This window comes from Cebus imitator, unplaced genomic scaffold (assembly GCF_001604975.1).
Source record: "Cebus imitator isolate Cc_AM_T3 unplaced genomic scaffold, Cebus_imitator-1.0 Scaffold25, whole genome shotgun sequence".
Classification (NCBI taxonomy): Eukaryota; Metazoa; Chordata; class Mammalia; order Primates; family Cebidae; genus Cebus; species Cebus imitator.
Genome location: NW_016107340.1, coordinates 7914518 through 7982179, shown reverse-complemented (window position 1 = coordinate 7982179; position 67662 = coordinate 7914518). Strand labels below are relative to the sequence as shown.

Genomic DNA, 67662 nt, shown 5'->3' with positions numbered 1-67662 from the left:
TTGCATGTGCCTTTGGTATCAGATCTGAGACAGCATTGTCTAGTCCGAGGTTGGAAAGATTTCCTTAGATGTTTTCTCTAAAAAATTTTACAGTTTTAACTCTTACATTTAGGACTACAGTGCATTTTTAGTTAATTTTTAGATACACTTTGAGGAAGGGGTCTAACTTTATCCTTGTATATGTGGATACTCACTCATCCCAACAATAATTACTAAAAACACCATTCTTTTGCCCTTGAATAGTCCTGAGATCCTTATAAAGAATCAACTGACCATTAATATGAGGGTTTATTTCTAGATTCTATATATCTGTCCATATCCCAGCACCATACTATCTTGATGATTCTTGCTTTATTGTATGTCTTGAAATCCAGAAGTGTGAGTCCTGCAATTTTTTCCTTTTTAAGAGTCATCTGGCTATAACAGGTCACTTGTATTTCAATGTGAATGACAGGAACGCCTTCTCAATGTTTTTACAGAACTCAGCTGGAAATTTAATACAGATTTCAGATCAATTTGGAGAGTACTGCCATTTAAAAATATTAGTTCTTTCAAATCATGAAGATATGGAATATGTTCTCACTGTTTTAGATCTTCTTTAGTTTTTTTCAACAATGTGTTATAATTTGTTATAGTATTCAGGATGTAAACATTGTTAAATTTATTCTGAAATGATTTATTCTTTTCATGCTATCTTAAGTGGAATTCTCTTAATTTCATTTTTGAGTTATTCTTTGATAATGAAAAATGATTTATTTTCATGCTATTTTAATGGAATTTTCTTTTCATTTTTGAGTTATTTGCTAATGTATAGAAACAATTGTTTTCATATACTGATCTTTTTCATGCACACTTGCTGGATTAGTTTATTAGTTCTACTAGATTTTAGTGGATTCTTCAAGATTTTCTACATACAAGATCATGTCATCTGTATATTGGAATAGTTTTACTTCTTCCTTTTCAATATAGCTTTTTGCCTCCATTTTCTTACCCAGTTGCTCTGGCAAGAAACTCAGTACAAAATTGAACTAAAGTGATGACAGCAGATGTTCTTGTCTTGTTCCTGTCTTACTGGAAAAGCACTGAGTCTTTTATCATTATCTATGATGTCAGCTGTTGGTTTTTTGTGGATGACCTTTATTGGTTCCCTTCTATTTTGGTTGATTGAATGTTTCTATTCCGAAGGGCTGTTTAAATTTTCAAGTTTATTTCTGTATATATTGCAATGATTATTTAATTTTTGTCGTTATTTTTAAGTAGTGTATTACATTAGATTATTTTCAGTTAAAATTGTTTGGTAATGGTACATCATCCTTTATATACATTGCTGGATTTAGTTTGGTAGCATTTCACTGAACATTTGTACCAAGGATATTAGTGTGTAGTTTTCTTGTGACCTTTGTCTGGCTTTGTTACCATCCTGATACCAAGGCCAGAATATAACTTCGAATATATTGGGGAGTGTTCTCCCCTCTTTGATTCTTTGGAAGAGTTTGTGAAGAACTGTCAACTCTTCTTTAAATGTTTGGTAGAGTTTACTACTGAAGCCATTTGGACCTGGACTTTTGCTTGTGAAATAATTTTCATTACAAATTCACTCTATTAATTTGTTATAGTTTGTTCAGTTTTTCTATTACTTAAGTCAGTTTTGATGATTTGTATCTTTCCAGGAGTTAGTTCATTTCATCTAAGTTATCTAATTTAATATAAGTTCACAGTATTTGTCTATAACTTTTTTATTTCCTTAAAGTAAGTGGTATTGCCTGCTCCCACCATGCTCTGTCTCTGTTTTTGAATAAAATTGACAAACTTTTAGCTGAGCTGTAAACATCCAACTTTTGATTTTATTGATTTTCTGTATTTTTTTATCCCTTTATTATTTTTCACTCATTTTTTTTAATTTCCATTCTTCCACTTATTTAAGGTTTAGTTGCCTTGCTGGTACAGTATCTTGAGGTGGGTTTAGACCATTGATTTATTTCTTCTTTTATCAATATGTGTTTATAGCTAGAAATTTTCCTGTAAGCCTGCTTTAGCTGCATTCTATAAGTTTCATTATGTTGTGTTTGGATTTTTTTTCATTTTCATTCATCTGAAAGTATATTATAATTTTCCTTAAGTTTCCTTCTTGACCCACCTTTCTTTGATCTAATTCTTATTTAGGAATATGTTGTGTAATCTTCAAGTTTATGTTAACTTGCCCACCTTCCTACTGTTATTGATTTCTAGTTTTATTTTATTTTGCTCAGAAAACATGTTTTGTATTATTTTAAATACTCATAAATTTATTGAGGCTTTCCACAGAATAGCATATGATCTACCCTAAAAAATGTTCAATGAGTACATGAGGAGAATGTGTATTCTATTGTAGTCGGTTAGAGTGTTGTGTAGATGGCTATTAAATCTCATTGGTTTATAATGTTTTTCAAAGCTTCCATATTCTTGTTGATCTTCTGCTTAGTTTTTCTATCCAGTATTGAAAACAGGGCATTAATGTCTTCATTTATTATCACTGAATTGTCTATTCCTTCCCTCAATTCTGTCATACTTTGTTTCATGTATTTAGGTGCATATATGTTTATAATTGTGTATTTCCTTGATTGCTTGACATTTTTAGTCATGATCAAATGTCTCTTTTTTATCTTTAATGACTTTTTTAGATTTTAAAGTCTATTTTGCCTGATATTAGTACCACTACTCCAGCTTTCCTATAGTTGCTATTTGCATGGTCTACATTTTTTCATTATTTTTCTTCCAACATATTTGTTTGACTCCAAAATGTGTTTCTTGTAGACAACATAGTTGGAACTTGTTTTCTATCAATTTTGTCAATCTCTATTTTTTGAGCAAATTTTTAAATTTCTTTATATTTAATCTTTTTGATATAGTTGGATTTACATCTTTCATGTTACTTTTTGTTTTCTGTACATTCTAGGCATTTTTTTGTTTTCCTTTTTTATTTCTTTTGCCTCAAGTAAATATTCTATCATGTAATAAATTCATTTATTTTTTCACTTTATATTTTAATTTTCTTTTTTTTTTTCCCATTTATTTATTTTATTGTATTTTAGGTTTTGGGGTACATGTGAAGAACATGCAAAATTGTTGCATAGGAACACACATGGCAGTGTGATTTGCTGACTTCCTCCCCATCACCTACATCTGGCATTTCTCCCCCTGCTATCCCCCCCAGCTCCCCACCCCCCACCGTCCCTCCCCTATTTCCCCCCAACTGACCCCAGTGTGTAGTGCTCCCCTCCCTTTGTCCATATGCTCTCATCGTTCAACACCCGCCTATGAGTGAGAACATGCGGTGTTTGATCTTCTGCTCCTCTGTCAGTTTGCTGAGAATGATGGTTTCCAGGTTCATCCATGTCCCCACAAAGGACCCAAACTCATCGTTTTTGATGGCTGCATAATATTCCATGGTGTATATGTGCCACATTTTCCCTATCCAGTCTATCGTCGATGGGCATTTGGGTTGGTTCCAGGTCTTAAAAAATCTGGAGACAGTAGATGCTGGAGAGGATGTGGAGAAGTAGGAACACTTTTACACTGTTGGTGGGAGTGTAAATTAGTACAACCATTGTGGAAGACAGTGTGGCAATTCCTCAAGGACATAGAAATAGAAATTCCATTTGACCCAGCAATCCCATTACTGGGTATATATCCAAAGGATTACAAATCGTTCTACTATAAGGACACGTATTTTAATTTTCTTAATAGTGTTCTAGGGCTTTCTTTATACGTTTTAACTTACCAGAATCTAGGTAAGATTTATACTGTTAATTCCAACGAGATATACAAACATTGGTCTTGTATAGCACAATTTCTTCTTCCCCCTTTTTGTGCTGTTACTGTTATGTATATTGCAGGTACATCTGTTAAAAATCCAACAATATATTTGTATAATTATTACTTTACATAATCATGTGCCTTTAAAGAAGCTGAGAAAAGAAAGGAGAATAAGTACATATTAGTAGATTTTCTTGCATAACATTCTAATTTACCATTTCTTGTTCTCCTCATTTATTCCTGTGTATTCATATTACCATTTGGTCGCCATTTCCTTGTTCTAGTTATGCCTTGCTCCCATCCGTCTCCTTTTTGCTATTGCTGTCAAATATATTACATTTCTATATGTTTGACAATATAATATGTTGTTTTAAACAATTTTTAACTCAGTTATATAAACAAACAGAAATATGCATTTCTAATATCTTTATAACTACAGAATTCCCTTTATGAGTGCTCTTTGTTTTTTCATATATATTCAAATTTCTATCTGGGTACTTGATTTCAGCCAGAGGAACTTAACTTTAGATTTTTTGTAAGGTAGTCTGCCACCAATGAATTCTCTCAGTTATTCTTAATTTGAAAATGCCTTCATTTCTTCTCATTTTTGAAATAGAGTTTTTCTAGAAATAGTATTCTTTTAGCACTTTGAATATGTCACCTTAGTGCCTTCTAACCTTCATTCTTTCTTATAAAAAATCAACTGTTAGAAGGAATAAATCATAGTATTTGATAATATAGTAGGGAAATTATAGTTAACAATAATTTATCGCATATTTCAAAATGGCTAAAAGAATTGTAATGTTCCCAACACAAAGAAAAGTTCAATGTTTGAGGTAATGGATATCCCAATTATTCTTATTTGATCATCATACATTGCATACATGTATCAAAATATCGCATGTACCCCAGAAATATGTACAACTGTGATGTATCAATTAAAAAGTACAAAAAGGTCAACTGTGCATTGAATTAGGGTTCCCCTGAATGTGACAAGTCCCTTTTCTCTTGCTGCTTTTAAGATTTTTCTCTTTGTGTTTGTCTTTGGACATTTTACTATGGTATATGTTTGTGTACATCTCACAAACTGTTAGACTCCATTATTTGCTGGCTGGTTGTTGTATTGTTTTCAGCAATACCCTGGGATATAAATTACTCCATAGTTTGAACTAATTATATTTTAGCCACTTTGCATAGTTTTTGAAATGAATCTTTATTTGTTTCTGACCCCAAAAATCTCTTCCTAGCTGTCTCATTGCCTGGTTCTCTCTGGTAAAGATGATGGCCTAAAGTTTATTTTATTGCTAACATAAAGCTACTAGACATTTTAATTGTTTACCACCAAAATCTCCATTATTTTCCAAAGCACCTAGTCTTAAGATAACCCTTTCCTCATTCTCTTCTAAATAAAGTCAGTTCCTTTAGGGAGAGCATCAGAACTCTGTCCTTATGCCAAGCTTCTCATTTCGGACAAAATATCTAAGCCACTGCTCTGGGGCCTGGAGTGGAAACAGTGGCCCATTTATCTTGGTGTGTCCTTGTTTTATGAGCAGAGTTCTGGGAAAAGGTGGTAACCTCTGTTCTTGGTTTGCCTCTCCTGATATAAAACCTCTAGCCTATGTATGAGCTGGGCCAATGGCAACCAGAGTTCTTGTATTTTTACTGCAATACCAAGGGTAGAGCATCCATTCTATGGGTGAGGGCTGGATGAAGAAAGAGAGTTTTTAACCTCTTTGCTGCAGTCACATAGAATTTAATCTCTGCAAAACAGAGCTACAAAAAATGAGAAATGTCTGTGTCCTGCTCTTTCTAGTAAGATTTAATAGCCCTTGCCAGGGAGTGTGTGGGAGAGGGAGTCCCAGATTTTTTGGTCATAAATTTTTGTAGTAGAGCTTCCATGTTATGTTACCAGGGATGATGGAGGAGGGAGCAGACCATGGCTCAACTATGAAAGACTCTCACGCTTGTGATTAGGTAGATTTTCTGGGTAAAATATGTCTTCATTTGATGTCTAATTTTAGAAATATTTCTAGAGACCTTAAATGTTTCTTAGAGAAATGCAAATCAAAATCACAATAAGATACCATGTCACGCCAGTTAGAATGGCAATCATTAAAAAGGCAGGAGACGACAGATGCTGGAGAGGATGTGGAGAAATATGAATGCTTTTGTGCTGTTGGTGGAAGTGTAAATTAGTTCAACCATTGTGTAAGACAATGTGGTGATTCCTCAAGGATCTAGAACCAGAAATGCCATTTGATTCAGCAATCCCATTACTGGGTATATACCCAAAGGATTATAAATCATTCTACTAAAAAGACACATGCACAGGTATGTTTATTTTATTTATAAAGGAACTGTTATGACTTCTGTGAAGATGGCTGAATAGGAACAGCTCTGGAGCACAGTTCCCAGCAAGAGCAAAGCAAAAGGTGAGCAATCTCCGCATTTCCAACTGAGGTACCAGGTTCATCTCAATGGGACTGGTTGGACAGTGGGTGTAGCCCAAGGAGGGAAAACCAAGGCAGGGTGGGGGGTTGCCTCAACTGGCAAGTGCAACAGGCTGGAGGTCGCCCCCTCCTACCCAACGGAGGCCATCGGGGACTTTCCTGGACACTCCTACCCTCCGGCTCAGATACTGTGCTTCTCCCACAGTCTTTACAGCCCACAGACCAGGAGATTCTCACTGGGGCCTATAACACCAGCGCTGTGGTTTTCCATCACAAAACTGGGTGGCCATTTTAGCCAGCACCTAGAATGCCTGTGAGACAGAATAACCCATTCCCCTGAAAAAAGGGGGCTGAAGGCAGTGAGCCACGTGATCTGACGTGGTGGGTCCCACTCCACAAAGACCAGCAAACTGAAACCCACTGGCTTGAGATTTTCACAGCCAGCACAGCAGTTTGAGCTCAACCTGGGAAGGTTGAGCTTGGTGGCGGGAGGGGCATCCACTACTACTGAGGCAGTTCTAACCTTACCTGTGCAAACAAAATTGCAAGGAAGTTTACACAGCAGCTGAGCGGAGCGAGTGGCAGATCAGCAATGCCTCTGCAGGCAGACTGTGACACCTCATACAGGAGAGCTCTGACTGACATCTGCCAGGCAAGCTACCAGAGAAAGGAACAGGCAGCACTCCTTGCTGTTGTGCAGCCTCTGCAGGTGATTCCCAGGCAAGCAGTGTCTAGAGTGGACCTCCAGAAGTTCTGCAGCAAAGGGGCCTGACTGTTAGAATAAAAACTAAAAAACAGGAAGAAATAGTTTCAACATCAACAGAAAGGACGTCCACTCAGAGACCCCATCCAAAAGTCACCAACTTCAAAGACCAAAGGTAGATAAATCTATGACAATGGGAAGAAACCAGCACAAAAAGGATGAAATCACCAAAAACCAGAATGCTTACAACTCCTCACCAACAAAGGAACAAAACTGGATGGAGAATGAGTTTGATGAATTGATAGAAGCAGGCTTCAGAAGGTGGGTAATAACAAACTTCTCTGGGCTAAAGGAACACGTTCTAACCCAATGCAAAGAAAGTAAGAACCTTGAAAAAAGGTTAGACAAAATGCTAACTAGAATAACCAGCTTAGAGAAGAATATAAACGACCTGATGGAGCTGAAAAACACAGCACAAGAACTTTAAGAAGCATACACAAGTTTCAATAGCCAAATTAATCAAGCAGAAGAAAGGATATCAGAGATGGAAGATCAACTCAATGAAATAAAATTGAGAAGTCAAGATTAGAGAAAAAATAGTGAAAAGAAATGTACAAAGCCTCCAAGAAATATGGATATGTGAAAAGACCTAATCTATGTTTGATCGGTGTACCTGAATGTGATGGGTAGAATAAATCCAAGCTGGAAAATACTCTTCAGGATATTATACAGGAAAACTTCCCCAACCTAGCAAGGCAGGCCAACATTCAAATCCACAAAGAGAACACCACAAAGATATTCCTCAACAAGAGCAACCCCAAGGCACATAATTGTCAGATTCACCAGGGTTGAAATGAAGGAAAAATGCTAAGGACAGCCATAGAGAAAGGTCAGGTTACCCACAAAGGGAAGGCCATCAGAATCACAGCAGATCTCTTGGCAGAAACCCTATAAGCCAGAAGAGAGTGGGGGCCAAAATTCAACATCCTTAAAGAAAAGAACTTTCAACCCAGGATTTCAAATTCAGCCAAACTAAGCTTCATAAGTGAAAGAGAAATAAAATCCTTCATGGACAAGCAATTGCTGAGAGATTTCCTCACCACCAGGTCTGCCTTACAACAGCTCCTGAAGGAAGGACTAAACATGGAAAGGAAAATCTGTATCAGCCACTGAAATAAACATACCAAATGGTAAAGACCATCTACACAATGCAGAAACTGCATCATCTAACGGGCAAAACAACCAGCTAGTATAAAAATGGCGGCTCAAATTCACACATAACAATATTAGCCTTAAGTGTAAATGGGCTAAATGAACCATTTGAAAGACACAGACTGGCAAATAGGATAAAAAGTCAAGACCCATCACTGTGCTGTATTCGGACATCCATATCACATGCAAAGACACACATAAACTCAAAATAAAGAGATGGAGGAAGATTTGCCAAGCAAATGGAGAGAAAAAAAAAATCAGGGGCTGCAATCCTAGTCTCTGATAAAATGGACTTTAAACCAACGAAGATCAAAAGAGACAAAAAAGGGCATTACATAATGGTAAAGGGATCACTGCAACAAGAAGAGCTAACTATCCTAAATATATATGCACCCAGTACAGGAGCACACAGATACATAAAGCAAGTTCTTAATGACCTACAAAGAGACCTAGACTCCCACACAATAATAGTGGGAGACTTTAACACTCCACTGTCAATATTCGACGGATCAACGAGACAGAAAATTAACAAGGATAGCCAGGACTTGGAACCAGACCTGGACAAAGTGGACCTAATAGACATCTACAGAACTCTCTACCCCAAATCCACAGAATGTACATTCTTCTCAGCACCACATCACACTTACTTTAAAATTGACCACATAATTGGGAGTAAATCACTCCTCAGCAAATGCAAAAGAACAGAAATCATAACAACTCATCTCTCAGACCACATTGCAATCAAATTAGAACTCAGGATTAAGAAACTCACTCAAAACCACACAACTGCATGGAAACTGAACAGCCTGCTCCTGAATGAAATGAAGATAATAAAAATAATGAAATGAAAGCAGAATAAAGATGTTCTTCGAAATCAATGAGAACAAAGACACGATGTACCAGAATCTCTGGGACATATTTAAAGCAATGTCTACAGGGAAATTTATAGCACTAAGTGCCCAGATTAGAAGAGAGGAAAGATCTAAAATTGACAGCCTATCATCAAAATTAAAAGAGATAGAGGAGCAAGATCAAGAAAATTCAAAAGCTAACAGAAGACAAGAAATAACTAAGATCAGAGCATAACTAAAGGAGATAGAGACACAACAAGCCCTTCAAAAAAAAATCAATGAATCCAGGAGCTGGGTTTTTGAAAAGATCAACAAAATCCATAGACCACTAGCCAGACTAATAAAAAAGAAAACGGAGAAAAATTGAATAGATGCAATAAAAATGATAAAGGAGATATCACCACCAATTCAACAGAAATACAAACTACCATCAGAGATTACTACAAATGCCTCTGTGCACATAAACCAGTAAATCTAGAAGAAATGGATACATTCCTGAACACTTACACCCTCCCAAGACTAAACCAGGAAGAAGTTGAATCCCTAAATAGACCAATAACAAAGTCTGAACCTGAGGCAGCAATTAATAGCCTACCAACAAAAAAAAGTTTAGATCCAAATGGGCTCGCAGCCAAATTCTACCAGTTGTACAAAGAGGAGCTGGTACCATTCCTCTGAAACTATTTCAAACAATACAAAAAGAGGGAATCCTCTCTAACTCATTTTATGAAACCAATATCCTCTTTATCCTGATACCAAAACCCAGTGGAAACACAGCTAAAAAAAAAAATTTGAGGCAAATACCTGTGATGAACATTGATGCAAAAATCTTCAATAAAATACTGGCAAACAAAATGTAACAGCACATCAAAAAGCTTATCCATCACAATCAAATAGGCTTCATCCCAGGGATCCAAGGCTGGTTTAACATATGCAAATCTATAAACATCCATCACATAAACAGAACCAAAGACAAAAGCCACATGATTATCTCAACAGATGCAGAGAAGGCATTAGACAAAATTCAACAGCTCTTTCTGCTAAAAACTCTTAATACACTAGATATCGATGGAATGTATCTCAAAATAATAAGAGCTGTTTATGACAAACCCACAGTAAATATCATACTGAATGGGCAAAAACTGGAAGCATTCCCTTTGAAAACTGGCACTAGACAAGGATGCCCTCTCTCACCACTCCTATTCAACATAGTATTGGAAATTCTACCCAGAGCAATCAGGCAAGAAAAAAAAAAGGGAGGTATTCAATTAGGAAAAGAGGAAGTCAAATTATTTCCATTTGCAGATGACATGATTGTATATTTAGAAGACCTCACCGTCTCAGCCCAAAATTTCCTTAAGATGATAAGCAACTTCAGCAAAGTCTCAACATATAAAATCAATGTGCAAAAATCACAAGCATTCCTATACAACAATAACAAACAAACCGAGAGCCAAACCATGAGTGAACTCACATTCACAATGGCTACAAAGAGAATAAAATACCTAGGAATACAACTAACAAGGGACGTTAAGGACCTCTTCAAGGAGAACACAAACCACTGCTCAAGGAAATAAGAGAGGACACAAACAGATGGAAAAAACATTCCATGCTCATGGCTAGAAAGAATCAATATCATGAAAATGGCCATACTGCCAAAGTAATTTATAGATTCAATGCTATTCCCATCAAGCTACCATTGACCTTCTTCAAAGAACTGGAAAAAACCACCTTAAACTTCATATGGAACCAAAAGAGAGCCCGCATAGCCAAGACAATCCTAAGCAAAAAGAACAAAGCTGGAAACATCACACTACCTGACTTCCAGCTATACTACGAGGCTACAGTAATCATAAGAGCATGGTACTGGTACCAAATAAAGATATAGAGCAATGGAACAGAACAGAGGCCTTGGAAGTAACACCACACATCTACAACCATCTGATCTTTGACAAACCTGACAAAAACAAGCAATGGGGAAAGGATTCCCTGTTTAATAAATGGTGTTGGGAAAACTGGCTAGCCATGTGCAGAGAGCTGAAACTGGACCCCTTCCTTATACCTTATACAAAAATTAACTCCAGATGGATCAAAGATTTATACATAAAACCTAACACCATAAAAACCCTAGAAGAAAACCTAGGCAATACCATTCAGGACATAGGCATAGGCAAGGACTTCATGACTAAAACACTAAAAGCAATGGCAACAAAAGCCAAAATAGACAAATGGGATCTAATTACACTTCAGAGCTTCTGCACAGCAAAAGAAACAATCATTAGAGTGAACCAACAACCAACAGAATGGGAAAAAAATTTTGCAATCTACCCATCTGACAAAGGGCTAATATCCAGAATCTACAAAGAACTTAAATTTACAACAAAAAAAAAAAAAACACAACCCCATCAACAAGTGGACAAAGGTTAATAACAGACACTTTTCAAAAGAAGACATTTATGTGGCCAAAAAACATATGAAAAAGTGCTCATTGTTGCTGGTCATTAGAGAAATGCAAGTTTAAACCATACTGAGACACCATCTCATGCCAGTTTGAATGGCCATCATTAAAATATCTGGAGATAACAGATGCTGGACAGGATGTAGAGAAATAGGAATGTTTTTACACTGTTGGTGGGAGTGTTCAACCATTGTGGAAGACAGTGTGGTGATTCCTCAAGAATCTAGAAATAGAAATTCCATTTGACCCAGCAATCCCACTACTGAGTATATATCCAAAGGATTATAAACCGTTCTGCTATAAAGACATATGCACATGTATGTTCACTGTGGCAATGTTTACAATAGCAAAGACTTGGAACCAACCCAAATGCCCATCGATGATAGACTGGATAAAGAAAATGTGGTACATATACACCATGGAATACTATGTAGCCATAAAAAAGGATGAGTTTGTGTACTTTGTAGGGACATGGATGAAGCTGGAAACCATCATTGTCAGCAAACTGACACAAGAACAGAAAACCAAACACTGCATGTTCTCTCTCATAAGTGGGTGTTGAACAATGAGAACACATGAACACAGGGAGGGGAACATCACACACTGGGGCCTGTTGGGGGGCCGGGGTGCTAGGAGAGGAATAACAGGGTTTGGGGAGATTGAGGAGGGATAACATTAAGAGAAATACCAAATGTAGGTGACGGGGGGATGGATGCAGAAAATCACCATGGCACGTGTATACGATCCTGCACAATCTGCACATGTACCCCAGAACTTAAAGTCTAATTAAAAAAATTTTTTTTTAAAAATTGTTACCTTTCTGTTAGTTTTGAAGCAGCTATGTTGTCTGAGGTATATATCTTGGGGTTCATTATGTGCCGGGAAAATTTAGGACATGGACACACATGAGGAGTTTAGGAGTGAAGGTTTAATAGGCAGAAGAGATGAGAAAGAGAAATAGCTCCCCATATAGAGAGATTGGCCTCTGAGCAGAAAAGACTGACTAGCGGCAGATGTGCCGGATTTTATAGTCTGGCTTGAGGAGGTGTTGTCTGATTTACTTGGGGCTCACAGATTGGTTCAATCAGGTATGAAGTTTAGTTAGTGCAAGGGGAAGGCTTGTCTCCCTGCCCTAATCTTATTATGCAGATGGGCTTCCCAGTTGATCAGTGCCATCTTGTCCGCTCTTTGCTGTACACATGGTTGACAAAGAGAAGGGAAGATGGAACTGCCATCTTGAACATGTTAAGTCCCTATTTCCTGCTGGCATTCACCCGCACAGGCTCCCAGCTTGCTGGTCTCTGTCTGCAGCTCGACTTTACATGCTGCTCTTTGTTAGCAAATGACTTGTGGCTGCTTTTTATTAAAGAGATAATGTTACCGAGGACTCCCGTACCCTCACTGTCTGCCTAAGTGATTTCTTCTTAACTCTTATATCAGTTTCACCATGGAGCAGCTTCACAGAGCTCCTCATGTCACCATTCCAGAAGTAGATCTCTCCTGTGGTGTTAGTTTTTCCTTTTATTTCCTTCTTAAAACTTTTTAATTTTTGTGCATACATAGTATGTGTATATGTTTATGAATTATATGGGGTATTTTGATACAGCTCTATGGTGTATATTGATCACCTCAGGGTAAATGGGGTATCCATCACCTTAAGCATTTATCCTTTATATTAACACCACCACAATGATAGTTTTAGCTATTCTAAAAAGTATAATCAAATTAGTGACTATAGTTACCCTATCATGCTATCAAATCCTAGATCTTATTTACCCTATTTTTTGTACCCATTAGCAATCCTCTCTTGCCTCCACCCCCTCACTACCCTTCCCAGCCTTTGGTAACCATCCTTCTACCTTCTATCTCTATGAGTTCAATAGTTTTAATTCTTAGTTCCCATAAATAAGTGAGAACATAGGAAGCTTGTCTTTCTGTGCATGGCTTATATCACTTAACATAATGACCTCCAGTTCCATCTACATTGTTGCAAATGAAAGGATCTCATTTTTTTTTTTATGGCTGAATGGTGCTCCATTGTGTACATGTACCACAGTTTCTTTATCCATTTTCTGTTGATGGACACTTAGGTTGCTTACAAATCTTGGCAATTGTGAATACTGCTGCAATAAACACAGGAATGCAGATATCTCTTTGATACACTGATGAAGGCCTCAGGACTCTGCCCAGTGCTCTATTCTACAATGGCCTATAGTGACAAAAATAGCCAGTACTATGCTGTTTTTGCCACTATAGCTCTCTAGTATAATTTGAAACCAGGTAATGTGATTCCTCCAGTTTTGTTCTTTTCATTCAAGAGAGCTTTGGCTATTCTGAATCTTTTGTGGTTCCATATAAATTTTAGAATTCTTTTTTTCTATTTTGGTAAAGAATGTCTTTGGTATTTTGATAGAGATTGCATGGAATCTGTAGATTGCTTTGGGTAGTATAGACATTTTGGTAATATTGATTCTTTCAATCCATTAACATGGAATATTTTTTCATTATTTGTGTATCCTCTTCAATTTAGTTTATTAGTGTTTTATAGTTTTCATTGTAGAGATCTTTCACATTGTTGGTTAATTCCTAGATACTTTATTTATAACTACTATAAATGGCATTCCTTTCTTCATTTCTTTTTCACATTGTTCACTGTTAACATATAAAATGCTACTGATTTTTGTATATTCACTGTGTATTCTGCAACTTTACTGAATTTGTTCATCAGGTCTAATCATTTTTTAGTGGAGTCTTAAGGTTTTTTTCAGATATGAGATTATATTATCTGCAAACAAGTATAATTTGACTTCTTCCTTTTCAACTTGGATCACTTTATTTCTTTTCTTGTGTGATTGCTCTAGCTAGGACTTCCAGTGCTATGTTGAACAAGAGTGATGAAAGTTATTATTGTTGATTTCTAGTTTTATTCCTTTGTGGTCAGAGAAGATACTTGATATTATTTCAAGTTTTCAAAATATTTTGAGACTTGTTTTGAGACCTAACCTACAGTCTAGCCTTCAAATAATTCCTGTGCTGAGGAGAAGAATGTGTATTCTGCAGCCATTAGATGAAATGTTCTGTAAGTATCTATTAGGACCATTTGGTCTGTAATGCAGATTAAGTCTGATGTTTCTTCCTTGATTTTCTGTCTGGATGATCTATTTAATGTTGAAAATGGGGTGATGAAGTCTCCAGCTATTACTGTATTGGGGGCTATCTGTCTCTTTTGCTCTAACAACATTTTATTTATATTTCTGAGTCCTTCAGTGTTGGGTGAATATACATTTACAATCATTATATCCTCTTGCTGTATAGACCCCTTTATCATTATATAGTGACGTCCTGCTTTTTTTCAGTTTCCATTTCCATGGGATATCTTTATTAATCCCTGCATTTTCAGTCTTTTGTGTCTTTATAGATGAACTTTATTTCTTATAGGCAACAGGAAATGGTAATGTGATTCCATTCATGCACTAGTTCTTATAGTCTTGGAAAAGTACCACCTTGTTGGTCTTGAATAAGATTCTGAAGGATTATTCAGATTTTCATGTGGAGACTCTTCTTCTCTTTTCTTACTCTCTCCCAAGCAAAAGGAGTCTGTCTCCATCTGTGCTGAGCTGCCTGGAACTGGGGGAGAAGTGACACAGACACCCCTGTGGCCACCACCACTGGTACTGCACTGGGTCAGACCTGAAGCCAGAACTGCACTTGGTCTTGCCCGAGGCCCACTGTAACTGCCCCATGTGGTTCCAGAGGTGTTGTCCGGGAGCCAGGGCCTAGAGTTGGAAACCTTAGAAATCTACCTGGCACTTCATTTTACTGCAGCTAAGCCAGCATTCAAACCATAAGCCAAAGTCCTTCCCACCCTTCCCTCCCCTTTCCACAGACAAAGGAACCTTTCCCCATGTCCATCACCACAGCAGGCCCACAAGGAGTACTGCCAGGGTTCCACTGATATTCACTTGCGTCTTCAGAGCTCTTCAGTCAGCTTGTGGTGAATGCTGCCAAGCCTGGAACTCACCCTTCAGGGCAGTGGGTTCCCCTCTGACCCAGGGTAGGCACAGCAATGCCATCCAAGAGCTAAGGCCTGGAATCCAGGGTCCTGAAAGCCCGCTTGATGGTCTTCCCCACTATGGCTGAGTTGCCACATGAAGATGTGTAGGGGGAAACCCTGCAAGTGCCGTGGCAGAGTCTGAAGCCTCAGCCTGTTCCCATATAAATATTGATTTAGAAAAGAATTAGAAATGTTGGCACATAGTTATTCCTTTATATAATCATATATAATCTTATACTCACTTATAATCATAAAGATATATACTCAGTATAACCTTTAATTTTACTAATGACTGCTGGGTTATGAAGCACAGAACTGAGGTGACATTGTGAACAAAGTGACCCTAAGGCAAGATGCTCTAAGCCCTCTGTCACGTCCGCATAAGGGCTGCCGGAGGGCGCCTTGGCTGTGCGGCAGCACCAGTGCTGTGAAATCGCCCACTGTTTAGCCAGCTAGGGAAGGAGACGTCCAAAATGACCGAGACATCTCCTTCTGGGGAAGTTAGGAGAAAACTCCGCTTCCCCAAGCTCTTGTGGCAAGGCCTGACGGCTGTCAGGGAAGCCCGCAGGCCATCGGGGGCTTACTGTGTCTGTGGATGCTGTGCTCCGGCGGTCACATTCCATGTCTGCTCTCACGCCCTGCTCCTGCACCTGGTTTCTCTTTTTCTTAAGAGATAAGAATTAATAATAGTAACATAATCTTAGTGTCCTTGGTATTTCTGACAAATATGCGAAGAGCGCTGACGCATTAGGTTTTCTCCTCACCTTGGCTACTTGAAAGAATTGGGCCCCCATCTTCAAGACACGTGATTGCCCTGACCCTGTCACCCACCACCATCCCTCACCCTACCCTCCCTGCCCACTGCTTTGTACTCAACAAAAGTCAGAGTGTCCAGGCACTCGGGGCCACTGCAGGTCCCTGCGCTTTGGCTGGCAGTGGACACCCTGGCCCAAACTCTCTTTTCTCTATCTCTGTGTCTGTGTCTTTTATTTCTACCATTTCTCATCTCCGCACCAACAGGCAGGGGCTCACAGAACCCTATAGGGCTGGACCCTATAAAGGTGAAGTCCCCTTTATTATTCCTTCACCTTTTCTCAATTAGGAGTCTCTCCTCATAGCCACCACAGCTGTGAATATGCTTGTTGTTGCCTGAAGCCAGCACATCTCACAGTCTCACCCAAGGCCCATGGCATGTATTACCTGGCTACGCAAGTGACGAATTCTGCAAGGACAGGGTTGTTTCCTTCAAGGCAGCAGATTCCCTTCTGGTCCAGGGTATGTCTAGAAATGTTGTCTGGGAGCTAGGGCTTGGAATGAGGGCCTCAGGGCCCAGTGCTCTATTCTACAATGGCTGAGCTGGTATTCAAATTGGAAGACAAAGTTCTCTTATCCCTCTCTTCTCCTCGAGCAGAAGGAAGGGCGTCTCTTTTGGAGCTGTGAGCTATGCTGCCTGGGATTGAGGGAGGGGTGATGCAGGCACTCCCTTGTCTGCCCTGGCTGGTGTCTCAGTAGGTCATGTGCCCAACAAGTCCCCGGGCTCAGAACCCAGCATAGCAGTACAACTTGCCTAGAGTTGCAATTTTTGTTGCCTAGACTGCCTTTCTGGGTAATTTGGGACCCCAAAGCACTTTAGGTCATGGAGGCGAGGCTTGCTGGAACTGAAATTATAACCTCCGGGACGAATGATTCCCCTCTGCCTATGGTTGGTCTAAATGCTCCCTCTGTGGGTGTCAGCAGAGTTCCGCCCAGTGTTGGCAGCACTATAGGCCATACAAAGTCCTACAGTTGCTGTGCCCTCCCTCCCATAAGTGCACAGATCCTCTATGCCACATGACACCGTCAGGGTATGGGAGAGAGCTGGCGTCAGCAAGTGAGCACTGTTTTTCTTTCTCACCTTCTTCATTGCCTCTTTTGGTGACATAAAGTTAAAACCAGGTATTGTGATTGTTCACCTGATTTTTGGTGCTTTCTTTGAAAGGCGCTTTTTGTGTGTGTAGTTAGCTGTTAAATTTGGTGTTTCTCTGGGGTGGCGGATGATTGGTAGAGGCTTCTATTTGGCCTCTTTTTTCTCCGGCTAATTTTTATTTCTTTAATGACAAATTATGTTAAATACCTTTTAGAAGGCTTATTTATAACTTTCACTCTTTTTTGTTGAGCTTTTTTATTTTTAAATTATTGATTAGTAAGAGTTTTTTAAAGAGTCTGGAAATGCATACAGTATTAAATATATTAATAGGTATTACCCTGTTTTATTCCAGCCTGCGGCTTGTTTTTCACTCTCTAAATGGTGGCTTTTAATCAACAGAAGTTCTCGATTTAATGACATTTAATTGTAAATTTTTTTCCTTAATTGTTAGGGCTTTGGTGTATCCTGTTTAAGATATCTTTACCTTTCCAAGGATTATAAAAATATTCTCCCATGTTTTCATCTAGAAGATTTTTATTTTTAAAATTTAATTATCTGATTCATTTGTTTGGATATGGATAAAGTGGAATTCATTTTACTTCCCAGATGAATCCAAAATATAAGCACCATTCATTTTAAAAGACAATTTTCTTCACTAAATTTTACCTTTGTCATGAATCAAATGAACATTTATGTGTGTGTCTTTCTCATCACTCTATATGTGTAGACTTGAGCTCAGGTCATGCTATCTTAACTACATTTGCTTTGTGGTAAATATAGAAATTTGATAGTATAAGTCCTACAGAATTTTTTCTTCTTTCATATTTTCTTGGTCTTTTTATTGATTTCCTTGGTCTTTTTATTTTCGTATAAATGATTGCTTGTCATTTCACATAAATGATTGCTTTGTCAACACACGCACATGTTGAGATTTTGATCAAGTGAAATTGACTTTTACAAATCAATTAGGTGAATTTTGTCATTTTAATAATATTAATTCATCTGGTACATGAACATAGTATATTTTTCTATTTATTTATTTCTATTTATTTATTTAACTAGGCTCAGTGATACTTTGCAGTTTTCCATGCCTTGCTGTAATAGATTTATTTTCAGAAAATTTTTTTATATTGTAAATAGTATTGTTTTTCAAACTTTATTTTGCAATTGATTGTTGCTAGAATACAGAAATACAACTTATTTTCATGTATTGACTCATAATCTAAAAGTCATGTTCAATTCACATGTTTATTCTAATTGCATGAAGATTCCTTGGATTTTTCTGTATATATGATCATTCCAAATTTTATTTTTGCCACTGGCATGAATAGTTTTCTTCATTTCTCCCACAGTAGATCTTGGTATTTTTTGTGCTCAATTAAAATGTTGCTTAGTCCGTTTTTGGTATTCAATTCCTTTAAGTTTGACCAGCAAAGATTCAACTCTGGTTCACTGAAATAATTGGGCATTTTGTTGCCATATCTAACTGAATCCAGAATATCACAATATTAGTGACAAAAGCTACAAATGACTCAGACAAGGGCTTATACACTTCAACCTAAAACTTTCTGTTTACAGGAAAGCTCAAGATATTTCTTTTCTGGCTTAAGTGTCCTCATTCCTGTGTTATCTAAAGTACTGCCTGTAAGGTTCTTATGTAGTCATAGATTTAATTGCCAATTTCCAGAAAAACTTATATTTATCTTTTCTCATTTTATGGTTTTCTTTTCATGAAATGCAAACTAGCTACTTCCTCATCTCTGTGTTAATATTAATAAGAATAAATCTAATTTTTCTAATCATTTTCACAGTGACCTAATCCATTACAGCCACTAATAGTCTTTCCTTATCTAGGCCAAATAATTTGATTAATTTTGTTCCTTAATATAATGATGATGTTAGGATCGTTCGGTAGCTTTGTATGCAAACTATTCTGAGTGTCCAGTTAGAGGAAATATTTTGTAATATGTATTATCAAAATTCAGATATTATTTTCATGGTAGACCTTGGTTTGGCTATGGTTTAAAAATTAGTTGGGAAGAATTGCAAAGGGTTCCCCTGGTTGGAATGTTAGCTTAGTTATTCTAAGATTACTTTCACATTGAGCTAGGGTTAAGAGTAAGGACCATAATTGCTCTGTGCCTTGTGTAATATCAGTGTTTAGTAAATCCTTTTTGGTAGAGTTGATGAAAAGGTGCCATCTCAGGACCAGTTAAGTATTCTTCATAATTTCAAGGAGGTCCTCTTATCTACCATGTCTTCAGAAGAACTTCCTAATTCCCTGGGTCTTTTTTATGCAAAAGAAAATGATGTATTTCTGATTTCCTCTTCAAACTTTGGTACATTTGTTTTAATGCATTTAAAAAAATATATATAGGAATGCAATAAGAAATATAATTTTTATGAAACAAACATTGATTTTAAAAATTTTCCCACAGCTGATTCTAATTTAAAAGTTTGATATTAGAGAGATAAACAGTATGCCTTGTTTAAAATTCAGTTGGAAAATTTCAAGCTTACTATACATTTGTTTCTATTTTATTCACGAAGACACATAGATATATATAATAAGCATAGTATCTATAACATTACTGAGTTCTCATCATGGTTTGCAGAAGTCATAATGATAACTAATTAGTGTTTGTTGAATTCATACTTAATAATTGATTTATAAATAATTTTTTTCTTCTGGATAAAAAAAAACCATACATATTTTTATTGTTAAAAGAATTATACTTCAAAGTGTGTCCCTACATATAGGTATATGTCCATAAAGGGAGGGAATAATTATAATGAATAATATCATTTTACAGAGAATCAAAATTAGTTCTATGTTACTTTTGTTTTAGAGAAATGACCAGGTTGTGTAATATGCAACTACCTGCTGCCGTTTCCAGAAGAGTAGGCATAGGGGTTGAGCATGTAACTGCTGGCATGAGTAACTAACAGCCTAGCTCCCTTTGCGTTGTATGAGCGTTATAGTTCCTTTATCTGAGGACCAAGAGGGCCTACCTAGGGGAAGATGCAGAGTTCGCACTGGGGCCAGATCTACCAGATGCTTTTTGAGAATAAATATAAACCATATACCTATGTTTCTTGATAGGTATGAAAATGTTGCTGCAAATGAATATTAAATAATTGCCCTTAGAATAGTTTAAGGTAAAGTTGAAATGTATTAGTTTGCTCTATGAATAAATATATCTTACCTAAAATTGATCTGTTAGTTTAGAAAGTAATTTATGATACTTAAAATATTCTTAGAGAGCAGGTAGCTAACTTATACCATATAAAAGCAAACAACACGGGCTTTCACGGTATAATTTCACTGCCAATAATTTGACATCTTCTGCCATCTAAAGCATCAAGTACCAGGAGGTCCCCATTAATAGCACAAAGCCATATATATTCTCTCTCTCTCATCAAAATAAATCAATAGGTTTTGTTAGAATAATACAGCTATCACTACCATATGAGTCGCATTTGTATGAATATTATAATTATAAATACTTAAGACTTATTAGCATAATTTAAAACAGTCTTAATATTAAAACATACAATGCAAATGAGGACATTGTTTAAACACTAAATATTTATTTAACTGTAAATTTGTTAATACTGTATCTCACTGAAATTACAATGAGATAAATGAAGGCTAGACCTGATTTAAACTCTTTGAGAACATTGCTTTCAAATTAGTAAGACATCTGTTCTATTTCCTTCAAACGTCTATTTCCCTGCCCCAATTTACTATTGTCTACCACATAGGAGCATATCCACCATTTACTTCATGTAAACATAAAGTTATATTCCTTTCAGATTCCATGGCAGCAGGCTTGTATGTCAATGATGTTTGAATATAGCATATGATCTTTGTTCAGATGCTTTTTTTGCACAACTACTATGTATCTACACACAAACAAAAACAAGATGCAATGGTTATCTTCAAGTGGAGAGTGGGAAGCTAGACAAGAACATGAGCTATGCAGCTGTCCTCTGGTGTGTGCCCCAGTGAAGAGCGGGGCTGGGTACACTGTGGGAGGTCAGAGAGGCGTGAGCAACTCTGCTCAGGGGTGAAGACTCAGGAGACAATTTGTAAAAGAGGAAGATGCATGAGCTTGCAGGACCAGTAGGAATTCTTCATGGAAAGATCTGTGTGAACTTGTGATGTGGAGAAGGGCCTATGGTGAATCATAGCATAGAAGAGTATTTCAAGCTGAGGAAATAGCATGCACAGTTTTCATTTACAATAAAATTAAATAATTTATTTATAATAAAGTTAATGTATTAATCACTTTTATAACATGCTAATTCTCTATATCAATTTCATCAAGAGTAACAGGTAATGAAAATTGTGTTTTATTTTTGCATGAAGGCATTCACGGGGATGCAGATGTCATTGGGAACATTCCCAACACTAGAATTACTCTAACATCTCCTACTGAATTGGGGGAGATTTCTAAATTTGAGGAGGTAAAATTGTATTCTACCAGAAGAATATTTCTAATGTTTTTGAGCAATGACATGCCACCCGGGAATGCTAAACAAATGCAATACACGGTAATTCTATGGGCTAAAGACAGGGCTTCAGGGATCTGACAAAACCAGGCTTGGGTTCTTGGTCTGTTATGCAGCTTGAAAGGTAGAGCGAATGCCATTTATATTTTAATTATTTTATCTGTCGTCTTTGCATGGGATTACTTAGGAAAACAACTAAATTGTAATAAAAATGCAAAGATATTTACTTTAAGCCATTTAAAAGTACACATTATTATTTTTTTATTTTTGAAACGGGATCTCACTCCTTCACCAGGCTGGAGTACGGTGGCACAATCTTGGGTCACTGCAACCTCTGCCTCCCAGGCGTTAGCAATTCTTCCACCACAGCTTCCCAAGTAGCTGGGACCACAGGTATGTGCCACCATGCCTGGCTAATTTTTTTGTATTTTTTGTAGAGATGGGATTTCGCCATGTTGCCCAGGCTGGTCTCAAAATCTTGGGCTCAAATGATCTTCCCACCTCAGCCTCCCAAAGTGCTGGAATTGCAGGCGTGAGCCACTGCACCCAGCTAAAGTACACACAATATTATTTTAAAAGTGAATTGTAATTTAAAAGAATGCTTTCTCTTTTCAAAACTTTTTATTCAAATTGAAGTTTGCATGGAGAAATGCATATGGGATCAGGGTAAGTGGAAACTGTGTTTTTAAATTCATATATGTGAAATAATCTCAATTCAGTTAAAATGTACACACACATACATTAAAAAAAAAAAGAGTAGATATAAATATATCAATGTGCCAAGTGACTTTCTACAGTATGGCATTAGAGTTGAATTTTATTTTCTTTAGAGATGTATGTATGAAGAATATTTTAAAATTCTATTTTGATCAGGAAAAAAGAAAGAATACTTGAAAAGCAAAATCAGGATACATAGCAAGTTCCCAGTAATGAAGCCTCTTCAAACAATGTCAGCCATATTCTAAACATAAAGACAGAAACAACCTACCAGTCATACTTGTAACTGATTGCAACTCTGTGGCCACAGTGCCCTTGCCCACACCATCTACTCTTTTGCCCAGGAGAAAATAAACACAATCACCTAGAGGCGAAATGTGGGAGAGTTTGCCTTTGTCCCCAATAAATCTGTCAGAACAGGGGAGGATGTATTAGCTGGATTACAGTTTCATTCAACAAATCATTTTTGTTTCCAATAGGTGATTTCTAAGACAGGGTGAGAAGGAGAGAGAAACAGATAGAGACAGAGAGGAGAGGGATATTTGAGGAGAAAAGGAGTCCGGTAAGCCCAGTAACAGGGTAATGCATAACGTTAGTGAGAAACGACTACCAGATAGTAAGCTATGTGTTTTGTATACATTATAACAATGACAAGTGTATTTATTTCTCCTTTTATGAGTAAAGAAACTGAGGCTCAGAAGGATTGGGGTACTTTTAAACTATCACAGTGAAGGAAGGTACAGCCTTAAGGTATAGTACTTTCAGGGCGCCCCTTACGGGAACTGAGATCCTCCAGTTCTGTCCCCTGAGAGGATAACCTGTCTGCTGTTACTGATGGCTTGGTGCCTGAGAGTTTCCAGGTTGGACGAGCTTTTTTTGCCCTAACAGGGCCCGTCAAATAGGCAGTTCCTCTCCCAGTCTTTCCCTCCCAGCTCTCAACCCTACTTGGCCTCCCATATTTTCTTCCAAATCCTTGTTTCTCCTTTTTTGTGTTTCTAAACTCTCTGATGTGAAATGTATGCTTCCCAGCCCATTTCATGATGTTTTTAATATTTGATCCCCAGTCCATAACAGAGTCCTGTTTCACCTTCCCCATATGTCCCCCAACCTCCTCCAATAATTCTTCCGATTCCACAGAATACAGTCTTTGGCAAAATAGGCATTAATGGGTTGCATTGTCTTCCCCAGTAGATAATACAAGCATGTAACATTAGGTGTTCTCCAAGGGCCCTAATATCTCTCTTCTTTGTAAAAATAAATATATCCAACTAAATGGATGAGGCTTAAAGTTCTGCCATTTTATTCCTTTTTTTTAAGATAGTAGATTTTTTAATGTACGCTCCCTGAGCCTTGGGGTTCTATGAATCTGCTGAGAAAGTCTAGAGCAGTTAGAGAAAGGAGACAGGTGGGGTTACTCCAGAATTCCCTCCTGGGATAAAGAGAGGATATTGTGGTATTGGAGGTGAGTGAGTGGATCAGTGACTATTCATTCCTGCATACAGTGGCCTTTATACATCTCTCAATTAAAAAGAAGCAGGTGTTATTCATGTGGACTCACACAATACCGGGACTATAATTGAAACTGTCTTTGCAAAATTATTACAGCAAGATAAATCTGACACTGTTGATTTTAACTTCCATCTTGATTCTAACCTCCAAGCTGTCTTTGGTCATTTCTGGGTGTAGACCAAGTTCACTTTGGGAGAAATGTAGTTCATAATTTAACCTTAAAGTAGGGATGAAAATAGTCCTTTCCAAAACTAAACCACCTTTGTAAAACTAATGTAATACCATGATATGGTTTGGCTGTGCCACTACCCAAATCTCATCTTGAATTGTAACTCCCACAATTCCCATGTGTCATGGGAGGAACCTGGTGGGAGGTAACTGAATCATGGGGGCAGGTCTTTCCCGTGCTGTTCTCATGTTAGTAAGTAAGTCTCATGAGATCTAATGGTTTTAAAATGGGACTTTCCCTGCACAAGGCCTCATTCTTTGCCTGCTACCATCCATGTAAGATGTGACTTGCTCCTCCTTGCCTTCTGCCATGATTGTGAAGCCTCCCCAGCCATGTGGAACTGTAAGTCCATTAACCTCTTTCTTTTGTAAATTGCCCAGTCTCTGGTATGTCTTTTTTAGCAGCATGAAAATGGACTAATACACACCACAGTGTTAGGATTATGAGAGGGGCCTAAATTCTGTTAAGATGTAGGTATAGTTTCCATAATCCCTTATTGCTCAGGAATCATGTGGCTAAAGTTCATAAGATTTGTGTCTTTCCCAATGACTCCTATAAATAACATCACTATTATGGAACCTAGATTGGATATTTGAGATATATTTCAGGCTGACTCCACCCAGACTCTTGACTCATGACTCAATTGATCCTGTGGTCCCACTCTGAGGTAGACTTAGTGCACAATGACTGTTTTCCACACTCCTATGATTTCATCTGTAGCCAATCAATATCCCCATTCCCGAGCCCCAACTCACCAAACTATCCTTGAAAACTCCTAGCTTTTGAGCCTTCTAGATTGATTTGGAACTGGTCTCATATCAATTAAACTATTTCTCTACTGCAATGCTATGGTCTCAGTGAACTGATTTTGCCCGTGCAGCAGGCACATATATAACGCATCAGGTAGTTATATAAACACGACACAGAAAGAGAGTTATGTTTTAAAGGGATTCAGCAAACACTTTCTAACCTAAGTAACATGTGCCCATTCTGATTGTCAATTAAAAACCAAGTAGAGCATGCAATGATGAGCATGATTGAAAATATTACTTTCACATCCAACTTCTAATACTCTGTTTAACCATCAGCTGAAGCTGCCCAAAACAACTGTGACTTGCACAGGTAAATTTAAATGCTACTTTCTTACACAAAATTTTTGTACTGGGGTTATTTCCATGCAAGAGTAAACAAAACTAACAGATTTTCTACATCATTAGGAATCCAAAAGACACAGCTCTTTCTTTATGCCACTACTACAGAGATAACCCTAATCTCACCTGTATTGAAACATGGGCTACAATATTAGAGCTATTCCTAAGAGGAAATGGTAATTATAACAATAATTTTTATTTTTAACTTACAGTGAACTTTATCATTCAAGATGTAAGCATTTCCCAAAAGTTTAAGTAGATGGTAACCATTTTTAGAAATATACTGAATATATTATTCTTTTATTCTCTCTAAGCAAATTATTTCTCAGTTTGCTTCTTCACAGTTGTATTAGTCCGTTTTCACACTGCTGTAAAGACATAAGCAAGACAGGGAAGAAAAACACGTTTAATGGACTCACAGTTTCACATGCCTGAGAAGGCCTCACAATCATGGTGGAAGGTGAAAGACACTTCCTACTTGGTGGCAGCAAGAGAGAATAAAAGCCAAGCAAGAGGGGTTTCCCCTTAAGAAACCATTAGGTTTCATAAGACTTATTCACTACCATGAGAACAATATGGGGGAAACCACTCCTATGATTGAAATTATCTCCCACTGGGTCTCTCTCACAACATGTGGGAATTATGGGAACTACAGTTCAAGATGAGATTTGGGTGGGTACACAGCCAAATCATAGCATTCTGTCCCCAGCCCCTTCCAAATCTCATGTTCTCACATTTCAAAACCAATCATGCCTTCCCAATAGTCACCCAAAGTCTTAACTCATTTCAGCATTAACTCAAAAGTCCACAGTCCAAAATCATCTGAGACAAAGAAAGTCCCTTCCACCTATGAGCCTATAAAATCAAAAGCAAGTTACTTACTTCCTAGCTACAATGGGGGTATAGGCATTGGGTAATACAGCTGTTCCAAATGGGAGAAATAGGCCAAAACAAAGGGGATACAGGCCCTATGCAAGTCCAAAATCCAGTGGGGCAGTCAAATCTTAAAGCTCCAAAATAATCTCCTTTGACTCCATGTCTCACATCCAGGTCATGCTGAAGCAAGAGGTGGGTTCCCATGGTCTTGGGCATCTCCACTCCTATGGCTTTGCAGAGTATAGCTCACCTCCTGGTTGTGCTCACAGGCTGGCATTAAGTGTCTATGGCTTTTCCAGGTGCATGGTGCAAGCTGTTGGTGGATTTACCATTCTGGAGTCTGGACGATGGTGGCCCTTTTCTCACAGTTCCTCTGGGTGGTGCCCCAGTAGGAACTCTGTATGAGGGATCCAACCCCACATTTCCCTTCCCCACTGCCCTAGTTTTTCATGAGGGCCCCAACCCTGCAGCAAACTTCTCTCTGGGCATCTGAGCATTTCCATAAATCCTCTGAAATATAGGTGAAGTTTCCTAAACCCCAATTCTTGACTTCTGTGTTCTCAGGCTCAACATCACTTGGAAGCTGTCAAAGCTTGGGGCTTGTACCCTCTGAAACCATGGCCTGAGCTCCACATTGACCCCTTTCAGTCATGGCTGGAGTAGCTGAGAGGCAGAGCACCAAGTCCCTAGGCTGCACACAGCATGGAGACCCTGGGTTCAGCCCACAAGACCATTTTTCCTCCTAAGCCTCTGGGCCTGTGATGGGAGGAGCTGCCATGAAGACAGCCCAGATGTCAAGTTCCTCATCTCCATCTGAGATCATCTCAGCCTCCACTTTATTGTCCATATCACTATCAGCATTTTGGTCAAAGCTATTCAACACATCTCTAGGAAGTTCCAAACTTTCTGACATTTTTCTGTCTTTTTCAGAGCCCTCCAAACTATTCCAACCTCTGCCTGTTATCCAGTTCCAGAGTTGCTTCCACATTTTTGAGTATTTTTACAGCAATGCCGCACTCTACTGGTACCAATTTACTGTATTAGTTTATTTTCATGCTGCTGATAAAGACATACAAGGCAAGCAAGAAGGGTTTCCCCTTATAAAACCATCAGATCTTGTGAGACTTATTCACTACCATGAGAACATTATGGGGAAAATCCACCCTTATGATTCAATTATCTCCCACCAGGTCCCTCCCATAATACTTGGGAATTATGGGAGCTACAATTCAAAATGAGATTTGAGTGGGAACACAACCAAACAATATCAACAGTCTTTCTTATAACCTGTGGATAGCACCTAATAGTGATTACTTACTGAGCTAGTGTGTTCAAAACAGAGATTAACTGTGTACTAGCATCTTTTGTGTTTATATACTGTGACTGGGTTTTGGGGTACACAGCTCCCCTGAGAGAATGTTGTAGGTTCTTGGTCTCTCGTTCTCTCAAGAATGAAAGAGGGGACTATGGCAGGTGCGTGATATACTCGTAAATACCAAACCCAAAAAGTGTTTGCAGAAAGTGATTTATTTAGAGAAAGAGAGAGAAACAGAAGAAGAGAGAAAGTAATAGCTAGCTCCCACACTGAGTTTGAAGGGTTCCCAGAGGGGGAAAACCAGAGAAGGAAAGCTCCTCTCACACTGAGTGAGAGAATCCAGAAGGATGGAATCCAGGAGAGGAAAGACAGCTTCCACACTGGGTAGAAGGGGACCCCAGAGGAGAAAATCTAGGAGAGAGAAAGACAGCTTCCCACGAGAGAGTTCGTGGAAGGGGATCCAAACATGGAGTCCAAAGGGGTGTGGAAGAAGGGGGCTTTTAACCTGAAAGGAACCCCTCCTTCTCCAAGCCCCTTGGCCAATGAAAGGAGTTCCTTAGAACTTCCGCTGGAGTGATTGACTTTTGACCCTTTCCTGCTGAAAATTAAAACAGAGACCATTAAATCTCCTGGATGGAGAGAGATGGGAGAGGGACATGGTGCTAGGAAGTTCTTGCCCTTAAAACTAGGCCCCCTTGTGGACCCAGCAAGAGAACACATTCCCTCACTACCACCAACTTTTTTAGTGAAATAATTATTTACTGATTGGAGTGCGAATACATATAGCTGAAACCTGAAGAGGTAGTCTGAAATGTGCCTTTTATATACCTGCCTGGAAAATCAAACAACACAAATAAAAAATACATACACTCACACAAGTAAGTTTCTCAAGCAAACAAACTGTGAGAGAATTCATTTTATAAAAACGAATGAAGGCTAGGTGCTGTGGCTCACGCCTGTAATCCCAGCACCCTGCGAGGCCATGGCAGGTGGATCACTTGAGCCCAGGAGTTTGAGACTGGCTTGGGCAACATGGAGAAAACCTGTCTCTATTATTTAAAAATGTATTTATTTTTTTAAAAAGTAATGGAAAGTAAGTGATCCTGAAAACATCACAACGAAATGTGACTTGATTAAGCTGTACAGCACACATTGGTCCTGCCGCTGTGCACAACCTTTGACGCCAGCCCTTTCTCCCTCACTTAGTAGTGTCTGAAACACTTAAAAAAAAAACTATTCTGAATTCCCAAGGCTTTCACTGAACAAAAATAAATATACCAAGATGATGCAGAATTTCGAAGACAAATTATTTAGGAATGCTGCACACCCAAAGAATCCTGTCTTTTATTGGACTTAGAGTAGATGTTAAATATTGTTATTTTACTTGAAAATTAGTTAAACTTTTATATTTTCATTTCAGGGAGGTCGAAGCAAGTGTAGCTTTAACATAAGAACATTGGTAACTCACCAGTAAATAGGTTTGCTATTCCCTGTAGAAGAATATGCAATGCTCACACTATTTAAATTCCTGTTTCTCATCTATTTTGCTTTTTAACTAATGGCACACACTTAAGTGGAATAATAAAGTTTCAGGGATGACAGGTACCTTAATGTTTATCTGGTCAAAACACTTAACGGATGTTTGAATTACCCTTACAAAGCAAGACATTCTATGTTGGAACTGCTGAGACGTTTTAAAAAAAGTTGTCGGCCAGGCACGTTGGCTCATGCCTGTTATCTCAGCACTTTGGAAGGTTGAGGCAGGCGGATCAACTGAGGTCAGAAGTTTGAGACCAGCCTGACCAATATATTGAAACCCTGTCTCAACTGAAAATACAAAAATTAGCTGGGTGTGGTGGCACATGCTTGTAATTCCAGCTACTCAGGAGGCCGAGGCAGGAGAACCACCTGAACCTGGAGGTGGAGGCTACAGTGAGCCAAGATAATGCCACTACACTCCAGCCTAGGCCACAGAGTGAGACTCCATCTGAAAAAAAAAAAAATTATCCAGGTATGGGGGCACATGCCTGAAATCCCAGCTACTCAGGAGGCTGAGGCAGGAGAATCATCTGGACCTGGGAGGTAGAGGTTATACTGAGCTGAGATTGTACCACTATACTCCAGCCTGTGTGACAGAGTGAGACTATCTCAAAAAGAAAGAAAGAAAATCTCAATCATTTACTGTTTGCTAACCATGTGCTACAGACACTCTTATCTAAATTCCATGCAAACATCTCATTTCTTACTTATTAGAACACCATGAAGTAGATATCATTATCCTTATTTTACAGAGGAGAAAAATGCAAACCTTGGGAGCCCAAATAACTTGTCCACAGATGTGTAACTAATAAGGAAAACAGTCAAGATATAAATTCAAGCAGCAGCTCGAAAATCTTTGCCCTTACCACTGTGCCAAAATTCATCCTAAAAAACAAAACAAAACAAAAAAATCCAGTTCTCCTGATTATTAATTCCTCTTCCACATGATAGGCTTCTAAATATTTGAAGATAGTTTGCATTCCTCACTCCACCTCATTTCCATTTTTGGAGTAAGAGTTGAAATACATATATTAAAAAAAGACTGAGTCTGCTTTTCCTCAAGACAAAAAATACTGTTTTCGTCTACTGTCATTATACACTGTAGTTCACCACCTCTGTATTCTGGCTGCATGAGCTCTGATTTGGCTCATCTCTATTTTTGTGCAGTGCTCAGAATGAAATGCACAATGCAGATATGGTCTGATTAGGGCAGGGTAGAGCAGGCCTAGTACAGCTTTTTCTTGCAGAGATTACTTTTCTGTGACTGCAGCCACAAAAATGCCAGCCCAGACCAGAACTTGGTGACGCTCACTGGCCTTCAGGGAACATCTGCCTATGTTGTCACCACTTTAATCAGGACTCATAGCAGCATATCTAGGAGAGGCAAAGTGTGGTTGGAAAAATATGCCACGTGATTCTTTTATACTTTCTTAGATATGAAGAGATTTTACTGTTACATATTCTACATCAGGGTGATCCAGCCTGGGCAAACCCTGTCACCACCAGGAATAGTCACTGAATCGCTAGAGCTTTTAAAAGAAATCTGTATAAACGGAGGCAGTAACTTCACTTTTCATTGCTTATAATGATACAGAACACTATTTAAATTCCTGTTTCTCATCTATTTTGCTTTTTAATGGCACACACTTCGTGGAATAATAAAGTTTCAGGGATGACAGGTACCTTAATGTTTATCTGGTCAAAACACTTAACCGATGTTTGAATTACCCTTACAAAACAACACATTCTATGTTGGAACTGCATAGCAACCATTCTGAGTTCTACATTCCTGATATAAAATAAGACTAATCAATCTATTTTGTAGGATTATTTAGAGATTCAAATTAAGTAATAGCTAAAATATGCTATAGAAATCTACTCATTATTCTACTAGACACAGAAGACTTTTAAGTAGTTTTATAATAAACTAAAAATATTGCAAATAAATATCTAAAGAGATCATTTTACAACTGAGGCATCATAATATTCTGTATTCATCTTAAACATAGTCATAGACATGAGTTATATAACAAGAAAGTATACTAGCAGCTAGGCGTGGTGATTCACCTCTGTAATCCCAGCACTTTGGGAGGCTGAGGAGGATGAACCATCAGAGGTCAGGAGTTCGAGACCAACCTGGCCAATATGGCGAAACCCTATCTCTCTTAAAAAAAAAAAATACAAAAATTAGCAGGGTGTGGTGGCATGTGCCTGTAATCCCAGGTACTTGGGAGGCTGAGATAGGAGAATTGCTTGTACCCAGGAGGCAGGTTGCAGGTAGCCGAGATTGTACCATTGCACTACAGCGTAGGTTACAGAGCAAGACTCCATCTCAAAACAAGCAAAAAAACCAGACAGCTACATTTATCTAATCATATAATTTACCTCTTAGTATATAAATATGCTTTTTTCAGGTTAAGCAGTAATTATAAATTGTGTTTTAGTAATATTTTGATGAAATTAATATGTTAGCAATTTTTCCTTTTTTTCCTTGTAGCTCTCTCTCCAGTCTTATATTATTACTCTATATTTCCTAGGCCACTTCATCCTAGAGAATTTTGCTTTTCTGTACAATTATCTTTTCCTCAGAGTACTTTCTAGAAACTCAAGACTAAGATGCTCATTATAATCGGATATAAGAGTGGGGCAGAAGGTTTGCAGAAAGTGTGGAACGTTTGAAATAGCTGATGTAAAGAATAGAATGTGTTAATGTAGGACAAGCAGGTTTGGTAGATGGCCTTGGTGTGAATAGAGTTGTATAAATTTCTCCAGCAGCATTCTGTAGCAATGGAGAGAGGAAAAGAAGGTGAAGTGTTTTAATTCAATACTGGGCACATTTTTTAGGTGATTGAAATAAGCAGTAAGGGACAAGGAAGTCGAAGTTTTGGCAAGAAAACTGTTGAGAGGATGAACAAAGGAAAGGAAGTGAATATAGAAAGGAACAAGAGGATCAGAGTAGGGATTGTAGAAACCATTCATTAAAGTCACTCCAGCTGATGGTGAGACTTGAGATGACACCGAAAATGTTGATCTAAAGTCAGGATCACCTGTGAATGTAGAGGAGGGACCAGGAGGTCAACTTATGCTTGAAATATGGAAGGAAAGAGTGGTAGATTCCCATGACTCTCAAAGAAGCCTGGTTTCTGTAGCAGGAGGGAGTTCTGGAAGTTTCTAGGAAGCAGTGAGATTGTTGACTCACTCTCCAATCAACAATGGGTTTGGTGTGAGTGAGCAGCCTCTATTCAGGGGCACGCAGGGGAAGGAGTCATTTGGACCACAAAGCGGAGCAGTCCAGGCAAAGGCCAAGAGGTGGTAGGATCATTCTGTAATTAACCAAAGAAAAGCATTTCCTGAAAATATTTCAAGTATTTATTTTGGTAGCTGCATTTTCTTTAAAGCCACAGATATATTAATAACCTGCACAATGAGGATTCCAATTTAAAAATTAACTAAAAGGCTTATTTTAAAATTCTAACTTTTGACTGGATGTGGTGGTTTACACTTGTAATCCCAGCACTTTGGGAGGCTGAGGTGGGTGGACCACTTGAGCCCAAGAGTTCAAGACCAGCCCGGCCAACAAGATGAAACCCCTCTCTACCAAAAATACAAAAATTAGCTGGACGTGGTGGCATGCACCTGTAATTTCAGCTGTTCAAGAGGCTAGGCATGAGAATAGTTTGAACCCAAGAAGCAGTGTTTGCAGTGAGCAGAGATTGCACCATTGTACTCCAGCCTGGGAGATAAAATGAGACCCTGTCTCAAAAAAATAAAAAATAAATCCTAAATTGTTAAAAAAAATGCCTTTAAATATATTAATACATTCACTTTCCTGTGGTAGGGAAGACACAGGCAGCCAATTCTTTACATTCTTTTGGCTGGCTTAAGTCTTTTTTGGAACAAGGTGGGGTATAAATTAATTAGTAACAGAACAGCTTGTCATCAAATTGCAATCAGGCTATGCTCCAAAAGTTTTTTTTTTTTTTTTAATCTATTTTGAGGCATATTGCAATATATTTTCAACTGAAAAAACATAATGGGCAGAATCAAGTACACCTGACCTTGGAGTGTGACACTGAGTCTATCCCTGCCCTGCCTCCTGGCCACAAGAGCTTGCACTTTGCTGACAGTCTCAAGCTTCTACAACTTCAGCAATCCTGGGCAGTGACATCATCCCGGAGGCCTGGGTTGTGGCTGCTGGTGCAAGGCGGGGAGGCAGGTTACATTTTTCAGCATTGTTTGGGTGCTAGAGGCTAGTTAATTTCCTAAATGTGCATCAGAGATCAGTTTTTCCATTACCCAGTTTTTCTGTCTGAGAAAAGGTTGGCCATTCTTAGAGGGCAAACCCCTTATCACTGACATGGTAATTTGAGTAATTCTAACATAATGTGTTGTGTAAGTCACTGGAATAGCCTGAGATTGCTAATAACTAAAGGATGTATCAGAACAGCTTTTCTAAGCACCAATTCTTATTACATACATAACCTTGTGGGTCCCAGGGATAGAAAATGGTACTGACTTTTTAATGACACTACAGTCATCCTGGAAATTCTTGTTCTAAAATTACATTATGGTTATTTTCTTGCCTCTAATTTCCTCAAAAACTGAAGCCATGAAAACCTGCAGTTAGTTTGGAGTTAATTATACTTCAATTTAGTCAAAGCTTTAATGTTCAAATGTCTAGCACAATGTCTGGCAGACACTAATGGCTTAATAAATGTTTATTCAATGAATCAAAAATCAGCAGATCTTCAGGAAATCATTAGCAAACTAGCTCTTTTATGCTCGGGCATTAGCTAGAATTTAAATGTTGGATGATGAGTGCATGAAATGATGGATATATAGTACTTTCAATTACTATGTTTTATGCTTGAGATTTTCAAGCTGTTTGCCTTCTTGTAAGGACGAGAAGTTGATCACATTTTATTTTTAATTGTCGCTGCTGAAGAGATTATTTTGCACGATAGTATTTTACTTTTAAGTCCGAGAGGTATTTTTAAGGCTGTCCTTTACCAACAAGAAAGAGAGAAAATCAGCTACAGATAAATCCCTACGTGGATAGAATCTTTTTTTGAGATGTGTAAACTTTTTGTGCTGAGGCTATAATTATGAAAAGCATGTCACTTTCAGAAAGAAAATGATAAATTCTCAATGTTTGTTTCAAAAACCAAAGTAATCAGAACACAGTTATTAGGAAAAATGTGTAGCTTTGTATTTCTACCACCACTTTTGCTTATGATAAAATAATATTAACTAGAAATAGAAAAAAATTAATGGGCTTAATAGAAGATATGGCTGTCCAGTTTCATGTCACAACATTGTATTTAGTTGAAACAATAGTGAAATTGAGCTGTTCTAAGGAAAGCTCTCTCATTTTTTGCTGAAGTGGGAAGAACTCAGGTATGCAAAGCCATAATGTTCAATATGAAAAATTCACTTTTCTTCCAGTTGTATATGGATCCTGGTTTGATCATATTTTAATCTGGGAAGAGTACAAAAATGATTTAAAAATTATATGTTATGAAGAAATAAAAAAGTAAGTTTTTTCTAATGTTCCAACAACCAAAATTTAAATCAAATTAAGCTAAAACACAAAATTTGTCAATGGACTTAGGTTTCAGGGAATTAATTTGGCATTTTGACAAGAGTTGCACTTATATTTTAAATTCAATTATTGCTCAGGATCTTTGTGAAAGCATAAAGAAAATAACTACTTTCCTTGGTATAAATGTGGATGACACTGAAATTAATAAGATTGCTTAGAAAATATCATTCAGTGAAATGAAAAATAATGTGGCCAAAGAAAATCATGATCCAAATCATACCATCTGTGCCCTCACATCTAACAGGAACCTGCTGTTTAGGAAAGGTAAGCCAGAAAGCCATGTGGTGCTTTGTCTGTAGCACATATTTGGAAGCAGTTCTGATATGAACAGGAGACAGGGAAATGTTGAGTAGAAGAGGGTGGTTCCCTGGCAAAGGTCCCATTCTCAAGCTTGAAGACCCGGCCCTAAGTGAAAACAGACATTTCTGTTTCCATGCCCAAAAAGTTGCCTTTTGGCCTACTGTGCCCCCCTATCCTGTACACATATAAACTCCAAGGCTCCAGAAGCAGACAAGGAGACAAGGAGACAAGCAGGCAAGCAGATGGGTAGCAGAATGATGTGGCAGAGAAAGGAAGAAGAGAAGGAATGTCTGAATGCCAAGAGGAATTCAGCTGGGGACAGTAGGAGGGGAGTTGGGCAGCTGGATGGCCAAACTCCAGATGAAGATCATTTCCCCCTCCATCCCCCTTCTAACTCCCCATCCATCCCACTGAGCAACCTCCACCACTCAATCAAACTTCACATTTATCCTTCAAGCCCGTGTGTTACCTAATTCTTCCGGGATGCTGGGCAAGAGCTCAGGATACAGAAAACTGTTACATTAGCCCTCCACCCTTGTGAAAAGGCAGAGGGTCATTGAGCTGGTTAGCACTTAAGCCATCTGCGGATGGCAGAGCTAAAAGAGCATTGTAACACTGGGGCTGTAGGCACCTACCCTGAGACACTAACATGGGGCTGGAGCCCAGAGCACTTGCCCCGGCTCCTGCACCTGCCTGTCTATGTATTCTCCCTCCTACTGGGGGGTTGAGCAGCAGAGGCGATTGAACAGGCAAGCCACAGCCCTGCTGCATGTCCTGCAAGGGGAATCAGGGAACTCACCCATTTCAGTTCCATTTTGCCCTTTTTAATTTCTCATTTCACCTTCATACACCCCATTCCAATGGATTGCACATTGCCACCCTTCAGTGAATTTTTACTAAATGAAATTCTTGAGTTACATTTTTTCCAGAGTTAAGATTTCCATGCCCAGTTAGAAACCAATTGAGAGGGAGACACAGGAGTCAAACAGATGGAAATGATAAAGCTATTGGATTTGATGCCTCAAGTCTGCAGCCTAGTATGTTTGCTTACATTTACCCTGAATTTTACTAAGATACCCACTTAGTTACAGTCGATTGAATGTAGGCCTTTCTCCCACTGGGGCCAGCCACCAGACTGTGGTCAGCCACCAGACTGTGGTGGGGAGTCCTATAAGATACTTGTTCTCTTTAGGAGACAGAAGGGAGCTGAGGAGTATAAATGGTACATTTTCCTCAGCTCACCAACCTGCAAAATTACCCTCCAGAAATAACAAAGAGGTTAGGAGAAAAGCTGGGATTGCTATCTAAGGAAGTGCCCCTGCATGAAAGCACAAAGAGAAGGAAATAAATCTTTCCCACTAATTCCTGAGGTTTAACTTAAAAGTAAGTTGGGTCATCCAGGTGCAATGGCTCACCCCTGTAATCTCAGCAATTTGGGAGGCTAAAGTGGGCAGATCACCTGAGGTCAGGAGTTTAAGACCAGCCTGGCCAACATGACAAAACCCCGTCTCTACTAAAAATGCAAAAAAATTAGCCAGTCATGGTGGCAGATGCCTGTAATCCCAGCTACTTGGGAGGCTGGGGCAGGAGAATTACTTGAACCGGGGAGACAGAGGTTGCAGTGAGCTGAGCTAGTGCCACTGCACTCCAGCCTGGGAGACAGGACTCCATCTCAAAAAATAAATAAATAAGTTGGATACATCTGTCTGAATATACGATTGTTTTAAAGTCTCTTAATTTTTATCTAGATGTAGGGAGAAATATTTTAATATAATCACAATGGCAAATTGTTCTTTTTTGTTTTTTGTTTTTTTTTTTACCAGAAAATACACATTTGTTTTCCTTCTTTACCCAACTGGATTGAATTCACCCCAAAGCATATATTTGCTAACTCATGTAGAACAGATATTGTCTTAATTTTGCAAATTATTATTTTCCCTTTTGGTGGCTCATTTTTATTTCCTTATGGTTGCAAAAGGGCTAGAGGGACTTGAGAATTCAATCCAACCAATATTTTTATTAGTACATGATTACTGCTAGGAACTACGGTTCAAAAATTGAAACAAACACAGTCCATTCCTTCAGAGGATCATAATTTAGTAATACAAGATGATAATACAAGGTGGTATAAGCAAATGTGGATGAGAACATGGGTAAAAGATCATTTTACCCTAGCAAAGTAGGGTGAGGTCGTATTGGATCTTGAACTGAAAGAATAAGCAGGATTTTACTAGGAAAATGATGGGGAAGAAATACATTCCAGCAAGAGCTAATAGCAAGAAGAAAAGCTCAGAACCACCATAGGATTGAATGGCATTTTCTAGAAACAGCAGGCAGTCTCATGGGCTGGAGTGTGTTATATGATGTGTGAAACAGAATGGGGGAAATAAAGACTGATGCCTGACAGCTTTGGTGAACAGCAGGAGGAGCTCTTTCCCCCACTTGGTTTGATGCTAAAAGAAAGGACCTGACATGATCAGACCTCTGTGCTAAAGAATAGTCAGGGTACACAACTGATTAGAAGAGGATGGAAGCAGAGGCAGAAAGTCTAATTAAGAAGTTGTTGTGGCTGGGCGCGGGTATCCCAGCACTTTGGGAGGCAGAGGTGGGTAGATCATGAGGTCAGGACTTTGAGACCAGGCTGGCAAAGATAGTGAAACTGGTCTCTACTAAAAATACAAAAATTAGCCAGGTGCGGTGGTGGGCGCCTATAATCATAGCTACTTGGGAGGCTGAGGCAGGCGAATTGCTTGAACTGGGAGGCAGAGGTTGCAGTGAGCTGAGATTGTGTGACTGCACTCTAGTCTGGGTGTCAGAGTAAGACTCTGACAAAGAGAGAGAGAAGAGAAAATTGAAAATATAGACTTTTTCCTATTTGGCCGTTAGAGGTCGCTCAACATCCAGAAAGTGGAAAAAAAAAAAAAAAAAAAAGGAAGGAAGGAGATTGTTTTAATAGTTTGGGGTGGGAAACATTGAGGGTCATAACTGGAGCAGAGATAGTGGAATCGCTGTTGGGTGAAGCTCAGCTGAAAAGTCAGTTTAGGAGCTATCCAGACAAGTGGGAAGAGCTAGTGAAAAAAGGGATAGAAGATGGAGCCCTGCAGACCCTAACATCAATGGGAATGGAACAGTCCAAGAAAAGCCAAGAAAAAAGCATCAGCCAGAATTAGGAGGAAAACCAGGCTCACATATGGTTATTGGGATATCATTCCTGAATTGTGAGAGCACAGCATCTATAGACATACAGGTGGAAGCCAGGTTGAGGGGTTTGAAGGGATGAGATGTGAAGAAGGGGAGCAGCAATAAGAACCACTCTTTAAAGTAGTTTTTTTGTTGTTGGTTTTTACGGGAGCAGGGAGTTTTATTTTTACTCAAATCAGTCTCCCCGAAATTTGGGAATGAGAGTTTTTAAAGATAATTTGGTGGGTTGGGGAAGGCCAGTGAGTCGAGAGGGCTGATTGGTTGGTTCAGAGATGAAATTATAGGGAATTGAAGCTGTCCTCTTGCACCGAGTCAGTTCCTGGGTGGGGGCAGCAAGATCAGAGGAGCCAGTTATCAATCTGGGTGGTGCCAGCTAATCCATCAGTGCTGGGTCTGCAAAATATCTCAAGCACTGATCTTCGAAGTTTAGGGAGGGTCAGAATATTGTAGCCTGCAGCTGCATGACTCCCAAACCATAATTCTCAATCTTTCGACAAATTTGTTAGTCCTACAAAGGCAGTCTAGTCTCCAGGCAAGAAGGAGGTTTGTTTTGGGAACCGGCTGTTATTGTCTTTGTTTTAAACCATAAACCAAGTTCTTCCCCGAATTAATTCAGCCTATGCCCAGGAATGAACAAAGGCAGCTTGGAGGTTAAAAGCAAGGTGGAGTTGTTAAGGTCAGATCTCTTTCACTGTCTCAGTTGTAATTTTGGAATGGCACTCTTCCAAGAAGTTTGAGAGTAGAGGATGGGAACAAGATGATGTGGGATCTTGGGAGAGAGAGGTAGGATTAAGGCACAGATTAGAAGTGGTTGGGGAGAGAAGATGAAGGGAAGTCAGAAAGACTTTAGAACAGGAAACGTGAAGGAAGGCAAAATAAGCAACGGGGAGAGAAAGATTGGGAGGGACCCTCGTAAAGAGGATAGTGAAAAATGAGGACGTTCTGATGCTTGGTGGTGTTTGGTGTCACTGTTGACACCAGTTATCACTGCTCTTTGAGATTCTGATGAGCAAAATAATCAGGATTCACACATCACATCCTACAAACTTGCTTAAATTTACTCTAATAGAAGAGAGTTAATCTCTGATCAGCTACACTAGTAACCCTGGTAAATATCCTCTGGTGAAATCATATCAACCTGATTGTAGCTAGTGGTAGAACTAATTAGACATTAGTTCTATGTATTGAAATTCTATCTAAGAAATGTTTTTCTTGTGCTGGATCTAATCACAGAAGGTTACAAGTGGAAACATCCTCACTGACAGCTATCACCTGAGCACCTGTTGCAGCATTAAACACAAGGATGAACCAATAGAACTCATTTGGTTCACTCCTTTCATTGATTGATTGGATGGGGTGGGAGTTGGGGAGCTATCATTTGAAAATAATTATTTCAAATAAATGACTGAAGTCATTGATTCAGACATCTTAGCTGACAGAGTTATTTTGCACTTTACAAATAATTTACGCCTGTGGTTCTCTTATTTTTTATTATTATTATTCTTTATTTTTAGTAGAGATGGGATCTCACTATGTTGCCCAGGCTGGACTTGAACTTCTGGCATCAAGTGATCCTCCTGCCTTGGCCTCCCAAAGCGCTGGGATTATAGGCATGAGTCGCTGTGCCCTGCCTGCAGTTCTCTTTACTCTGATGTCAGAAATAGAATTGATATAAAGTCGGTTGGGAGCAGTGGCTCATGACTATAATTCTAGCACTTTGGGAGGCTGAGATGGAGAGATTGCTTGAGGTCAGGAGTTCAAGACCAGCCTGGGCAGCATAGTGAGACCCAGTCTCTACAAAAATAAAAAGAAAATAAACACTTTTTTTAAAAAAAGAAAGCGATTATAGTCATCATGGAGATAAGGTGATAGTGAGAACACAAGCGCCACAAGTCCCAAGGCCTATACATATTAAAAGTCGGGGGGAGAATTACAGGTGAATGGAAGGCTGTATGGACTGGATGCATCTTGCAATATTGCTTATAACAGTGAAAACCTAGAATGTACTTAAATGACCATTAATCAAAAACCGTTAATAGACAACCATATAGGGACTTCTATGAAGTCATCAAAACTATAGAATATTTTATCAGAATAACTAGCACTTATTGAATGCTTCCTATGTTTCAGGCACGTTACTTGTTTATCTTAAACATGGCAGCAGACTTGCGGATGACATTCATGCTGTCCACATTTTGCTGAGAAGTCAAGCACCTGAATAATTTGTCTAAAGTCACAGAGCTAGTAGAAGGTAGACTCAAGCCTTGAATTCAAACAGCCTTATTTGTCTTCTCTTTAAGTTTAATCAAACGTTGTCAATGATGTTTACTTTTCAAAAAACTACATCTAGTTTTGTTGACTATTTTCCTATTATTTTCTATTCTCTATTTTGTTTATTTCTGCTGTAAACGTTATTATTTTCTTCCTTCAGCTAACTTTGGGGTTATTCTTTTTATAGTTCCTTTAGGTATAAGGTTGTTTATTTGAGATCATCTTCTTTTTTAATATAAGTGTTTAGCCCTATAAACTTCCCTCTTTGTACTGCTTTTTCACCAACCTAATATATTCTATATTTTTTTTTTTTTGAGATAGAGTCTCACTCTGTTGTCCAGGCTGGAGTGCAGTGCCACAATCTCAGCTCACTGCAGCCTCCGCCTCCCAGCTTCAAACAATTCACCTGCCTCAGTATCATAAGTGGCTGGGATTACAGATACCTGCCACCATGTCCAACTAATTTTTTATATTTTTAGTAGAGATGGGGTTTCACCATGTTGGCCAGGCTGGTCTCCAACTCCCAACCTCAAGTAATCCACCCACCTCGGCCTCCCAAAGTGCTGAAATTACAGGCATGAGCCATGGCATCCGGCAACATCCTATATTTTTTAATATGTTGTGTTTTTGTTTTGTCTCAAGATATTTTCTAATCTTTTGATTTCTTTTTTGACCTCCTGGTTACTCATCTTGCTCTACTGAACCATAATTCTTATTGTAGGGGTGTGTGTGTGTGTGTGTGTGTGTGTGTGTGTGTGTGTGTATGTGTATGTATATATACACATATTAATATTACCCTAGATGATATCAAAGTATAATAAGTAAAAAAAAGCATGTTGTAATTGTGTGATTTTAAAATGTAGTTTATACATCTGTGTGTCTGCAAAGAAAAACATCTGGAAGAATGCATATTAGCAGGTCTGTCAGCCATGTTAGCTCAGTATATTTACTTGATTTCATCTTTCGCTTACATAATTTTCCATATTGTACATGTACAACTACTATATTTTTTAAGCATTTTTTTTCCTTAAAAAAGGGGGAAAATTGGTAAGGCAAAAGAACAAATAAAAAACAAGACAAAGGAACAAAAGGTCAAATGAAGTAAGAATTCAGGTGAATAATACAGAAGCCAGAAGTTAGAACCAGAAAGGACCAAAGAATATTGACAATTGCAAGCACGTCTCATAGATTGGACTTTGCTTTATTTCAGTTTGCAGATCTTGGTATTTGTTTTTATTTTATTTAATTTTAACAAATTTCAGGGTTGTGGCAACCTTGTGTTAAATCCATGGATGCCATTTTTTCAACAGTATACAGTCACATTTTGGTAATTCTCCCAATGTTTTAAACACATTTATTATTATATATGTTAGGGTGATATGTGATCAGTGATCTTTGATGTTACTATTGTAATTATTATGGGTGCCATGAAGTGTGCCCATATAAGATGGTGAACTTAATTGATAAGTGTTGTATGTGTTCTGACTGCTCCACCAAACAGCTGTCCCCCATCTGTCTCCTTCTCTTCTAGCCTGCCTATTCACTGAGACACAACAACATTGAAATTAGGACAATCAATAAACCTGTAATGACGTCTAAGTGCTTAAGTGAAAGGAAGAGTTGCACATCACTCACTTTAAATCAAAAGCTAAAAACAATTCAACTTAGTGAGGAAGGCATGTAGAAAGATGAAATAGGCTGAAATCTGGGCCTCTTGCACCAAACATCTAGCCAAGTTGTGAATGCAAAGGAAAAGTTCTTGAAGGCAACTTAAAGTGCTGCTTTAGTGAACACACCAATAACAAGAAAGTGACACAAATTTCTTGCTGAGATGTAGAATGTTTGAGTGGTCTGGAGAGAATATCAAACCAGCCGCAGCATTTCTTTAAGTCAAAGCCTAATCCAGAACAAGGCCCTAACTCTCCTCAATTCTATGAAGGCTGAGAGAGGTGAAGAAGCTATAAAAGAAAAGTTTAAAGCAAGCAGAGGTTTAAAAAAAGAAGCCATCTTTAGAATATAAAGACACACAGAGAAACAGCAAGTGCTGCTTTTTTTAAATATTATAAAGCTGTTCTTTACATTATAGCACAAAGCTATCTTTATTTTTCCATTTTGCTAGGTTTTTGGGGAACAGGTGGTATTTGGTTACATGAAAAAGTTCTTTAATGGTGATTTCTGAGATTTTGGTGCACTCATCACCTGAGCAGTGTACACTGTACCCAATGTGTACTCTTATCCCTCACCACCCCTCACCCTTTCCCCTGAGTCCCCAAAGCACAATGTATCACTTGTATACCTTCGGATCCTCATAGCTTAGCTTCCACAGGAATAAGAATATATGATGTTTGGTTTTCCATTCCTGATTTACCTCATTTAGAATAATAGTCTCCAACTTTATACAGATTGCTACAAATATAATTATTTCATTCATTTTTTATGGCTGAGTAGTATTTCATTATATATATATATATATACATACACACATATATATAGTCCCACATTTTTATCATTGTTTTTGTTGTATTTGCTGGTGGGTTTTTGGTCATGACGTTTTTGCCTAAACTAGTGTCTAGGAGGGGTTTTCCAATGTTATGTTCTAGAATTTTTATGGTTTCATGTCTTGGATTTAAGTCTTCGATCCTTCTTGAGTACACACACACGCGCACACACACACGCACCCCACATATTCTTTATTCACTCGGTGATTGATGAGCATTTGGGCTGGTTTTACAATTTTGCAATTGCAAATTGTGCTGCTGCAAACACGCATGTGCAAGTATCTGTTTTGTATAATGACTTATTTTCCTCTAGGTAGATACCTAGTAGTGAGATTGCTGGATAAAACAGTAGATCTATGTTTAGTTCTTTAAGGAATCTCTACATTGTTTTCCATAGTGGTTGTACTAGTTTACATTCCCATCAACAGTGTAAAAAAATGTTCCCTTTTCACCACATCCATGCCAACATCTATTTTTTCATATTTCTTTTTATGGCCATTCTTGCAGGAATAAGGTGGTAATGCATTGTGGTTTTAATTTGCATTTCCCTGATGATTAGCGATGCTGACTGTTTTTCCATGTTTGTTGGTCATTTATAGATGTTCTTTTGAGAACTGTCTATTCATGTCCTTACCTCGTTTTTTTATGCGTTTTTTTCTTGATGATTTGTTTGAGTTCTTTGTAGATTCTGGATATTAGTCCTTTGTCAGATGTATAAATTGTGAAAACGCTCTCCCACTCTGTGGGTGGTCTGTTTACTCTGCTTATTGCTTCTTTTGCTGTGCAGAAACTGTTTAGTTTAATTAAGTCCTACTTATTTATCATTGTTTTTGTTGTATTTGCTGTTGGATTTTTGGTAATGAAGTCTTCGCCTAAGCCATTGTCTAGAAGTGTTTTTTCAATGTTATCTTCTAGAATTTGTATGGTTTCAGGTCTTAGATTTAAGTCTCTGATCCTTTTTGAGCTGATGTTTGTATAAGGTGAGAGATGAGGATCCAGTTGCATTCTCCTACATGTGGTTTGCCAATTATCCCAGCACTTTTGTTGAATACAGTGTCCTCTCCTCACTTTGTGTTTTTGTTTGCTTTGTCAAAGATCATCAGTTCAGCTGTAAGTATTTGGCTTTATTTCTGGGTTCTCTATTCTCTTCCATTGGTCTATGTGCCTGTTTTTATACTAGTACCATGCTGTTTTGATGACTCTGACCTTATAGTATACTTTGAAATCAGGTAATGTGATGCCTCCAAATTTGTTCTTTTTGCTTAGTCTTGCTTTGGCTATGCAGGCTCTTTTTGGTCCCATATGAATTTTAGGATTGTTTTATTCTAGTTTTGTGAAGAATAATAGTTGTATTTTTATGGGAATTATATTAAACTTGTAGATCACTTTTGACAATATGATCACTTTCACAATGTTGATTCTACCCTTCTATGAGCATGAGTTGTATTTCCATTTCTTTGTGATGGCTATGATTTCTTTCAGCAGTGTTTTGTGGTTTTTCTTGTAATGGCTTTCACATCCTTGGTTAGGTATATTCCTAAGTTTTTTGGTTTTTTGTTTATTTTTTCAGTTATTGTAAAATGGGTTGAGTTGTTGCTTTGATTCTCAGCTTGGTCGCTGTTGGTGAATAGCAGAGCTCCACTTAGTGTACATTAATTTTGTATCTTGAAACTTTGCTGAATTCATTTACCAGTTCTAGGAGCTTTTAGGATGAGTCTTTAGGATTTTCTGGATATGTGATCATATCATCAGAAAACAGCGGCAGTTTGACTTCCTCTTTACTGATTTGGATGTCCTTTATTTCTTTCTCTTATCTGATTGCTCTGGCTAGGACTTCCAGTACTATGTTGAATAGAAGTGATGAAAGCGGGCATCCTTGTCTTGTTCCAGTTCTCAAGGGGAATGCTTTCAACTTCTCCCCATTCAGTATAACATTGGCTGTGGGTTTGTCATAGATGGCTTTTATTACCTCAAGGTATGTCCCTTCCATGCCGATTTTGCTGAGGGTCTTAATCATAAAAAGATGCTAAATTTTGTCAAATGCTTTTCCTGTGTCTATTCAGATGGTCAGGTGATTTTTTTTTTTTTTTTGAGACGGAGTCTTGCTCTGTCCCTAGGCTGGAGTGCAGTGGCACGGTATCAGCTCACTGCAACCTCTGCCTTCTGGGTTCAAGTGATTCTCCTGGTTCAGCTTCCCAAGTAGCTGGGACTACAGGTGCATGCCACCACACCCAGGTAACTTTTGTATTTATAGTAGAGAGAGGGTTTTACCATCATGGCCAGGATGGTCTCAATCTCTTGACCTCGTAATCCACGCCCCCTCAGACTCCTAAAGCGCTGGGATTACCTGGCCTAATTTTTGTTTTTAATTCTATTTATGTGCCTGTATCACATTTATTGACTTATGTATGTTAAACCATCTCTGCATTTCTATTTCCAGGCAGCTGGTGACCAGGACTGAGAACTTGTCCCAGACCATGAGCTTCCCCATTGAGAAAGCAAGCAGACTCACAGTTTTTGGTGTCCCAGGGATGCTGCAGCAGTGACCCAGTTCCTTCAAAGGGTCTGTGGATTCTCTCTCTTTTCCTGGTATGTTCCTGCAGTAGTTCTTGGAGCCAGAGTTCACGATGTGAGTCTCCACATGCTGCTCTGTCTGTCTGAGTGGAAGCTATAAGCTAGTTTTGCTTCCTATCTGCCATTTTCACTCAATCTCACCAAGATGTCCTTATAACATATAGATGCAAGGAGAAACAGCGAGTGCTAATGGAGAAGCTGCAGCAAGTGATCAGAAGATTTAGTTAAGAACAGCGATAAAGGTGTCTATACTAAATGAGATTTTCAATGTAGACAAAATAGCCTCTTTGTTGGAAGAAGGTGCCATCTAAGATTTTCATAGCTATAGTGAAGAAGTCAATGTTTCAAAGCTTCAAGGGAAAGACTGGCTCTCTTGTTATGGGCTAATGCTTCTGGCGACTTGAAGTTGAAGCCAATGCTCACTTATCATTCCAGAAATTCTAGGACCCTTAAGTATTAGGGTAAATTGACTCTGTCTGCTCTGCAAATGGAATGACAAAGCCTGGATGACAGCACATCCGTTTGTAGCATGATTTATTAAACATCTGAAGTCCACTGTTGAGATCTACTGCTTAGGAAAAAAAGGTTCCTTTAAAATGTTACTGCTCATTGACAGTTCATCTGGTTACCAAGAGATCTGATGGTGATATAAAAGATGATGAATGCTATTTTCATGGCTGTTCATGCCTGCCAACATAACATCCATTCCACAGCCATGGATCAAAGACTAATTTCAACTTTCAAGGTCTTATTACTTAAGGAATACATTTCATAAGGCTATTGCTGTCATAGATAGAGATCTCAGAGTAAGGAAATGACATTGTCCCTAAAATGTACCAATTGGGAAACAAGGCCAACTTCATGAGGTCAGAGTGCCTGGTCCAGTTAAAGGCATACCTCAGAGATATTACAGGTTCAGTCCCAGACCACCCCAATGAAGTGAATATTACAATAGAGTGAGTCACATGTATTTTTTTGTTTCCTAGTGTGTAGAAAGTTATATTTATGCTATACTGTAGTCTATTAAGTGTGCAATAGCATTATGTCCAGTAATAAACAATGAACATTCCTTAATTAAAAATACTTTATTGCTAAAAATTGCTAACAAACATCTGGGCCTTAGCGAGTTGAAATCTTTTTGCTGATAGAGGGTCTTGACTCCATGTTGATGGCTGTTAGCTGAACAGAGCGGTAGTTGCTGAAGGTTGGGATAGCTGTGGCATTTTCTTAAAATAAAACAGTGAATTTACACATCAATTGACTCATCCTTTCACTAAAGATTTCTCTGAGGCATGCAATGCTATCTAATAGCATTTTATTCACAGCAGATCTTTCAAAACTGGAGTCAGTTCTCTTAAGCCCTGCCACTGCTTTATCAGCTAAGTTTATATAATATTCTAAATTCTTGGCTGTCATTTACACAATGTTCACAGCATCTCCACCAGGAAAAACCACTTTTTCCCCCTCATCTATAAGAAGAAACTCCTCATCTGTATGAGTCCATTTTCACACATCTATTAAAAAACTTCCCAAGACTAGGTAATTTCTAAGGGAAAGAGGTTTAGTTGACTCACAGTTCAGCAAGGCTGGGAAGGCCTCAGAAAACCCACAGCCATGACAGAAGATGAAGGGGAAGCAAAGTTTTCAACTCTCTGTTATCAACTTTGTAAAATAATGTCTTTAAAATTAGACTAATTGCTGCCACCCTCCGGTCACAGCGCAGCTTCTGCTGTGGAGGTATGCAAGTCAGGAAATTAATGAAACATCACTGTGTCCATAGTGCTCGCTTTATGATTGTATTAAGTTTAGGTGAGAAACTTTGCCTGCTAGAGTAAAACTATGGCATTCATGTATTTTTAATCTGCCTTTATTTTCCAGAAATAACTTTTTAAACTGCACAATATACAACCATTACAGAAGAAATTAGGAATAACAGATAAGCAAATAAAGAATAATCCCCTATCATCTTGGCACCAAGAGATACAAAATGTTCACATTTTATTTTAAAACTGGCAGATTTCTTTTATGAATAAAATACATTTAAATTGGTTCTCGTCTGATACATTTCCAATCTTTCCAGGAACGGCAGGTGATTGGATAAATTACTTCAAAGCAGAAGAATATTTGATGAACTATTCAGAGAGAAGATGAAACACAGCGAACTGGTAAGACAGTTTGATGATCACTTTTAAAACAAATGGGAAATGAAACCAATTTTTATTTTATGCAATGCAGTGCTTGGGGAAAACGTAAATATTTTTCACCGTTTTAGAAAGCAGATTTTTTTTTCAGTGCAAAAGGGACACTATAAGTATGTCAAAAGTGTCATGTGTGATAGACAATTATATTTGGTGATAGCAGAGAGTTATTAGTTAAAAAAAAAAAAAAAAAAAAAAGCAGTGAGGTGGTTGGCCAAGATGGCTGACTAGAAGCGCTAGTCTGGGCTGATCTAAGAGAAATAGAAGGGGTAAGTAAATACAGCATCTGTAACTGAAGAATCCTGGTACACATATTGGGATTCACCAAGGAAACAACTTGACTCATGGAGAATGGAGAAAAGCAAGGCAGGGAAACTGCCCACCCAGAAGTGACATGGAACCAGGGGAGCCTCCCCTGCCCAGGGAAGTGTTGACTGAATGAGGAAGTGACTGCAGAGACGCACTCCTCTCCCACGGATCTTTGCAACCCTCAGGTCAGGAGATTCCCTTGATGGACCCACTCTACCAGAGTCTTCAGTCTGACATGCCAGGCTACATGAAGTCTGCAGAGCAGCCACTCAGGCACACGTGGAGTCCTGGGAGCCTTAGTTATCCAGCTTCCTGGTGAAAAGTAGTTGCAACTCTTGCAAAGTAAGAGGCTAGACCCTCATACATACCCAAAGGAAAGGGGCTGAATCCAGGGGAGTGAGCAGTGTCGGACTGCAGGCACTGCTTCCACGCATCTCACGGGATAAGACCCACTGGCGTGAAAATCCAGCCAGCCACCAATAACAACAGTTACACCTCCCTGAGGTGGAGCTCCCAGCGGGAGGGGTGGGCCACATCTTTGCTGTTTTACAGCCTTAGCAGTTGTTGCCTTTGGACTCTAGGGAGCCTGAAGTGACTGGGGGCTGGAGCGGACCTCCCCCCACCCCAGTACAGGGCAGCAGCACTACAAACAGCAGCTGACTGCTTTTCATGTAGATCCCAAATCCCATTTCTCTTCACTGGGTGGCATCTCCTGACCAGGACCTCCTGTCACCCCCACTGGTGTTTTCTGGCTGACAGCAGTTTCAACCCTTCCCTGAGATGGAGCTCCCAGAGGGAGGGGCGGGCCGCCATCTTTGCTGTTTAGCAGCCTTGGCCACTGTTGCCTTCAGGCATTAGAGAGTTCAAGGTGACCAGGGGCTGGAGCAGACCCCCAGGAAAGCACAACTAGCCTGAGGAAAAGCAGCCAGGCTGGTTTTTTCACATGGCTCCCTGATCTGTTCCTCCTCACTGCATGGGATCTCCCAGTTGGGGTCTCCAGCCACCTCGTGCAGGCGTGTTCAGGGCAGTAACAGGCCTGCACCTCCCAGGGATGGAGCTCCCAGAGGAAGAGGCAGGCTACTATCTTTGCTGTTTTGCAGCCTTCATGTGATACCTTTAGATACTGGAAAATTCAAGGAGACTTAGGGACTGGAGTGGACCTCCAGCATACTGCAGCAGCTCTAGAGTAAAGTGGCAGACTGTTATGTGGGTCCCGGATCTTGTAGCTCCTCACTGAGCAGGTCCTCTCGGCCTGGGTCTCCAACTACCCTCTGCTGTAGAGCCAGTAACAGCTCTGTAACTTCTGGGAGCTCCCCATGGTAGAGGCAGATTGCCGTCTTGGCTATCTTTCAGGTCCTTCCCTTGGTGTCTCCAGGCTCTGGAGAGTTGGCAGGGATGAAGGGCTGGTCCAGACCTCCAGCACACAGCACCAACCCCAAAGTGGCCAGATTGTTCCCCATGCAGGTCCCAGTCCTCACTGCTTACTGGGCAGGGCTACCCAACCTCCAACACAACCACCCTGCCCCTGCCTGATCACTTCAATCAGAGCCAGCTCAGCATCTCTCCAAGGAGGAAATTCCAGAGTCAACCCACAAACCCTCCTCCACCGCAGCTGCAGTGGTACAGTTCTAACAGCCCTCGTGCTTGGGAAGGAACAAAGGGCTTAGTCATTATGCTGGCACCTCCAGCACACCACAGCCACCATACAGAGAGGAGCCCAGCCCCTCTTCCAGGGGAGCCCTCAACCCACACTCTTCACCAGGCAGGGCCCCTGGCTCATGACTGCAGAATAGCCACCCCACCCCTGGCTGAACATACCCACTGACAGTGGCCTGAGCAGCGGCTTGTAGATACATGTTGCAGCCCCTTTGCCACTGGTTCTGTCCCTGCTGCTCTCAGTCTGAAAAAGAAACAAAGAGTGTGAGGGCTACATCCTAGCTAACAGCATGCCACAGTCAGATGGAGAGGAAACCAAGCTCTCCTCCAGTGAGCCCTTGACCCCCTGCTCCCAAACAAGCAGCGCCACAAGCTCATGCCAGCACTGCAGCCGCCCCTCCGCATTGGCTGAAGGCTCCCAGTAAGAGCAGCTCTGTTTCACAGAGGTGGATCCCCCAAGGGCAGCCAAAAGCCTCTCTGCCACTGCCTCTGCAGTGGTACTACCCCTGCTACCCTCAGGCAAACAAAGGCACAGGCAGTGGCAGAGAGGCTTTTGGTTTCCCCTGGAGGCTCCACCTCCAAGAAACTTGGAGTGCAGGAAAGGGAACCCCTGGCTTGGGCCCACAGCACAGACCCATCCCAGGCTGATTGCACTGAGCGATTGCTGACCTGCATTTCTTTAGGATGGAGACCCTAGGAGACAAATAAAAGACCATTGGCTACAACCACTGCTAAGGTTTCTTCCTCTGCTGCCTCTAAGATGGGGAGGAAACATAAACCCTGAGTTCACCTAAAGCTCTGGTGGACAGCCTGGGAGTGCCAAGCCACAATTTACAGCCAGGGGCCCATGCTTTCAGAGCATTGAGAGGGAACATGGCTGCAGCTGTGAGGAAGACACAACTGAGCCACACAACTGAGCAATAGTTCACCAACTGAACACTATGCCTAAGCACCACCTACTGATCACAGCCCAAAGCCTCAACACCAAATATCTAGGTGACATACTCCCCTGTAAAACCAAAGACAGGAAGTTAGCCACAAATAAAAACCCTTCACAAAGTTTCAGCCCCTTGAAAACATCGAGAAAGGAAATCTATTGACTATACCCAATTTACACTTCAGTTAAAGGAACACCCACATGCAGAGATGAAAAAGAAGCAAGGCAAGAACTCCGGTAACTCAATGGCCAGAGTGCCTTATGTCCTCCAAATGTTCTCCACATTTCTCCAACAAGGGTTCTTAACCAGACTGAGTTGGCAAAATGACAAAAATAGAATTCAGAATATAGATAAAAACAAAGATCATTAAGATTCAGGAGAATGGCAAAACCCAATCCAAGGAAAATAAGAACCCCAGTAAAACTATAAAGGAGCCGACAGACAAAATAGCCAGCGCACACACACAAAACCTAACTGATCTGACAGAGCTGAAAAAACACACTACAAGAAATTTACAATGCAATTACAAGTATTACCAGCAGAATAGGCCTAGCTGAGGAAAGAATCTCAGAACTTGAAGCCTGGTTCTCTGGAATAAGACAGCCAGACGAAAATTAAGAAAAAATAATAAAAAGAAATGAATAAAAACTCCAAGAAATGTGGAATTATGTTAACACACCAAATCTAGAAATGATTGGCATTCTGAAAAGGGATGGGGAGAAAGCAAACAACATGAAAAACATATTTCAGGATACTATCCATGAAAATATCCCCAACCTCACTAAAGAGGCTGAGAGTCAAATTCCGGAAATACAGAAAACCCTGCAAGATTCTACACAAAAAGATCATCTCCAAAAACACATAGTCAGATTTTTCAAGGTTGAAATGAAAGAATGTTAAAGGCTGCTAGAGAGAAAGAGCAAGTCACCTACAAAGGGAATCACATTAGGCTAACAACAGACCTCTCGGCAGTAACACTACAAACCAGAAGAGACTGGTTTAGACAATAATAGTGGAAAACTTCAATACTCCACTGACAGTATCAGACAGATCCTTGAGGCAGAAAATAAACAATGATATTTCAGTATCTGAATTCAATATTGAACCAATACATCTGATAGACCTTTACAGAACTCTGTAGCCAAAAACAGAATATTCACTCTTCCTATCGCCACATGGCACACACTCTAAAATTGGCCACACAATCGGACATAAAATAATCCTCAGCAAATGCAAAGAAATTGAAATCATACCAAACACACTCTCAGACCACAGTACAAAAAGAAGACTTAAAAAGAAATCACTCAAATCCATGAAATTACCATGGAAATTAACCTGCTCCCTGAACAAGATTTGAGTAAATAATGAAATTAAGGTAGAAATCAAGACATTCTTTGAAACTAATGAGAACAAAGATACCTTATACCAGAACCTCTGGAACACTGCTAAAGCAGTGTTAAGAGGGATATTTATAGCCCTAAATGCACACATCAAAAAGTTAGAAAGATCTCAAATTAGCAACCTACCATTACAACTAAATAACTAGAGAATCAGGAACAAACCAATCCCAAAGCTAGCAGAAGAGAAGAAATAATGAAAATCAGAGCTGAACTGAAGGAGACTGAGACACACACACAAAAAAATTTCAAAAGATCAACAAATCCAAGAGTAGGTTTATTGAAAAAAAAATTTATAAAATAGGCCATTTGCTAGGTTAATAAAGAAGAGAGAAGATTCAAATAAACCTATTTAGAAATGACAAAGAGGATATTATCACTGACCCCACAAAAATATAAATAACCATCAGAGATGACTACAAACACCTCTATGTGGACAAACTAGAAAACCTAGAAGAGATTAATTAAATCCTGGACACGTACATCCTCCCTATCATACTGAACCAGGAAGAAGTTGATTCCCTGAGCAGACCAATATCAAGCTCCAAAATTGAATCAGTATATAAATATTTTACTAACCAAAAAAAAAATCCTAGGAACAGACAAGTCCATAGCCAGATTCTACCAGATGTAAAAAGAAGAGCTGGTACTGTTCCTGCTGAAAGTATTCCAAAATATTGAGGAGAAAGCATTCCTCCCTAACTCATTCTATGAGGCCAGTTTCACCCTGATACCAAAACTTGGCAGAGACACATAAAAAAGAGGAAATTTCAAGCCAATATGCTTAATGAATACTGATGCAAAAATCCTTAACAAAATACTTGCAAATGTATTTCAGCAGCACATCAAAAGCTATTCCACTATGATCAAGTAGGCTTTATCCCAGGGATGCAAGTTTGGCTTAATGTATGCAAATTAATGTGATTCACCACATAAACAGAAGTAAAGACAAAAACCACGATTATCCCAATAGATACAGAAAAGGCTTTTGATAAAATTCAACATCCCTTAATGTTAAAACCTCCTAATGAACCAGGTATTGAAAGAACATACCTCAGTATAATAAGAGCCATCTCTGACAAACATCTATGAGCCAACATCCTATTGAATGAGCAAAAGCTGGAAGTATTCCCATTGAAAATCATCAGAAGACAAGAATGCTTTCTCTTACTACTCTTATTAAACATAACATTGGAAGTCCTGACCAGAGCAAGTAGGCAAGAGAAAGAAATAAAGTGCATCAAAATAGAAAGAGGGAAAGTCAAACTATTTCTATTTGCAGACTACATGATTCTATATCTAGAATACCCCATAGTCTCAGTCCGAAAGCTCCTTCAGCTGATCAACAACTTCAGCAAAGTCTCAGGATACAAAATCAATGTATAAAAATCACTGGCATTTCTATACACCACCAACAACCTAACTGAGAGCCAAATCAGAAAGGCAATCCCATTCAGAATTGCCACAGAAAGAATAAAATACTAAGGAATACAGCTAACTAGGGAGGTGAAAGTCTCTGCAATGAGAATAACGAAACACTGCTCAAAGAAATCAGATGACACAAACAAATGGAAAAACATCTCATGCTCATGGATAGGAAGAATAAATATCATTAAAATGGTCATACTGCCCAAAGCAAGTTACAAATTTAATGCTATTCCTATCATATAACATTCTACACAGGACTAGAAAAAAACTATTTTAAAATTCATATGGAACCAATCTGAGCCTGAATAGCCAAGGCAATCCTAAGCAAAAAGAACGAAGCTAGAAGCATCTTGTTACCTGACTTCAAACTATACTACAGGGCTACAGTAACCAAAACAGCATGCTACTGGTACAAAAACAGACATGTAGACAAATGGAACAGAACAGTGAGCCCCGATATAAAGACACACACCTGTGACAATCTGATCTTTGACAAAACTGACAAGAACAAGCAAAGGCAAAAGGACTCCCTATTCAATAAATGGGGCTGGGATAACAGGGTGATCATATGCAGAATATTGAAATGGGATCCCTTCCTTATACCATGTACAAAAAAAATCAACTCAAGATGAATTAAAGACTTAAATGTAAAATCCAAAATTATAAAAACCCTGGAAGACAATGGAATAGGCAAATACCATTCAGGGCATGGGAATTGGCAAAGATTTCATGATGAAGACTCCAGAAGTAATTGCAACAAAGCAAAAATTGAAAAATGAAATCTAATTAAACTTAAGAGCTTCTGCAAAGAAATTATCAATGAGTAAATAGCCAACCTACAGAGTGGGAGAAAATATTTGCAAACTATGCATCTGACAAAGGTCTAATATTCAGCATCAATAAGGAACTTAAATTTAAAAGAAAAAAAACAACCCAATTAAAAAATAGGTCAAGGACGTGAACTGTCGCTTTTCAAAATAAGACATACATGTGACTAACAAGCATATGAAAAAAAGTTCAACATTACTGATCATTAGAAAAATGCAAATCAAAACCACAATGAGATACCATCTCACACCAGTCAGAATGGCTGTTATTTAAAATTCAAAAAATAACAGATGCTGGTGAGGTTGCAGAGAAAAACAAACACATATACAGTGTTAGTGGGAGTGTAAGTTAGTTCAACCATTATGGAAAGCAATGTGGCATTCTCAAAGAGCTAAAAACAGAGCCAACATTTGACCCAGCAATCCCATTACTGGGTATATACCCCCAAAAATAAAAATCATTCTATCATGAAGGTACATGCATGCATATGTTCACTGCAGCACTATTCACAATAGTAAAGACATGGAGTCAACCCAAATGCCCATCAGTGACAGACTGGATAAAGAAAATGTGGTACATATACATCATGGAATACCGTGCAGTCATATAAAAGAAGGAGATCATGTCCTTTGTGGAAACATGGGTGAAGCTGGAGACCATTTTCCTTGGCAAACTAATGCAGAAACAGAAAAACAAATACCACATGTTCTCTTGTGGGAGCTAAATGATGAGACCACATGAACACAAAGAAGAAAACAACAGGCCTACTTGAGAGTGAAGAGTGGGAGAAGGGAGAGGATAAAAACAAATAATTATTGGGTGCTAGGTTTCATAACCAGATGTCAAAATAATCTGTACAACAAACCTTTATGACATTAGTTTAGCTGCACATGTACCCTTGAACCTTGAACCTAAACTAAGTCTTTTAAAAAATAGGAACTTTTAAAGATGACAGTACTACACCAAAATGCAAATTGTGAGACTCTTGGCCCTTCTATTCAAAGCTCTATAAATGTTATGTGTCACTTTTGTCTCTTTTTAATTGTGAGTGCAAGCAATCCTAGAAGAATAAGGATCTTTGATGATTTATATAGAAATAGGTTATATCAACTTCTTATCTCTGAAGAAAGAAACCAAATGTAACTAACTTTTTGGGGGAATAAATGAGTAAATTGTTTATGCTTGCATTAATAAAAAGATGATCCTATTGGGATCAGAAAAAAAATTCAAGAAGCATTGAGTGTCACCAGTGAAAAAGCCACCTATGGCCATAGACTAGCAGATAATTTTGATTTTTATTGCACAGCTATTTTTACATGAGAAAATGAATATGGCCAAATGAGTTTCCCCATAAGTGTCCAATTTACTTCTTTTTATGAAACTAATTTTGTTTATACTTGCATGCCTCTTACTGATAATGAGTTACTAATAGACTGGTTTATGATTCTAACAAATTAACCCCCGTGCGCTTGTGTAGCCCGTTTATCTCCACCCTCCCTCTCCTTTTGTTTTCAAGTGGGAGAAAAAACATCCTGTCATGTAAAGGAAATCTTTTATAATTGTTAAAATGTATTATTCATCGATAGTGAAGTAATGTGGTTAGTTTTTTTAATATAGTTTTTGGCAGATGATTCACATTTGCACTGTGTCTAAGTTGACTTAGAAACACATTATCAATGGGCAAGAAATGGTAGAGTCTGATGGAATAATACGTTTGAAATGAGACGAGTGGTCCTTCCTGCTTTTCTTCTTTTCTCTGGGCCTCAGTTTCTATACTTTTTTTTTTTTTTTTTGAGATGGCGTTTCTCTCTTTCACTCGGGCTGGAGTGCAATGGTTTTATCTCAGCCCACTGCAACCTCCTCTTGAAAACCAGTTTCAAGTGATTCTCCTGCCTTAGCCTCCCAAGTAGCTGGGATTACAGGTGCCTGGATTAAAATTGCCTTTATTTTGAGCAAAAGAAGGTAATAGCCAATGTACCATTCATCAATTGATAAAACTGCTTCACCAAAAATTATTTTTCTCTTGTAATTAACTGTTGACACTTCTGTTTGAATACATTTCCATTCTTCAGTTAAAAGATAAATTATTTGATGTTCTTTTCCTGTGATTTCCTACTTCTAACAAATATTTATTGAAGGCACACTACTACATATGAAGTACTCTGTTAATGCCATGAGCAAGACATACTAGTTGAGAGATTTTCTGTTGGAATCACCAGAATTATTCATTTATTAATTCAGCAGATATTAGCTTGCCTACCATAGACAAGACCTGATGCCAGGCTCATGGGTCATATCAAGATGAAAAAGGCCAAAACGCTATGTGTCCAGAAAAACAGAGATCATACTTTACTGGGTAAAGCTCAAAGTCAAGGAATACTTAGCAGAGTAAAAGACATTTGAGTTGTGCCTTAGAATAAGGTGGGTAAGATTTTTAACATGTGCAATGTGCTCATGGGGAGGCCCTTATAGGAGGGAGGAGGAGCATAGACAAATGCATCAGTGCTGGAAAGCAGTATGCTAATCAGGAGGTGTAGTCTGACTGAATTTTGAGTGCACGTAGAACAATGTGGGCTTAGGCCCGAACATAAGTGAAAGCCAGATTATTGAATGCCTTAAGTGTTGTTAGTCCAAAGAGCTTAGATAGATATCTACCTGTCCACGTGAGATTTAACTGAAAGCATGGACAGATACTAGCAAATGTTAAGAAAATTTCTCCTTAGATTCTGAGTTTGAAAACAGTAGACTGTGTTAAATCGGACACATGAGCTAATCTAATCATATATATTTTTGAGATTTGTCTTTAGATCTTCTAAACTTATTTTAGGTTTGCAAAAAGACCATACAAAGATATACAATATGCAAATATGAATAATTTCAGTAAATCTTATACAGTTTGAAATTAAATGTCCATCTTTTTACTGGTATTCATGGTAGTTACGCTGAGAAATATCACTAATTCTTTTAATAAATGAATTCTTTTAATAAATACATTTTTAAAATTAAATAAAGGAAGTGTAAATTTTTTGAAGGCCAAATTGTGTATCTGTTTTCAGGATGTTCAGTAAGGCAAGAAGAATACTTCTATTCAGAAAGAACATATTACTGCAGGTGTTCTATAAGCTGTGTTAATGTCCGACAAAAAGGATGAAGGATTTTCTAGAATAACAAATGTCTGACAATTTGTTTTCTGCCTATTTGGATGATTATGACCTCTGGACAATCATTTTTACTTCAACCTTCCCTGGTGTTTGTGTAGAAACAGCCTTTATGTTGTAACAATGAGAAACATAATCTTACTAAGGTGGAAACACTCAATAGGTAGATTATATCAAATAACCATGTTCCAGGATATTGGTGAGAATAAAAAATGAAAAGATAGTCCATGCCAGGCTCAGTGGCCCACAGCTGTAGTCCCAACGCTTTGGAGGGCTGAGGAAGGTGATTCACTTGAGCCCAGCATTTTGAGACCAGTTTGCAACATGGCGAAACCCCATCTTTAAAAAACTTAGCCAGGCGTGGTGACATGCGCCTGCGGTCCCAGCTAATCAGGAGGCTGAGGTGAGAGGATCACTTGTGCCCAGGAGGCCGATGCTGCAGTGAACCATGATTGTGCCACTGCACTCCAGCCTGGGCAACAGAATGTGACCCTGTATGGAAAAAAAAAAAAAAGGCTGAGTGCGATGGCTCAGGCCTGTAATCCCAGCACTTTGGAAGGCTGAGGTGGGCAGATCACTTGAGATCGGGAGTTTGAGACCAGCCTGACTAACGTTTGTCTTTACTAAAAATACAAAATTAGCCAGTCATGGTTGTGCATGCCTGTAATTCCAGCTACTCAGGAGGCTGAGGCAGGAGAATTGCTTAAACCCACGGGGTGGAGGTTGCAGTGAGCAGAGATCGTACCATTGCACTCTAGCCTGGGCAACAAGAGCAAAACTCCATCTCAAAAAAAGAAAAAAAGAAAGAAAAGAAAAAGAAAAGAAAGTCTTTCACATTAACAACTGGCTTGGCATTCCAGTATTTTCTTTATTTTTAATAATATCAGTTAAATCACAAAATTTCCTATTTTCCAGTTTTGGAAAGCACAATTTTCCTTGAGGTGTTTATGATTTTTTACAGTATTTTGAATATGTATGCTTTTCTCCAAAAGAGTTCCCAACATGAATCTAATTTCTAGAATTCTCTCTCTTCTGTAACCAATATTTTTCTAGGTTAGCCTAGAGGACCTTGTAATGAAAATACTTATTTTAGGATTATTACCTAAATGACAATATAAAAATTATGTCAGATTGTTTCCATATATCATAGTTAATTCAAGGCTTAATTGGAAATCAAAATTGTATCTTGTATGTAACACTGAGCTCTGAATTCAAAGCAATGGGTTGAGTTAGTTAATTCAGCCAAACTCTGGTTTTATATCTTAATGCATGGTGACACTTATATTCAGTAACAAATCTATTGGCGTCTTTTGCATCGAGTTCATCACAATTCAATAAGCAGTTAGATCCTTGTAAATCTTATATGTATATTTTGTTATAAGTAAAGTATACTGTTATTGACTTCATGCAATTCAGTTTTTTTCCTTCAAAATTAACATTCATAGAGATTTACTTAGATACCTCCCTTCCCAAATAAATGAGGTTAGTAGATGAGGGGTAATCAAATGTGATCTGGTGAAGTCCTCATGTTGGAGCTGAAATCACACCTGATGTTGGTGTTCCGGTGATGACAAAGCCATCAGAGTAAGGCAAAGGAGATCTGATGATGACACATAAAGAAAATGACAGTGGTGTTGGAGGAACCAAATCCTATGTGTCTATATCATCCTCTCTCAACATTATAATAATTTTTGAAGTTGAAAAAACTGAAATTGGGCTATATTTGATGACATTATAGTATTTTAGATCTGTAAGGTATCTTTGAGATGGTATAATCCAATTTTGATAAGTAATCACTTAAGGTAAAAAATATAAAGGTGCATAGCCAAGAACCTTAATCTCCCGTATAGTATCAATGAGTCAAAAATATTGTTGAGCACCTTTTGTGTTCCAGGCTCTATTGTAGACTGTATGGGCACATGAAAAACTTGGAGTCCCTGATGTCAAGATGCTTATGTTCTAGAGGAGGCAGATATGTAGTTTTTTTTTTTTTAAAGTAAACATATGAGGCTAGACATGGTGGTGCATGCCTGTAATCCCAGCACTTTGGGAGGCTGAGATGGGTGTATCACTTGAGGTCAGGAATTCCAGTCTACCCTGGCCAACACGGTGAAATCTCATCTACTAAAAATACAAAAATTAGTCAGGCATGGTGACATGTGCCTGTAGTCCCAGCTATTCAGGAGGCTGAGGCATAAGAATCATTTGAACCCAGGAGCCAGAGGTTGCAGTGAGCCGAGATCCTGCCACTACACTCCAGCCTGGGCAACAGAGTGAGACTCTGTCTCAAAAAATAAAAAATAATTTTAAAAAGTAAATATGAGATATTCTAGGTATCAATATGTGCTATAAAGAAGATAAAATAAGGTTAATGCAGTGACTGCCTTAGCTGATGTGTTTGGCCAAAGACCTGTAAGCTAACACAGGAATTCCAATGTGGATGATGAATGGGGCTGGATGGGCTTGGAAGCATGGCAAAGAATTTGGATTTCATTCTGGAAGATTTTCCATAAGCAAGGGAGACATTCTGACAGACACTTTTGAAAGATTACTCAATTGCTGGATGGAAGATGGACCTAAGGGGTCAAGGGCAGTGGTGCAAGGATAAATTGCTATTGCAATGGTGTAGGTGAGAGAAGAGGGGTCTTGGACTATTATTAGAGCAGTGGAGATGGTGAGAAATGGGCAGTTTCAGGGTATAATATGGATATGGAGCTGGCTTACTTATAATAGGTATAAAAGACAGAAAGAAATAGATGATGAAGACTAGATTTTTAGCTCATCAACTGAATGTCTGAGGATGGCACTTATTTAGGTATGAAGGTGTATTCGTCTGTTTTTACACTGCTGTGAAGAACTACCTGAGACTAGGACTTATAAAGAAAAGAGGTTTAATTAACTCACAGTTCGGCATGACTGGGGAGGCCTCAGGAAACTTACAATCATGGCGGAAGGGGAAGCAAGGCATGTCTTACCATGACGGAGCAGGAGAGACAGAGTGAAAAGGGAAGTGCCACACTTTTAAATCATCAGATCTCATGAGAACTCACTATCACAAGAACATCAAGGGAGAAATCCGCCCTCATGATCCAACCACCTCCCACCAGGCCCCGCTTCTGACATGTGGGGATTACAATTCAAGATGAGATTTGGGTGGGGACACACAGCCAAACCATATCAGAAGGCTTCCTAGCAGAATGATTTTAGGGGGTGGGTAGGAGGCAGGTGAATAAAGACTTCTGTTTTGACCATGCTCTTTGAAGTGTCTATTAGATACCAGGTAGTTGGTTGTATATAAGAATCCCTCTGACTGCTGCAGTTTTCTCTGGGTTCCAGTGGGAGGTAGTATCAGATTATATGTATAGAATATTATGGTAATGAGCATCTGTATGATGATGAATTACCTGGGAATCTTGGACTTCTGATAGCGGCTGGCATAGTTTGGGATATAAATTAAGATGGATTGATCCTGCAAGTCAGAGCATACAGTAGATGTAGATGCTGGTCATTACTCGGCTTGCTTCCATTGAGACAGTTTAATGATACCTAACTGTATATGATGTTGGGAATTATCCTTAGCTTTTTCTTTTTCATAAAAAAATTTAATAACCAGTTTTAAAATCATTTTCCTGGTTAATCTTTCTAAAATGAAACTTTGGAAGAGTTATTTTGTCAAAGTTTATTCTGTACTTATGAGTTCAATACTTCAATAATAAACGCCATCCAGGAGTTCTGTCTTAGTGCACACAAATATAACAGTATAAATTGTAAGTGGTTGGTTCTTCATTAAAGGGGCCAAACACAGCTAAAATATCCTAAGGGGTCACTTATTTTTTTTCTTTACCTGTAGATATCAGGTACAATCAGGTACCTAATCACTGGGTATCTAGGTTTTAGTGAGAATGCCATTTTCCCTAAATTTAACTCACACCCATTGGGAAGGGGAGGGGCTCTGATTTTGGAGGGCAGAGCAAGGTCGGAGAATGTACAAATAGAATTGGGTAAGTTATTTCAGATCCTACTACTCACCCTTCATTCATTTCCCGGATCATTGCCCAAAGAGTGGAGAAATTGCTAGTCAAGCCAGTCACGTGAACTAAATCTATCCTGGCAGTCCTGGAGACTGCTGCAGGCTGACTGCCTGATGTTCAGGCCCACTGGGGCTTTTCCCTTTTCAGAAGGGATTTCTCCCCACAAACTCTGACTTTGCTTTTTCATTTCCTTAGAGCTTATAAAACAACTTAATAAGCATTTCCCCATCCAAGCTACCTTCCACTATTCCCCTACTGATTCTCTCTGTCATGTATATTTTACTCTTCTCTTCCTTTCTCTGCTCTACCCTTACCCCTTTGTTGTCAATGAGTAACTGCTAAATGCGAATGATTCTTCTAAGTTTTCTCAACCAGCGCTTTCTCCCATCCAATCGTTTGTTTATGCCTCACAGGCATTTTATCCCATAATCAATTAACACCAGTTCTATGACAACCTGCTCTGACACTCCCCACTCTTTGCCCCTGTTATTTTTCATTTCTTCCTCATTGACTCTCGATAGACTCCTCACTTGTATTTTACTTTTCATATTTTATCATTTGAACCTTGTATTATTAAGAAAACGTCCACCTGCCATTCCAGTTTGTAAAGTTTTGCCAATTAGAGGAGTCCATGTGCTGTTCATTTTTGCATCCTTCAGCACACCTAGCCAAGTACAGCACTCATAGTAGATGTTTAACAAATGTTGGTTGTGAATGAGCTCATGGACCAACTGAAATTCTATGTCTTCTAGAAAAACTCAGTTCCAATACTGCAACCCACATTGATCCTATTTTTGTATTCTCCTAGAACTTCATGTCTGCATTAGTCAATTCTTTATTTGTAACTTAATCATATGTGCTTTTCTATTATCATTTAAGTGTTCCACTGTGTAAACCTTTTTTACACATTTTATTGTAAACATACAGAGAGCTCATAACCAGCCTCTCCAGGGTTATTGGCAGTGTATTGGCCACAGAAATTGTTCATTAAGTGTGTGCTGCATGGAAGAATGAATGAATTAATGCATGATTTAAAGAATGAATAAATGCACTCCTGTCTTTTTAATCTACTGCTCAGCTTCCTGATCTTGTAGGCATGAATGCTTAGTGTCACTTGATTCTTTGCATTTCCTCCACTTTCCAAATCAAACCAGACACAGTATATTAATGACGCTTGGCTTTCAATACCTCTGAATCCATTTTAAGTGTAATAAAAAATTTTGCCCATCCTCCTTCAAAACATAAAGGTAAGCAAAAATCAGTCATAAATCATAAAACTAGCCTATAGCTACTACCTATATGATAACCACACCTGGCAGAGAGGTTGGTGGGTTTCACCCAGTGTATTTTAGCCTTTTCTCTTTTTTTGATAATTTCTCCTTGTAAAGTGTAAGACTATAGAACAGGATGTCTTTCTGCCTTTAAGCAACTCATTCACACATTTATAAAATGCCAGTTAAAGTCAGGTGCATTAGTCTGTTTTCACACTGCTATAAAGAACTACCTGAGACTGGGTAATTTATAAAGAAAAGAGGTTTAATTGACTAACAGCTCCACAGGTTTAACAAGAAGCATGACTGACAGGCCTCAGGAAACTTACAATCATGATGGAACATGAAGGGGAAGCAAGCAGGTCTTACCATGCTTGAGAGAGTGAGGGGAGAAGTGCCATACTTTTAAACCATCAGATCTCATGAGAACTCACTATCACGAGAACAGCATGGGGAGAATCTGCCCCCATAATCCAGTCACTTCCCACCAGGTGCCCCCCCGACACATGAGGATTACAATTTGACATGAGTTTTGGGTGGGGACACAGAGACAAACCATATCAGGTAGCTAAAAATCAGTGTTAAAGAAGAACAATGCAGCATTTAAACAGTGTTCACATTGGTTTTATTTATTGTTACACTTTAATAAACTAAAGTATGAAGTAGCAGAGGAAATGGCCCTTATGGCTACTTTGGATGAAAAACTACATGACACCTGAGTAAATAGGGAAGTCATCCACCCACCTAGCCCCATGAGTAACCAATTAGGAAACTAATTACAGGCAAACACTGTGCCCCATTTAGATAAGAACAGTGGATTACTACCTTTCCAAAGTATGAAGAACATAAGCTATAACTAAACAGCTTTTTAAGTAAATAAATTTGAGCCATTTTGGTTCAATTACAACATAATCATTACTAGTTTTAAATCATCATGATATTGCTGTATAGCTATGAGAGTTTACTCATCTCTAATTGTTGGCTGGGTGTATATTATTATTGCTGAGATGAAAAGGAAATTCTCAAGCTGCAATTAATAGCTGCAGTACACATCTGAGCCAATTCATATATATGATGAACATATATGTACATTTCTAAAAATATTATCTTGTTCAACTCAAATGTGTTATTTCTTTCAATTGATTATATTAGTTTACAGTATCAATTTGGCTTAGTAAAGAGAAGCTATAGGTCTTTAGGTGTTCTCAATGATTTAGATTGCTCCTTCATTTTGTGAAAGTTTCACAGTCTACCAGGATCTGTAGAAATGACAGCTGAAGGGAGATTCAGGCAGGCAGGGAGAGAACATCCTAGTGATGACTAGCTGGGTTTTAGAAAGAGGGCATACTTCTGAGTAATTGATCCGAGGGAATTTTAATTAAATTAGTGTGACCAGCTAAATCTTGCTAGGTAGTATACAGCTGAGCTGGAAAATTATATAGAGAAGTTTATTTGCTCCAGACAAAATATTTTTAGGGTATCAGATAAATATACAAATTAATAATGTTAATTTTGCTCCAAAAAAAAAAATTCAATAAATTCAATTCTAGCCAATTCAATAAATATTTCATTCTTTTGCTCATACAATAAAGGCTAATTATCCCATTTTATGAGAGTTTAGCTTCTAATTTCAACTGAGATTATAATGTTTCTGTAGCCAATGGAATAGTTTCCCCCATGAGATTCATAAAACCTAAATAGGAATCCCTTGAGTCCTCTACAAAATGCAAATAAAGCTGAGGCCCAAAGCATAATGAGGCTGCAGTGACAGGCCTTGTCACAGTACTCCTTCTAGGATGCCAATCAGCAAAGGAACAAGTATGGCAGGAAGGACACCTAGTCAGTGCACTAGTCAGGCCTCGTTTGATACACGAAGGGTAATCTGTAGGCTCATGTGAGCTCTTGGCCTCATTCATGAGTGTTGGCTCTACCAAGGCTTTTCTAGGCCCAAGTTTCTGCTATAAAATACAAGACATGAAACTTGAAGTAAACTTAAGAAGTAATATATTTATTTCTGTAAAAGGAGGAAATAGTATAGAAAGATCCCCAAGGGCCCATCCAGGTCAGGACTATGTCCATGCCCTAAAATGCCTGCCTCCGGGACATCACTCCTTGGAAACACAGGGAATGAGGAGTGTGGGTGCAAGTGCTGGTGGAGGATGGAACAGGATACAGAGATGTGAGGTCACTTCCCAGCCACAGTCATGTACTCTGGCTGTCATCAGTACTTCAGGTTTTCTGCTAAGCAGGCACAAAAATGTTTCATTCTGAAGAATTATCCCACTATTTTTACAGTGATGAAGGAAGGATAGGCAGTCCTCTACAAGGGACTCCAGGAGCTGTATCAAACTCTAACAATACGGACGTTTAACCGGACAGTGTTGTCTCATCTGAGCCTCTGTACAGAAGCGAAAGGTGATAATTAAATAGGAAAAGTGTGATGATAGAGGTCTGTAGATCTGAATCTGTGTGTGTGTGGTGGGGTGGCTCAGGAATGGGGCTCAAAATAGAGCCCGGGAGACTGCAATTGGGAAGCAATGTTCCCTCAGACACAGTAGGTACACCTAATGTACAACTGTTCTGGTGGACCTGTGCCCAGGGTTCCCACATAGCGAACGGGGTCTCAACTTTTGTGAAATATGACCCTCTGGCCAGGTGGGTCAGGCATGAGCGGAGAGACTATGGCTGAACTTGACGGCTCCTTGACAGACCCCCACCCTCAGTCTCTTATGTATGGTCCAAAGCCACAGTCTCCAGAGCCACAGAACAGCCTTAGTTTAATGTTGCCTAGAGGGGTCATAGTCCAACTTTTTCAACTTTCTTGGCATTCTTTTCCCAGTTGTACATTCATATTCTTTTAGACCATTTCTCAAAGCATGTTTTGCAAAATATCAACCTGCTAATGCCTCTGAAGTAATCATTTAAAATTCCATTTGGGAATTGTTGCTCAAGAACAGTAGTTGTCAACTCTGGCTGCACATGAGAATCACAGGGAAAAAAATTGTTTTAATACCAGTTATCTGGGCCCCATACCAAAAGACACTGGTTTGATTGGTCTGGGTTATTCCAGGCATCTGCATGTGTTAGAAGCTCCCCACAGTGACTTGAGTGAATTAGAGTCTCTACTGGTGAACAAGTGTATGTCTGGAGGCAGGTGGGTGGGATGAGGCCACCTGAGTCCTGCTGGTAATCAGAAAGAAGGTCTCCAACACACACTGAGTATTAAAGAGACTAGGATGGTTCCTGAGCCTGGATTCCATAGCTACGCTTTCAGAGGACTGTTCTGTCTCTCTCATTTTTGTTTTTTTTTTTTTCTTTCCAGAAGACAGGGCCTTCCCAATTTCACTCCTCTAACTAATAGATTCTCACAATTCAGTGTGCATAAAAGTCACTTGATGGAATTTTACTAACACGCAAATTCCCAGATGTTATCCTGGAAATTTTGATTTAGTAGCACTAGGAAGGTGCTGGAATATATATTTTGCAATTACTATATGATTTTGATGAAAGTGGTTGAGGGGCTATCTTAGAGGAAACACTACCTAAGCCTTCACCACAGGTATAATCTGCTACCCTTGGGAATGTTCTGTGTCTTAAATTTTGGATCCAGCACCTACTGTTTGGCCCTGGGTGTAATTATTAACCTTTCTGTGCCTCAGTTTCCACATCTGTAAAATAAACGAAATAAAAGTGCTTTATAGGGGTTGTGAGGATTAAAAGAAGTTAAGATAGAGGTCATGGTAATGGCCTGAGGTAACCAGGTGATAGATCTGGATAGCTTAGGGAATACCTGTGTGTGTGTGTGTGTGTGTGTTTTGAGAAGAGCCTTGCTCTGTTACCCAGGCTGGAGTGCCGTGGCACGATCTCAGCTCACTGCAACCTCTGCCTCCCGGATTCAAGTGATTCTTGTGCCTCAGCCTTCTGAGTAGCTGAGATTAGAGCCGTGCGCCACCATGCCTGGCTAATTGTTTTTGCCTTTTTAGTAGAGTCGGGGTTTCATCATGTTGGCCAGGCTGGTCTAGAACTCCCACTCTCAAGTGATCCACCTGCATTAGTCTCCTAAAGCACTGGGATTACAGGCTTGAGCCACCATGCCAGGCGGGAATACATCTTCCTTTTCTGTTGGCACTGGTCCTCTACTAAGGCAGTAGTTCAGTCATTTACATGCCCTCTTTCTATCTCAGCCTTCCCACCACATTTCCCCACTCAAGGCTCACTCCAGACATGGTTAGAAGAAACTTTACTTCTATCCCTGTGATTTGTTGTAAAGAAAAACTAAAAAGTATCCAAATTGTGCTTTATAAAGGAATTCCTATGGTGGAGATTAAACATTCGATATATGAAGGTCGAATGATGAAGATATGTCATTAAGCCTCATCAGACTCCATTAGTTCATTTCAATCACCAGGTGACAACTGACAACTGCACATTTTAAAACCTAGACCTGTGATGACACCCAGTGGCCAAAATGTCAACTACTGAAATTTTAAAAATATATCAAATATTTTCATCATCATACAAATAATATTGCATCTACTTTAAATTTTGAGAGCTATTCAGTAAAGCATGAAATGGTTCTACATTGGAAATATCATCAATGAAATGTGAACAAACCAACATTCCTTAGTACTGTATTTAGTAAAACTGTCAGCCAGTTCAGGCAGACAAAAGCACCAGGTTATCAAAGGCGACATATTCCTTAAAAAAAAAAAAAAAAAAAAA

At 38.9% G+C, this 67662-nt stretch overlaps 1 long non-coding RNA gene across 1 annotated transcript; it reads left to right on the top strand.

The window, feature by feature from the left end:
- Positions 1 to 26537: 26537 nt before the first annotated feature.
- On the top strand, positions 26538 to 37531 carry LOC119470263. Its single transcript, XR_005199150.1, has 3 exons — positions 26538 to 26685; positions 34279 to 34281; positions 37520 to 37531. It is a non-coding gene; the product is annotated as an uncharacterized LOC119470263 (long non-coding RNA).
- The last annotated feature ends 30131 nt before the right edge of the window (positions 37532 to 67662 follow it).